At 45.6% G+C, this 72,089-nt stretch overlaps 1 protein-coding gene, 1 long non-coding RNA gene and 2 other non-coding genes across 8 annotated transcripts; 2 read left to right on the top strand and 2 right to left on the bottom strand.

Moving 5' to 3' along the window:
* Positions 1-4,905: 4,905 nt before the first annotated feature.
* Positions 4,906-4,979, bottom strand: trnan-guu (transfer RNA asparagine (anticodon GUU)). The gene has a single exon. It is a non-coding gene; the product is annotated as a tRNA-Asn (tRNA).
* A 7,240-nt stretch (positions 4,980-12,219) lies between these two features.
* Positions 12,220-12,291, top strand: trnam-cau (transfer RNA methionine (anticodon CAU)). The gene has a single exon. It is a non-coding gene; the product is annotated as a tRNA-Met (tRNA).
* A 12,805-nt stretch (positions 12,292-25,096) lies between these two features.
* LOC140460507 (uncharacterized) lies at positions 25,097-39,162 on the top strand. Of its 5 annotated transcripts, none has more exons than XM_072555074.1 (2): positions 25,097-25,304; positions 36,034-39,162. In XM_072555074.1, the coding sequence occupies exon 2, from the start codon at positions 36,419-36,421 to the stop codon at positions 37,424-37,426; it is 1,008 nt and encodes a 335-aa protein (XP_072411175.1). In that variant the 5' UTR covers positions 25,097-25,304; positions 36,034-36,418; the 3' UTR covers positions 37,427-39,162. The 5 variants fall into 5 exon arrangements, with proteins under 5 accessions (XP_072411175.1, XP_072411178.1, XP_072411176.1 ...); XM_072555077.1 differs by lacking the exon at positions 25,097-25,304 and adding an exon at positions 32,651-32,810; XM_072555075.1 differs by lacking the exon at positions 25,097-25,304 and adding an exon at positions 34,484-34,783.
* LOC140460508 (uncharacterized) lies at positions 39,156-45,823 on the bottom strand. The gene is made up of 3 exons (XR_011954128.1): positions 45,409-45,823; positions 42,933-43,492; positions 39,156-40,278 (listed from the first exon to the last, which is right to left on the bottom strand). It is a non-coding gene; the product is annotated as an uncharacterized lncRNA (long non-coding RNA).
* Positions 45,824-72,089: the final 26,266 nt, after the last annotated feature.

The raw sequence follows: 72,089 nt of genomic DNA, 5'->3' as shown, positions 1-72,089 counted from the left end.
ACAAAATACCATACAAGGAAATATATGCATGAACTCTGCCACACAGGTCTCTGTGGCAAGAAATGCTGGGATGAGATAAGGAAGATTTTTTTCAGCCTAAACGAATCGGCACTGACTGGACAGCCATTTAAAATCAAGGCTGTCAGCCCAGGATGTAAGATCCGAAGGGATGGACAGTTTTCTTATTTCCTGAAGACTTACAAAGCTGAGACTGGGTTTTGGTGTTTGTTTCCTTTCCACTCCCAAGAGCCGCAGTGGTTGGGGCGGTGAGTTGGGGAAAGTGAAATGTGCCCGTGAGCAGCGTGTGGGCCTATTTCAGCTTCCTCTCCTCTGACAGCGCTGTGACTTGACTCTGATGTTCTCAGGGACATTTACTGACGCGAGACAATGAAAAGAGTCTCGTTCCTGCAGATCAGGAATTCAAACAATATGTCGGCTTCAGGACAATGAGAAAGATGAATTGGGGTGTGTGAAGAAGCTGTGAGCTGCATTTCAAACAGGTAGGTGGAGTCAGATGCGTCATCCATTGCGCCCCTGGCAATGTGCGAACCTGACGCCGCCATGGGTCAGAGTTCTGACATTAACACGGACATGCGCAGCAATGGGAACATTCACAAGAGGAACAGCCAAAGATAATCACCGTCACTGCTTCCCTTCCATAGTCCCAACTTTGTGAAGCAGTATCTTTCACTGGCAAATAAAACACATTAATCCTCAGGTGCCTGCTTAACTTCGATCAGGACTTCACGCCCCTCACTGGTCTAGTCTCATTTCCAAACTCTTGGCTCATAGCCTCAAAAGCAGCTCTGTAGGTATCTGCTTGTTTCCACCCTGACAGGCAGTGGGCTACAGATTCCCGACGAGTCCCAATGTGATTGAAATACTTCAACCCCTCCACTGAGTTGCATTTTAAAAAAAACCGTGGAGCAATCTCCCTTTCTTTCTGACGACAGTTCTCAACTGTAGTCGGCAGGGTTCACACCTGCGTGGGGAAACCGCAATGGATTTCATGTCCATCGCATTCACCACTTCGGCCCACCAAAACAGAATCACACTGACAGCTTCATTTCCCAGGTCTCTCTGCCTGTGGAGCTGAGAAAGAGTAAACCATTGCAGAGTTTGTTTGAATCCAATCACTTCACAGGTTTCGAAAGGGTTAAATATCTGCAAATGGCGAGTCTGGGTGTTTCATCCCGAAAGATGAAATGGACGTTCAGTCAAAAACAGAAATTGCAGGAGCAACTCAGCAGGTCAGGCAGCATCTGTGGAAAGAGAATCAGAGACAACATTTCAGAACTCGTTTTTTTCCTCATCCAGGTACCGCCAAACCTGCTGAGTTTCTCCAGCAGTTTCGCTTTCTGTCTCGGATTCTCAGCATCCGCAGTCCTATACGTTAGAAATTCAATCAATTCAGAAACCCCTTTGTACTGCCTCAGTGGAAAAGATTTCCGTTTGGGAAACATTTTCTTGAAACCATTAAAAACGTGCACTTTCGCAGCCAAGAAAGCGGAAGGAGCGAGAACAAGAAACAGCCCGCCCCTGCGTGGTCTCGAACCACCAAGCTTTCAATTATCAGCCGAACACGCTGACCAATTGCGCCACAGAGACTGGCCCCAGCACCGCTTCCACAGTGTCTTTGAGGAACCTACTAATCAATTCATAATTCAACCCGCCCCGCCCAAAATTACCATTGTCTTCTGTCAGTTTTATTTTTCCATAATAAAGCCTTGGACATTCATTATGGAGACATGGGGACAGCCTGATCCCACCATCTGCAGGCACATCCATGTCACGAGGAACGAGCTCTCCGACACCGGGGCCATCGCCCTCCGAGCCTTTCAGTGTTTTGCCTCTTCCCGAATTTTCTCAATGGCCCCGAGCCGAGAATGGGTTTGAATTCCTGATGTACAGAGAATTCTTTCAATGTCTCGGGTCAGTTCATGTCCCGAGAATATCAGAGTCAATCAGCCTCTTAAACAAAGGGACGGTGTCTGGACTGTCTCTGCTCAGTCGAACAGTTCATCCTTCATTCTCCTCTAATTCCACTTCCCAAAGAGTTTCTAAAGATTCACAAAGCTGGAGACTGGGATTTATGTTTTACTTCCGGAACATTTTTCCACCTTCTAACTGACAATATTTTGCCAAAACCTCTTCCCCATTGTAACACATGCATCATGTCCAGGGATGAGGAATTTCCATTTTGTGGAGACATTCCCAAGGTTGGGAATGTTCTCTTTGGAGCAAAGAAGATTAACTGGAGATTTCCAGGGGCTGTTGGCAATGATGGGAGAAGAAGTGATGGGAATGGGCAGGTTAATGATCAGAAGAACCTATTGCCACTGACTAGGGTCAGTTACCAGAGGACAGGGATTGAAGTTCTTTAATGGAAAGCAGCATTTGTGTCGAACAAACACAGCGAATACTGCAGAAAGCCAACGGGTCGAGCAGCATCTGTGGAAAGGTAAACAGAGGCGACGTTTTGAGTGTGCTCCGGTTTTTGTTCAGAACTCGAGTTTCCTGCAGGGCAATAAATTCACGGACGTGAGAAAACATGGCTTTATTGCGACTGGTTTTGTGAAGTTTGAGCGATAATGCAACCAACAATAAGTCATTTACAATCTCCAGCTAAAAAAGCATAGTCAGCAGGTTCCCACCCTGGGAGGGGGAACACCAAAGGATGTCTAAGGCAGCAGCGTAAATGTTCGGTCACAACTAGAGGCCCCAACTTGTGGTCTCATATTTCTCGTGGAATGGGTTCAACAGGAAAGGTCAGTATTGGGCTTGTCATGGCCGCGTCATAACCCCAATGCTTCCTGTTCTCCTGGATTTGATCAGAACGGAGGAGGCTGGTGGAAAATTGAACTGAACTGCAAACATTGATGAGAGATAGAGCGGCTGGGAAGGATCCATTCCCATGCGTAGAGAGATTAATAATCAGGGCCGAAAATAAGGAGCCACTTCAAGAAATTTGCGGTTCATTCAGCAAAGCTAATGTATGACTGTTCACAGAAAATTGTGATGAAAGTCTCTCGAGTTATTTTGATGAGAAGTGTTGATGATGCTAATACAATCGATAGGATGAACGTAGATTGGTCAATGTATTTGGTGACAGTTCTGTTCTAGCCCTGTGAGCGAAACCTGGATCTGAAGGAGTATAAGGGACATTAACAACATCGATCTGAAATTGGACACGTGACAAGGAACAGAGCCATCATTAACAGTTGGCTTTTGAACTGGAGAAGGTTTCTCGTGAAATTAGCTTGAGGCTTGAGGTATGCAAGGTCAAGATAATTGAGGTAAAACACGGAAACGCTATCCTCATTAGCAGACAGTGAAAGGATTACAAGACACAAATTAAACATTTTCGACAAGTGATACAGGGGACTGGGAAGATAAGTATTATAAACTGGGAACAACAAAGTTCTGGAGCACAACACTTACATTCAAAGACCGAAAACATCCAGGTCCTGATTAATCAGATTGCATTGCGGTGCTTTTCTGCAAAACATCCACTTGCAATGTCCTACAAAAGAGTGACAAAACCCATCCCTGTCAGCCCAGGATAGAAAATCCGAAGGGATGAACGTTTGCTGATTTTCTGAAGACTCACAGAGCTTAGACTGGGTTTTGGTGATTGTTTCTTTTCCACTCCCAGTAGCCACAGTGGTTGAGGCGTTGAGTTGGGGAGAATAAAATGTGCCCGTGAGCAGCATGTGGGGCTATTTCAGCTTCCCCTCATCTGACTGCGCTGTGAGTTGACTCAGATGTTCTCAGGGACATTTACTGACGCGAGACAGTGAAAGGATTCTCATTCCCGCAGATCGGGAACTCAAACCGTATGCCGGCTTCAGGACAATGAGAAAGATTAATTGGGGTGTGTGAAGAAGCTGTGAGCTGCATTTCAAACAGGTAGGTGGAGTCAGATGCATCATCCATTGCGCCCCGGTCCTGTGCGTTGCTCACACCACCATGCTGCAGAGTTCTGACGTTAACACGGACATGCGCAGCAATGGGTTCATTCACAAGGTGAACAACCAAAGATAATCACCGTCACTGATTCCCTTCCACAGGCCCAACTTGGTGAAGCAGTATCTTTCACTGGCAAAGGAAACACCCTTGTCCTCAGGTGCCTGCTTCATTTCGATCACGATTTCAAGCCCCTCACTCTTCTAGTCTCATTTCCAAACACTTTGCTCAGAGCCTCAAAAGAAGCTCTGCGGTAAACTGCTTGTTCCACCCGAACAGGCAGTGGGTTGCAGATTCCCACCAGTCCCAATTTGAGTGAAATATTCCTCCCCCTCCACTGATTTGAATCTTAAAGAAGAAGCCGGGGAGCAAGCTCCCTTTCTTTTCGACGACATTTCTCATTTTGTACTCGGAAGGGTTCACACCTGCGTGGGGAAACCGCAATGGATTTCAAGTCCATCGCATTAACCACTCGGCCCACGAATACAGAACCACACTGACAGCTTGACTTCCCAGGTCTGTCTGCCTGTGGAGCTGAGAAAGAGTCAATCATCGCAGAGTTTGTTTGAATCCAATCACTTCACAGTGATTCGAAAGGGTTAAATATCTTCACATGGTTTTGCAGATATTTAGGTGTTTCACCCCAAAAGATGAAATGAACTTTCAGTTAGAAATGGCATGAGGAACTCAGCAGGTCAGGCAACATCTGTGGAAAGAGAATCAGAGGCAAGATTCCAGAATTCTGTTTTCTCCTACAGGTATTGTCAAAGCTGCCGAGTTTCTCTTTTGGTCTCGTCTTCTCAGCACACGCAGTCCCTTACGTTAGACATTAATTCAATTCAGAAACCCCTTTGTGGAGAAGATTTCCGTTTGGGGAACATTTTCCTGACCCCATTAAAAGCGCACAGCTTCGATGCCAAAGGAGAGCAGGGAACACACCGTCCCTGGGTGGGCTCGAACCACCAACCTTTCGGTTAACAGCCTAACGCGCTGACCAATTGCGCCACAGAGACAGGCGCCGGCGGATGCTGCGCCATCGCGTAGTGATTTTATAATTCAGCCCCCCCGCCTAGAATTACAATTGTCGTCTATCAGTTTTACTTTTCCACAATCAAGCCTGGGAGATCTCTTGTGGAGATACCGGGGACAGTCTGCAGACACATCCATGTCACGAGGAACTAGCTTTCTTACTCCGGGGCCGTCGCCCTTCCAGCCTTTCAGCGTTTTGCCTGTTCCCGAGTTCTCTCATTGGCTCGGAGGGGAGAAGGGGTTTGAATTCCTGATGTGCAGGAACGACAATTCTTTCAATGTCTCAGATCAGTTCATGTGCCGAGAACATCAGAGTCAACCTCCCGGCCTCTTCAACAAGGGGACGGTGTCTGGACTGTCTCTGCTCAATCGGACAGGTCATCTTCCATTCTCCTCTAAATCCGCTTCCCAAAGTGTTTCTAAAGGTTCACAAAGCTGGAGACTGGGATTTCTGTTTTGCTTCATGAACATTTGAACATTTTTCCATTGCCTAACTGACAATATTTTGCCAAAATTTCTTCCCAATTGTACGCCTTGCCTCATGTCCAGGGATGAGGAATTTCCATTTTGGGGAGACATTGCCAAGGTTGAGAATGTTCGCTTTGGAGCAAAGAAGGATAACTGGAGATTTCCTGGGGCTGTTGGTCATGATGGGAGAAGAAGCGGTGGGAATGGTCAGATTAATGATCAGAAGAACCAATTGCCACTGACCAGAGTCAGTTACCAGAGGACAGGGATTGAAGTTCTTGAATGAAAAGCAGCACTTGTGCCTAATAAACACAGAGAATACTGCAGAAAGCCAACAGGTCGAGCTGCATCTGTGGAAAGATAAACAGAGCTGACGTCGTGAGTCTGGTACGTTGTTTGTTCAGAACCCGAGTTTCCTGCATGGCAATCAATTCCCAGACATGAGAAAACGGGACTTTATTGAGACGGGTTTTGTGAAGTTTGAGCGATAATGCAACCAACAGGAAGTCATTTAAAATCGCCAGCGAAGAAAGCATAGCCAGCAGGTTACCACCCTGGGCGGGGGAGCCCCAAAGGATCTCTACGCCAACACCTTAAGTGTTCGGCCACAACTACACGCCCAAAGTTGTGGTCTAAAATATCTCATGGAATTGTTCTAACAGGAAATGTGAGTACTGAGCTTGTCTCTGTTCGCGCCACAGCCCCAACCCTGTTCCCTGGATTTGATCAGGACAGAGGAGGCTGATGGGAGATCGAATTGAACTACACACATTGATGAGAGATAGAGCGGGTGGGAAGGATCTATTCCCATGCGGAGAGAGATTAATAATCAGGACCGAAAATAAGGAGCCACTTCAAGAAATTTGGGGTTCATTCAGCAAAGCTCATGTAGAACTGTTCACAGAAAATTGTGATTAAAGTCTCTCGAGTTATTTGATGAGAAGTGTTGATGATGCGAATACAATCGATAGGATGAACGTAGATTGGTAAATGTATTTGGTAACAGTCCTCGTTATAGCATCGCCCTCTTGTTTAATTGATTCGAACTTCCTCATCTCTATGTACCGGAATTGCTCCCCAGCCTATGTCGCAACTCTGTAACAAAATGCATCAAAATCACTTATTAAAGCCTGAGTACCAGATCAGGTCACAATGCAGTGGATGCATGAGCTTTGAAAGTAACATAAAATATACCATAGCCAACGATTGCTCTGAGATAATCTGGGTGACGAAGTTTCCTAATTTCTTTCCTCGAAATGAATCACATTTTACTCATTTCAGTGTTCTTTAATATGGACTGGTATTAATTCCCATAGCACTTGACCGTTCCAATTCTGTGATTGAGCCGTTTATTGGCCTCGATGCATGAGTAGAATCTGTCAATTTTCAAGTGCCACCATTAAGCCACAATTACAAACTTGTCTCCCGTTCACTCTCAGCTTTCCCTCAAAACCGAGCAACAGGGACAGGGAGAAAACGAACGGGAGTAAAACTCAGTTTGAATATGATTAGATTGCCAGTTGAAGAAAGAGCGAATGTTCCGCACAAAAAGCAAAGTTTCACGGGAACATTGTACAATATGAGTGTCAAACTCACGACCTCAGAATAAAAATCTTTTGTTCTACTCCTGAGGTATTCGAACATCTAGTCAGGGTGTGACCAGTTCTTTTATCAAGGCGAAATAACTTTTTAAACTTTATGAAAACAAATACATTGATCAGCAGAAGTCCACAGCTCCAATGCTTTCTGCTCAAAACTCAGGAAAATCATTAAGATTCCACTTCCTTTTTGCTTCTTTCTCAACGCTATCATCCAGTTTCTTCAGTTTCTCTTCTTGAATGTAAAGTTGTTTGTCTTTTTTTTGCCTTTTTTTGAAAGCAAATTCGCTTCAATATCAACAAAACTGACAGGCAAATCTGACACACAAACAGCCATTCGCTACCACATATCCCCAATTCTCACTTTCAGATTTGCAAAGGTCAATAAAATAAAGGAACTAAGCAGTTGAGCACGTTTAGAAAGTAGATGACTGACTTTTATGGGTGACTCGCTTGGGCCTTTGCCAACGCTGCTCGCAGGTTTCGTGATCAGGACATAATCTCCCTCAGTTTTGCTGAGCCTGTGCTCGGTTCATTGGGAGATTAGGCCCGGGTTGCAGTCGACCCCGACTTAAGTTGCGTTGTTGTTTTTCACTGGCAGCAGAAGATTGTAGATTATAGGACCAGAACATTGCTGCTTTTCTATTTTTTCTTGTGTCGTTCCATCTGGGACTGAGGAAAGCGAATCATTATCGGGAAGCCAAGAACATTACGTTTCTAAAGATTCAAGTGCAGGAATTCGATCAGTTAACTGTTCTGTGACTGTGTTTGTCCGAATATTGGTATAAGATGCCTGGGTGTGTCTGTATTCGATATTTCAAGAACAAATAATTGGAGAATATTTTCTTGCAGATTGTGCCCCCGATAACAGGCCGCAAATGTGCAACAAGGAAACGGTTAAGATTATAGGAACATAGGAATATGAGTAGGCCATTTAGCCCCTCAAGTGTGTTCCAACGTTCAAAGAAATCATGGCTGATCAGAGGCCTAACTCCATTTATCTGTCTTTGGCCCATGTCCCTTTATACCTTTCCTGAACAAAAAAAAATCTGTTTCGGATTTAAAGCTGACAAATTATCCTGTACCCACTGCCATTTATGTACGATATTTCCAAACATCTGACAAACCCAATGTGTAGAAGTGCTTCTGAACATGTACCCTGAAAAGTCTGGCCCTAATTCTACAATTTTGCTCCATTTCGACTTACAACTATTTTGGTGAACAGCCGGACTTGCTGACTAAATGCACCAAAGAGTCTGAGATGTAAAATATCAGTAAGATTACTAAACCCGAGTGTTAGCGAATTCCAGCTTCAGACTACAATTACTGAAATAGCAATTGTCCCTTATCAGTGTGACTTTAACAAAATAAAGGCTGGAACATTCATTGTAAACGGTCTGACCACAGACACTGCAGACACGCCCATGTCACAGAAACCACCCCTGTGTGGGGATACAAACAGAGTGGTATGGCAGCCTGTCTGCAATTTCGTTCGTTTCACTTGCATTGTCACTTTTGTCTCGCTTTAGAAACACGAACTGACTGAGCGAAATACAGTCTTTCTCGGCCGTAATCATGCGGTGCTTTTATAGCACTATCACTGCTTTAAGTATTGGTCGAGTAATTCGGGAACGTGGTTTGGAAGCCGATGGCTCTCACCGTGTTCAAACTTTACCAAATGTCTGCAGAAATCATTAGCCAACATCGGGAAAAAGTGCTTCCAGACATACCTGTGGAATTTCGGTTTGATCGGCCTTGAACTTAAGTGGAAGGAAGGGAAGCCCCGATACAGGAGCTGCCTGACCCTCTTTAAAAAACTGTCACCAGAAATTCCAGCCGCAACACGACGTCATAGGACATGCCCAGCGATGGCCTGCAGCTATTGTGACGCAATAATGATACTGGCCCCAGGAACATGAATATGTATTCGGCATGGGTCACGTGGTACTGAATCCAAAAAAATAGAAGGTCAGCAAACCAAACATGAGCAAAACCAACGTCGTGTACAAATTCTCATGCAAGGACTGCACAAAACACCACATAGGACAAACAGGAAGACAGCTAACGATCCGTATCCATGAAGAACAACTCGTCACGAAACGACACGACCAGCTATCCTTAGTAGCCACACACACAGATGACAAGCAACATTGTTCGACTGGGACAACACTACTATTATAGGAAAAGCCAAACAGAGAACAGCCAGGGAATGCCGAGAGGCATGGCATTCATCCACAGATTAAATCAACAAACACATCGACCTGAACCCAATATACCGGCCACTGCAGCAGACAGCTGGAACTGACAACCGGAAGCGGCAGATACAAATCACTATAAATGCCGGAGGAAACATCACAGAAGCGCTTCACAGGAGGCTCCCAAGCACTGAGGATGTCACCTAGACAGGGGACGAAACGTCTGCAACACAAGTTCCCAGTTCGGCGAACAGAACCACAATAAAGTTTCTGTTTGCAGGAACTGAGTGACATAAACAGGATGCTCTCAAATTTCGACAGGAATTACACTTCCGTTCAAGATTTGCGGAAAGCTTTGTAGCTCGGCTGCCGATTGTCGTAGCTCGCCGAGCTGGGAAGTTGATTTGCAGGCGTTGCATCCTCTGTAGAGGTGATATCTTCAGTGCGTTGGAGCCACCTGTGAAGCGCTGCTGTACTGTGTCTTCTGGAATTTATTTGGTTCTGTTTCTGCTGCTTTTGTTTGACGGTTCTGGTTGTTCTTTGCAGTGATTGGCATATGTCAATGTGTTTACTGGTGGAGTCCGTGGGTGAGTGCCGTGTTTGTTGATTTCTCTGGCTGTCCTCTGTTCAGTTGTGCTATGACCGTTGTGCTGTCCTCGTCGATTTTATCGTCCTTGTCATCTGTGTTTGTGTGGGTACCAGAGACAGTGTTTAATGGGTAGATGGTGTTTATGGTTACGGATTGCTAGTTGTCTGCCTGTTTGTCCTGTACTGTATAGTTTTCGTGCAGCCTTTCCATGGAATCTTGTAAACTGTATTTGTTGTCCACATGATGTGGTTGGGTCTTTTGTTCTGGTGAGTTGTTGTTTGAGCGTGGATGTCAGTTTATGGGCTGTCATGAATCCGAGTGGTCGGAGATGTCTGGCTATTAGTTCTGAGGTTTATTATATAAGGTAAAGTGGTGAGTGTGTTGGGTCGTGGCAGATCCTCGTCCCGTTGTTTGTCTGCTTGGCAATTGTGGATGAACTTGCGGTGATATCCGTTCTTGGTGAAGCCTCTGTAGACGTGTTCTTCTTCCCTTCACAGGTCGGCAGTGCTGCAGTGTGTTGTCGCCCTTTTGAACAGCGTCCTTCTGCAGCTTCTCTTGTCTGTGTTTTGGTGTTGTAGTTCAGGATCTGGTCTTGGCTTTTCTATACACTTTTGTAGCATATCCCCCGTTCTGTGTCCTTTCTCCCATAAACCGTCAGCTTCCAGTTTCCTGTCACTTCAACCTCCCACTGTGTGCCCATGACACCATTTCAGTCCCTGATCTGCTGCAGTGCTCCGACAAGGCACAGCGCAACCTGGAAGAGCGAAACCTCATTTTCTCCGGAGAGACCGTGCTGCCTTCAGGACCCAACACCGAGTTCAATCATTTTAGAACCTGTCCACCTTCTTCCACGGTCTTTACCCGCCCACACATCCCATCAGTTCCGAAGACGGATCGTTGGGCTCAAAACATTATCTCTCCTTTCTCTCCACATATGGACTAGACCTGCTGGTTTTGTTCATTTGAAAATGAACAAAATGAGCAGGGAGACAGAATGAGAAGCACTGTTCTGGAAACTCTTTTGCTGCTTGCAATTCTGAGAACAATGGCGAATGTATTTCACACCGAGCAAGCCTCAGCTGGTTCCGGAGGTGCTGGAGGCAGCGGCCTGTGGCTCGTTGGTCTAGGGGTATGATTCTTGCATTGGGTCTTCTACCGCGCAGTCTTGCGAGAGATCCCGGCTTTCTTAACTTGACTTGTGCAAAAATGCCCGATTAAACTTCTCAAAAAGCACCTTCGTTAAACGAGGCTGGGCTCCCTGGAATACGAATGGGACAGGAAGCGGGGAAGTGAAATGATTGGAGATAACGTTGAACAGGTTGACGTGAGTGGTCCCGTGTTTGAGGAAGGTCAGCAATGAAGGTAGTTTGGAAAATTGGGACAGATCTCCTCGGAGAACAGAAGTTTGAAATCCGGCGTGGCAAGTTGTCCAAGTCATGAGGGGTCTAGAGATTGGAAATAATGTCGTGAAATTGTTCCCACGTCTGAAAGGATCAGGAACGATTCGGCAGCGTTTTAAAGTCACGAGGAAAAGAAGTAAAAGTGACATTCGGAAGAACGTTTTCGTACAGGGAGTGGTTAGGGTCAGTAAATCCCTGTCTGACTGTGACAAAGGGGCAGATTCAATGGACATACAATTGAATTCGGTGGTCTTGTTCGACCAACAGAATGTTCATATCAACACAGCCTCCACATCTCTGCACAGCAGTATATTACATAACAGCCGTGGAGATCGTTGGTATGAGTCTGGAACGTGCATGCCAGACGCCTGTCGAAAAGCTGAAGGGTTCTGAGGAAAACACTGGGCACACCAAACGCAGAGTGGCGCAATGCAAGCGTGTGGCCCCCACAACCCAGAGGCCCCTAGATCGATGCCATCCTCTGTTGCTATGGCTCAATCTCTCCTTGAGTAGCTTTCCTTTGTAGTGAGGCCCTATTCGATATCTTGCCTTTGCATCTGCTCCCCAAAACTACGAGTGTCTGAGTGACATGTATCATACTGATACACTCGCCAAATTCACGCAAGTGAAGTGACTCGCTTCTGGACGTCTGAGTGGTCTTCTCCTGCTCTCCGTCGAGTTCCTCTGAATTGAATCGTAAAACCACTTTTCTGAGATGTCAGTGAGCTGATAAAGTTGAAACCCATGCCTTACGTTTTGGTCCATTCCCTGCAGTAATTCACCAAGCCGGTTCGGACGTGAGTGATAAGACGGTCGGCATATCAGACTCAGACACATTCCCCCACGATTAGGACAGATCACCGATTGTGAATAACTTCAGAGAGAGGCACGTGACAGAGAATCGCCGTGGGTTGATGGGCTGAACGGCTTCTGTCTGCGCGAGAATGATGCTACCTGTCACGCCCCCAAACGGGAGCAGAGTGGCGCAGCGGGAGCGTGCTGGGCCCATAACCCAGAGGTCGATGGATCGAAACCATCCTCTGCTATCGTTCACTGTCACCTTGATCTGCTTTCTTCAGCCAGCTGCCTTTGCATCCATTTGCCGAGTGTCCAAATGGCATGTTCGTATCGACGCACGCGCCAAATGTGGTTTTCGAGATCTCAGTGATATTCTGTTCTTGGTCGGTTTCCTCCGAAGTGAATCGCAAAACCAGTTCTCCACGATGCAAATGAGCTGGTAAAGTTGAAACCCGTGCCTTGCGGTTTCGGCCATTCCCTGCAGTAATTCGCCACCCTGGTTCAGACGTGAATGACAAGCATGTCAGAAACCGCATCACGACTCAGACATCGTCCCCCACTATTAGGACGGATACCACCGATTGGGAATACCCTCAGAGAGAGAGAGAGAGAGAGACAAGTGACAGTCAGTCGCCGTGGACTCCATGGGCTGAATGGCTTCTGTCTCCGCGAGAATGATGCTCCGTGTTTATGCCGTGCCACTGCCTGTCTCTGGGATTGGAGGGCTGTAAGGTCGCCACGTGGAAAATGAGATGTTGTTCTTTCATCTGGAGCTAGAACACTGCTGCAAGCCTGAGACAGGGATGTTGGCCAGGGAACAGGGTGATGTGTTAAAGTGGTAGGCAACCGCAAAGTTAGGGCCTTTTTAGTGAAACTGACACCTCTCACCCAAGGGATTCAGAGAGAGGGAAACAGCTGAATCGCAAAAGTGCTTGATCACTGTTCCACAAAAGTATCTTTGTTAAACGAGATCGGATTGCCAGAAGTCGGGGATGAGGCTGAGCTACCATTGCAGCGAACACTGCGAAGGGAAACATTTGTTCAAAGTTAGAACATGTTTTGCAGATTGTTCGCCCACACAATCCGAGTCTGAATGAATTCTCCAGCTGTGTTATTGCTCAAAATCTGAGAGTGAAATTTCAGGAAGCGGGGAAATGAAGTGATTGGAGACAGCGCTGAAGAGGTTGTCGTGAATTGTGCCGTGTATGAGGAATGTCAATAATGAAGGCAGATTGGAAATTTGGGACAGTTCTCCTTGGAGAACAGAAATTTGAAATCTGGCCCAGTTGACGTTTTCCAAGACATGAGGGGTCTAGACAGAGAAAATATTACCATGAAAATGGTACCACGCCTGAAAGGATCGCTAACAATTAGGCAGAGCAAAGGAAGTAAAAATGACATTATGAAGAACGTTTTCGTGCAGAGAGTGGTTAGGGTCAGATTTACACAGTTGCGCTGGCACCCTTGTAGAGCTCTGAGTTGTCTTGTCCTCTTCTCTCGCAGTGTTCTGATCTCAAGTGTGAAACCTCTTCCCTCAGATGGTAATGAACTGGTGAAGTAGAAACACATGACTTGCTGTTTTTGTCCATTTCCTGCGGTAAAGAAACAGACGCCCTTGTAACAAAATACTTTCTGCAGGATTGCTGTGTCAAGGCAAATTCTGAACACCAAACAGGCCGCACAAGAAGGCACTCATATCAATTTACCTGAGGGAAGAGTCTCCGGTGCCCATTTCTGCCTGTCCTGATAGCACATCACCTTGTCATTTCTCCGAGAACAGACCTTTGGAACAAGTTTAAAGTTGCCATTTGATGGATTCGTGTCAATGACGTCTCCTCCCCCAAGTGATAGGGAGAGAGAGCAGAAGAGCGAATGGGCTCTGCCTTCCACCAGCACAGCTTGTAAGTAGAAACAAAATGGTTCAATTATCCGCTAGTGGAGAGAGCCCGGTCCCTGGGGACGGGACAAACAGCAGTGTCCTGGGAGCAGGAGACAGACTGAGAAGCAGATGTTCTTGAAGCTCGTTGCTGCTTGAAATTCTGGGAGCAATGTACAATGTATTTGGTACTGAGCAAGTCTCAGCTGCTTCTGGAGCTGGCTGCGCCCATGGCATGTGGCTCGTTGGTCTCAGGGTATGAACAGGTTGACGTGAATGGTGCCGTGCCTGAGGAGTGTCAGTTCTGAAGGTAGATTGGAAAGTTGGGACAGATCTCCTTGGACCTGTAGTTGCTGTGGAGGAGGATGATAAGACACAGAATATCGAATAAAATATTATAGTGTTAGCAACATAAATGATATATTGAAGAAACCTAGGTTGCTGTTGAGTCTTTCATCTTTTAAAACGGGTTGTAGATTTCGGTTCATTAATCTGTAAATCGCAGAACTTTTTAAAAGTCACATTCTCCAGGTAACTTAAGGTTCTATAAACGGAGGTGACACCTCAGGTCAGACAATGCATGAAAGCTGTGAGGGTAGGGTCTATCTGTATCCTAATCTTGAGTGAGACTGGTTCTATTTCCAAATATATAATCCTGCAAACGCAGATTCACCCCAAAGACTTCAATATGTGAGTGCATGCATGAGAGAGAGCGTGTGTGTGCGTGTGCATGCTGGGTACAGTGTCTGTGTGTGTGATGGAGTAGAAGCATGTGAGATGGTCTATGCGTAGGTTTGAGTGTGGGGATGTATTACTGTGTGTCCGAGAGAGAGCATGTCTATCAGAGAGGGTCTGCACGAGCGTGTGAGTATGTAAAAGAGTGTGCTTGTGTGTGTGAGAGAGTGTATTGTGTTGCTGGGTCTCCTGTCGTGTGACGTGAACCCAGGGTCTCGGCTGAGGCCATCCTCATGTGTTCTAAACTTGGCTATCAGCCTCTGCTCGGCCACTAGATCAAAGAGGGCTGAGGCACGAGAAAGGACGGGCGGGGGCACTGGTGGTGGTGGAGAAGGGAGAGAAATGGAGAGGGGATAGAGGTTGGGGAGTAAAGAATTACTGGGGTTCAGAGGGTTGGGGACGGAATCGGGGTGCAGTGTGAAGAGGGGAGAAAGGGCGGGGGCAGTGGGTGGGGAGAAAACGGACAAGGGGCAGAATGGGAAGCGAGAGACAGCACAAATCCCACCTTTCCCAGGACTGGTGTCAGTGTCCCACGAACTGGAACGCACTCTTTCCACAGCAGATTTGGGGCAACCATTTCTCAATATAAGCATGGTTAAGGCATATCATCCCTGCAGGCCATTCACACCGACCTTCCCAACAGCATCCCACTTAGACTCACTCGATTACGCTACAGCCCTGCAGTTCCCCATGGCTATTTTCTGATGAAGGGTTTTGCCCGAAACGTCGATTCTCCTGCTCCTCAGATGCTGCCTGACCTGCTGTGCTTTTCCAGCATCACACCCTCGACCCTGATCTCCAGCATCTGCAGTCCTCACTGTCTCCCTGTAAGGGTTGGATGTTATATTCCGAATCTTTTACATATTTTAAAATCCTTTCCCCTCACCCTAAACCATTACCCTGTAGTTTTGGAATACCTCTACCCTGGGGAAAAGACAGAAACGTTGAGCAGCCAGACAGAATGCAAAAGGAATAACATGTCAAGGCACAGGGGAAAAAACATTTCGACAAAAAATTACTTTGGTATTTTTCTCTCGTATTCGCATTTGGACACTTAAAATTTGTCATGATCTGGAGGTGCCCGTGTTGGACTGGGGTGTACGAAGTTAAAAATCACACAACACCAGGTTACAGTCCAATAGGCTTGATTGGAAGCACTAGCTTTCGGAGCGATGCTCCTTCATCAGGCGGTTGTGGTGGATAAGATCATAAATTCTGTGTCTTACGACCTTATACTCCACAACCGCCTGATGAAGGAGCAGCGCTCTGAAAGCTAGTGCTTCCAAATAAGTCTGTTGGACTATAACCATGTGTTTTGTGATTTTTAACTTGAAAATTTGTAACAAATCCCTCCACACTGAGCATGCTCCGCGGTGTCAGCAATCAATGTGCATGACCGCCCGTGTCAGCAAAGCACTGCGCATATTCCTTGGTGCCCGCAGAAACTGCGCGTCAGCTCCTTTCCATGGACCAATGAAGAACCTTGGAGGACCGGAAGGAGACTGGTCCTCCTGCCAATCAGAGCTGGCCATTGTCGAAATTTGGAGGTTGGACCGTGAGCTCTGAAGCTGCTGCTGCTCCTTTCTCTGTGAACTTCACCCTAGACTGTAACTTCCTTCCTCTGTCTAACTTTTGTGAGTACAACAGTCTGTTTCTCACCACTTTTTCCATTTTTGTTGCATTCTGGGGTTCAATTGTTAACTTGCAGCAACTGAAAGGAAAGAGTGAATCGAGGGAGGGGACAGACTCTGGAAAAGTTGAGGTAAAAACAATGACTGCAGATGCTGAAAATCAAATACTGGATTAGTGGTGCTGGAAGAGCACAGCAGTTCAGGCAGCATCCAACCAGCAGCGAAATCAATCTTTCGGGCAAAAGCCCTTCATCAGGAATCCAGGTCTGTGTCTCAATTTGCAAATACATGGCAAATGCAGTGCCTTTGGTGTTTAAAAAAAACGCAGAGAGGAGGCGCATTGTTTAGATGGTGATATGTTGAGATGTGGTGAAAGTGAGATGATGGAGATCAGAGTTGAAAAGTGTGGCGCTGGCAAACCACAGCAGGTTAGGCAGCAACTGAGGAGGAGGAGAGTCAATGTTTTGGGCACGAGCCCTTCATCAGGAATGATGTGTGGATGGACAAAGGGGCCTCAGTGTCCTTCTACACCAGTCATTGCCAGTTGTCAGACAGGAGCAGCAAGCAATCAGCAAGGCAAGTGATATATTAGCAAGAGAAGTTGAGTTCAGAAGGGGGGATGTCTTCCTGCAGTTAGGTCAGTCATTGAATGTATTCAAGGCTGAGTTCATTTGACTTTGAAGAACAAAGAAGTGGATGGGTATTGGGGGAAGGTAAGAAAATGGTTTTAAGTCCAGTATAGAACAGTTACAGTCATACAGCACAGAAACAGACCATTAAGTCCAACTAGTCCATGCTGACTGTGTTCTGAAACTAAACTAGTCCCACCTGCCAGTATTTGGCCCAGACTCTCTGAACCTTTCCTATTACAATTGCAACATTTAAGAGGCATTTGGATGGGTATATGAATAGGAAGGGTTTGGAGGGATATGGGCCGGGTGCTGGCAGGTGGGACTAGATTGGGTTGCGATATCTGGTCAGCATGGACGGGTTGGACAAAAGGGTCTGTTTCCATGCTGTACATCTCTAGGACTCTATGTACGTATTCAAATGCCTCTTAAACACTGTAACTGTACCTGCATCCACCACCTCCTCTGGACATTGATACCACTGGAGAACCATTCTCTGTCTCAAAATAAAAAGGTGCCCCTCATGTCTTTTTAAAATATTTCTCCTCTCATCTCCAAAGTTTGCTCCCTAACCTTGAAAAACCCATTCCAAGGAAAGAACACCTGCTGTTCACCTCATCGATATCCCTGAAGATTTTATAATCCTCTCTAAGGTCATCTCTCAACGTCCGATGCTACAGTGAAAAGAATCCCACCCTGTCCACCTAGATGCCGGTATATTTATATCTAGTTATGAACTGTTCAATGCTGGTGCTGACTGGAAAGACCAAATGACCTATTCCTGCTCCCAATTCTCACACTCTGTGTTCAGGACAGCAAGAGACCATATGACATAGGTGCAGAAATTAGGCCATTCAGCCCATCAGATCTACTCCACCATTCAATCACAACTGATACGTTTCTCAACCCCATTTTGAAACGTTGATTTTGGAAAGGCAGATCAGGGCAGGATCTGCAAAGTTAATGGGGAGTGTTGTTGACCAAAGATACCTTGGAGTGCTGCTTCATAGTTTCTTGAAAGTGGAGTCGCAGGTAGACAGGATTGTGAAGGAGGTATTTGATGTGCTTGCCTTTATAGGTCAGTGCATTTCAATACAGATGTTGGGAGGTCATGTTGCCCCTGTACTGGACATTGATTAGGCCACTTTTGGAATACTGTGTTCAGTTCTGGTTACCCTGCTACAGGAAAAGTGTTGTGAACCTTTGAAAGGGTTTGGCAAAGATTTACAAGGCTATTGCTAGAGTTGCAGGGTTTGAGCTATAGGGAGAGGCTGAATAGGCCGGGGCTGTTTTCCCTGGAGCATTGGAGGCTGAGAGGTGACTTTATAGAAGTTCATAAGGAGCATGGATAGGGTGAATAGCCAAAAACATTTCCACATAGTAGGGAAGTCCAAAACTAGAGGGCATAGATTTGAGGTGAGAGGGGAAAGATTTAGAAGGAAGCTTTTGGACAACTTTCTCACACAGAGAGTGATGCAAGCATGGAATGAGCTGCCAGAGGAAGTGGTGGAGTCTGGTATAATTACAGCATTTTAAATGGCATCTGGTAACAGGGTGAATTGAGAGGGATATAGGCTAAGTGCTGACAAATGGGACTATGTTAATTTGGGATATCTGGTCAGCACAGACAGTTTGGACTGAAGGAAAGCAGAAGTATTGTTGTGAAGACTGGAATTTCAGAGCAGCTTTCAAAGATATTTTGTCCTTACTGGGAGCAGAAGCTACAATGAAATCTTTCATTTGAGAGACAGCAACTGAGTAAGTGAGGACATCCAGGATTTTGATGGAATGTGGGAATTTGTTGCCATGTGGGGTTGAAGTGTTTCAAGTAAAGTGTCCTGAGCGGGAAGCCTAGTGAAGGGTTAGGTGGGCTTTTGTTTTAAACTGATCATTTCTTTCAGCCCCCAACAATGTATTTCCAATGCTGTGCATCAGAAGGAGCGGTGAATCAGTAACTGGTATCATCAGAAATCTTACGATTTTCTGTACTGCAGGTATTACATTGTTGTATCAGCATTGTAAAGGTCACTGGCAGCAGCGGGAGGTGTGGGCTGTATTCACTGGAAGCGATGAAGCAGTTAGGTAACTCACATATGAGAGGGCAGAGTGGGGCTTGTCTTTCAATTTGCAGAAGTTGGGAGGTTGTGGGAGGTAGGTTTAAGGCAGAGGAGGAGGGACTACGTTTCCTGGAGAGTGGTGAATCTATGGAATTCTTTGCCCAAGGAAGCAATAGAAGCAGACATATTCAAGACACAGTTCGATGGGATTTTGGATGGTAGGTGAATTTAGGCTAGTCAGGATAATGCAGGTAAGAGGAGCTGAGATGATGGATAGATCAGCCATGACCTTAAAGAATGGTGGAGTAGGCTCGATGGGCCAAATGGCCTCTTTCTGCACTGCAGGGATTTTATGATTGCTTCATATGGTGTAAATCTGATATTCGCTGTTGTACACGCTGCATGGCTATGATTTTTCACCTTTTAATATAGTAATGGAATTACATCCTGTATTTCTTGTATTCATCTTTACTGAACAGGTCAGCAGGAAGTCTTTCGGCAACTTTACTGGCTTTTTTTCCTGAAGCAGCCTTGATATTTCATTTTCATATCCATATTGATTCAGCTCCATTTCCAGCACCTTTGTAGGAAGGTTGTTCCAGGTCATTGTCACCCAAATGAAGTTTTCCTCTTTATATACCTCATGCTACCTTGCTGAATGAGGGTTTTCAGGTTTCTGTGTCATGGATAATATATGATCAGCAGGTATCTGGCAATCTAAGGAATTGTCACCGATGTTATGTTCATTTGACTGTACTGACCGTGACTTATTTTGTGATTTCTTTTGCAGGAAGACATGGGGAAAGAAATCTGAAACCAAAAGATACATCAGCTTCTGAGAGAGCCACTTGATTCATTGGGACTTGAATATCAGCAGCCATTCCCGTCGAGAAGAAATGTTTGCTTTTGTCTGCTTGGACCCTGGTGTGGCAGGAAGAATACTGATACACCCGAATGAGGGAGATTCAGTGCGGTGACTGTGAAAAGTACAGTACTTCACACCAGTTACTCAGCTTGGAGGATCAAAGAGACCGTTCACTTGCTCTCCGTGCGGGAAGGGCTTCACCCACTCCTCCCACCTGCAGAGACATCAGTGAGTTCACCGACCATCGCAGGGGGATTGAAGGAACTTCGGCCGAGTGCCATTATCGACTGCATTAATAACCCAGTTCTGGGGACTCCCGGGTTTGAATCTCACCAAAGCAGATGGCGGATTTGGAGTTCAGTCAGAAATCTGGAGTCCAGAATCTCATTATGATACCATTTTCGGGGAACAAACACCCCAATCTGATTCACTCATGCTTTAGGGGAGGAAACTGCCGTTGTGGGAAAGGATTCACTCAGTCGTCCCAGCTGCATCCTTTCCTTGGTCTGGCCTATATGTGTCTCCAGACCCACAGCAGTGTGGTTGACTCTTGACAGCCCAACTGCAAATGCGTGGGGAGAATCTTACTTGCATACAGACTATGGGTTGCAATTGCTGAGTGAAGCAATACTTCCTCCAGGCTAAGGCTGCACCAAGGATCGAATTACAAAGGGACAACTCAGCTGACCAATAGTGAAGAAAGTGGGATGCAGGGAAGGGGTGTGTATGTGTGTGTGTGTGCGCGTGTGTGTGTGTTTAAAAAAAAAGCTACTTTTTGTGCACCTTTTTGCTGGGTCGATCTGAAGCTGCAACAAAGTTGGGTCCCAACAAAAGTTACGTGAACTTATCGTCAGACTCAGACATTGAAGGCTATGAGATCCAACAGGTTTTTCTTTTAAAACTGCTCATTTCTTTAAATCTCCGGCGCGAGGTTTCCAATGTCTTATATCAGAAGGAGCAGTCAACGTGTAGCTCGTAGTATTAGAATTGTACATTTTTCAGGAGTGATGGTTCATTGTTTCCTCAGCATTGTAAACTTTACTGGCAGCAGTGGGAGGGGTGGGCTGTCTTCACTGCAAACAAAGGTAAAAATCCAGTTCTAGTCCAACAGGTTTATTTGGAAGCACTAGCTTTCGGAATGTTGCTCCTTTGTCAGGTAGCTGTACAGCAGGATCATAAGACACAGAATTTGTAGCAAAATGAAATATTGAACAAATCTCGACTGCTGTTAAGTGTTTCATCTTTAGAATGGGTTGCAGGTTTCAGTTCATTAGTATGTAAATCCCAAAACTTCTTTTCAGTTACAGTATCGAGATAACTTAAGGTTTTACAAAGAGGTGCCATCTCAGCCCAGACAATGCATGAAAGATGTGAGATTCGAGTCTGTCTTGAGTCAGACTGATTCTGTTCCCAAAGTAGGAGTTTATAAAATATTACATGGATTGACTGTCTGCAGATTGTGCACTTTTCGAGAAAATAGAATGTATCTACAAACATAATTCTGCAAATGCAAATGCACCCCATGGTCTTATCTATGTGTGCATGCATGAGAGTGAGTGAGTGTGTGCATACACAAGAGTCTGTCTGAGAGAGTGTGTGTTTGTGTGTGTGCATGCTTGGTAAAGTGAGAGTGTGCAGGAGTATAAGTCTGTGAGAGGATGTGTGTGTAGGTGAGAGTGTGAGTGGGTACATGTGTGTGCATCTGAGAGAGCGTGTATATCTGAGAGAGTGCCTGCGTGAGTATGTGAGAATGTATGGCTGTATGTGAGAGACAGAGAGACAGAATGTGTCCAGTGTAGTGGGGTCACCTGTAATGTAACATGAACCCAAGGTCCTGGTGGAGGCCATCCTCATGAGTTCCAAACTTGGCTATCAGTCTCTGCTCGGCCACTAGAAATGATTAAGCAGTTACACAATAGACACGGGAGGGGGCAGGGTGAGACTTGTCTTTTGATTTGCGAAAGGTGGAAGGCTCTGGATGATGTGATCGAGGGCAAACACAACTTGGAGGACCTTCGGCTCAGAGAGGTGGAGCTGGAAGCCAGGTTGCTGACACGCTGGGAGGGCAAGGCGGAAAGTTAATCAGATGCTTTGTATTCCGGGAGATGGTCTTTCCCTCCGGACAGAGCCTTCTGATGGGATCAGTGGACAGGGTCAGGAGGGTGTGAGCCTGGGTCAGGCAGGTAAAGGGGATCTGAGAGAAGGCTGAAGGGGAGAAGAGCTAACTGTGGGGTGGTGGGAGTAAGAACAACGTTAGGGAGGGGGAGATAAGGGACAGAATAGTGACGGCGATTGCCTCCGTTCTCTGCAGTTGGCAGCAGAAGCACAGATGGCATCAGAATCTGATGCCAGGTTTCAAGACCGCTGTACTCTGGGCTGGAGAAGTGGGAAAGGGCGGTGCAATGGGTGTGTTCCAACAATGTCAGCAGGACACAGCCTCTGCTGAGGCTACATGAGAAGTTAAAAGCTGCAAAGACAAAGCAGAACCTCAAAGCACTGGGTGGGATGGTGGCTCAGTGGTTAGCAGTGCTGTTTAATAACGCCGGGAGCCTGGGTTTGATTCCACCCTTGGGTGAGTGTCTGTGTGAAGTTTGGCATGTTCTCCCCCTTGTGTCTGTGTTGGTTACCTCTGGGTGTTCTGGCTTCCTCCCACAGTCCAAAGATCTGCACTTTAGGGTGGATCAGCTGCGCTAAAGTGTGCAGGTGAGCTTGCATCTTGGATGACCATGTTAGTTTCGGTTCCTTCATTTGTAAATCCGAGAACGTTTTTAAACTTACATTCTCAAGATAGCTTTTAACAATAGTTGTCATCTCAGCTCAGATAACGTATTGAAGGTGAGACATTAAAGTCTGTCTGTGTCCCAATGTTGGGTCAGACTGATTCTAATTCTAAAGTGGGAGCTACAGAATCTTGCATGGAATTATGCAGTTTTTGATTAATTCGGAATAAATGGACTTCTGCAAGGAAGTGTACAAACAACTGACCAGGAACACGATAGGCAACTACCAGCTGATCTGACCAAAGAGCACAAACGTGAACTGACAGCATTCATCAAGACTTCTGATCCAATCCTTCCAGAAGCTCAGCATCCATGGACTAGTTGAATCCGTGGATGTGTCAGTACTCTACACCAGCATTCCTCATGATGATGGCATCACGGTAACAGCTTCAGTACTCAATACCAACAACTGCCAATCTCTGAGCACTGTCCTCCAACTCATCTGCTTCATTTTCAACCACATTTTCACCTTTGGCAACCAGTTCTTCATCCAGACACATAGAACAGCCACGGGGACCAAATCTTCACCCCAGTATGCCAACATTTTCACGCAGAGGTTCGAACAAGGCTTCTTTTCTGCACAGGACCTCCAACCAACACTATACACCAGATATATTGATGACATTTCTTCCTCTGGACCCATGGTGAGGAGTCACTGAAACAACGATACTGTGATATTAACAAGTTTCATCCCACCATCACACTCGCCACACTCTTTAGTATCTGTCTCATTTTTGAACACATGCAGCTCTATCAAGGATGGATATCTCAGCACTTCTCTGTACCGCAAACCTACGGATAACCTGACAGTGCTACACTTCTCTAGTGAAACATATTAAAACAGCCACCCCCTCTGGACAAGCCCTTCGCATACATAGGATCTGTTCAGGTGAGGAGGAACATGGCAGACACTTGGAAGTACACAAGCATGCTCTCATAAGAACGGGGTACAATGTTCAACTCATCAACTGCCACTTCCAATGTGTCACAGCAAGAAACTGGAATGACTTCCTTTCGGAGACAGACACGAGCTGCAACCAAAATGGTACCATTTGTTGCCCAGTCCTTTCAGGAGCCGAAACACAACGCCATGTTCTTCACAGCCTGCAACACATTATTGATGAGGATGAGCACCTCGCCAAGACCTTCCCCACGCCTCCACTTCTCGCCTTCAAACAACCGCCAAACTTTAAACAGATTGTTCTCAGAAAACTGCCTGGCCTTCAGGACAAGACGAAACAACTCTGTCACGGCAGATGATGAAAGACGTATCAGAGTGTTGACACGATTACCACCATTACACGTGGGGACAGCACCCACCATGAGTGTAGCAGGTACTCATGTGACTCAACCAACATTGTTTTATCTCATACACTGCAGGCAATGATGCCCTGACTCTTGGTATATTGGCAAGACCGAGCAGAGGCTACAGCAACAGATGAATGGACACTGCACAACAATCACCAGCGAGGAGTGTTCCCTCACAGTCGGGGAACACTACAGCGGTCCGGGACATTCAGCCTTGGACCTTCGAATGACCATCCTTCAAGGTAGACTTCAGGATAGGCAACAACGGAAAGTGGCTGGGCAGAGGCTGATAGCCAAGTTCAATACCCATGGAGATGGCCTTAACCAGGACCTTGTGTTTATGTCACACTACAGGTGACCCCACTATAATATACATTCTCTCTCTCTCTCTGTCTGTCTGTCTCTCTCTGTCTCTCACACACACACAAGCATGCATTTAGACAAATACGTGCTCCTCCAAACCAACACACTCACACAGACTCTCTCTCATACACATGCGCTCTCTCAAATGCTCTCTCTCACACACACACCCTCTCACAGACTTGTACCCCATTACACTCTCTCACACACACACGATCACTTGGTTTCTCCTGCACACACTCACACACATAAAAGTTTGTGGGTTGAATTTGTACTTGCAGAATCGCATTGTATTTTGCTCAAAAGCTCAGACACGTAAGATTCTGTAATACCACGATAGAAATAGAATCCGTCTGACCTAACATTGGGACACAGACAGACTTTAACTTAACACCTTCAATGCATTATCTGATTGAGATGACACCTATTGTTAAAAGCTATTTTGAGAACGTAACTTTTGAAAAGTTCTAGAATTTACATGTGAAGGAATCAAAACTAACATGGTCATTCTAAAAGATGGTAGAGGTCAGCTAAAGTTTGATATTCCATTCCATGACACTGCAATCCTGTTGGATAAAGTCTGTGTGTTATGATTCTGCTCCACAACCAACCGATGAAGAAGCAGCGCTTCGAAAACTAGTGATTCCAAATAAACCTGTTGGGCAACAACGTGGCATTGTGTGATTTTTAACTTTGAAAATCTGTCAGTAATGCCAACATTTCCATACTGCGCATGCTACTGGGTGTCAGTAACGCACTGCGCATGTGTTATGGTGTCAGCAAGGCACTACGCATGCTCACGCAACAAGGGGAAACACTCCGTGACCTTGTTTTGATGGACCAATGAGAAGCTCTGGAGGACCGGATGGAGACTGGTCCTCCTGCCAATCACAGCAAACCCATCGTCTGGATGCGGAAGTAGGACCATGAACTTCTGAAATTGCTGCTGCTGCTCCTCTCTCTCTGAATGAAGATTGAGCTTCACGCCAGACTGCAACTTCCTTCCTCTGTCCAACATCTGTGAGTACAACACACTCTTTTCTCAACCCCGTTTCCATTCTGGGGTTGAGCTGTTGACTTGCAGGAACTGAAGGGAAACGGAGTGAATCCAGGGAGAGGACAGACTCTTGGAAAGTTAGTTCAGGTATTTTTTCAATGGCAAATACAGGAGAATTGACATTTCAGGCTTGAGCCTTTCATCAGTAATGATGTGTGGATGAACAAAGGGGCCTCTGCGTCCTTCTAATCCAGTCAGTGCAAGTTGTCAGACAGGTGCAGCAAGTAGTGAGCAAGGCAAGTGGTATATTAGCAAGAGGAATTGAGTTCAGAAGTGGGGACGCCTTCCTGCAGTTTGGGCGTAATTGAATATATCCAAGGTTGAGTTCATCTGATTTTTGAACAACAAAGATGTGATGGTTATGGGGGAAGGCAAGACCAATCCAGATCAGTTATAGAAACAGACCCTTCACTCCAACTAGTCCATGCTGACTATGTTCTCAAACTAAATTGGACCCACCTGCCTGTGTTTAACCTATATCCCTTTGAACCTTATATATTGGAGTCCTAGAGATGTACAGCACTGAAACAGACCCTTCGGTCCAATTTGTCCATGCCTACCAGTTATCCTAATCTAGTCTATTTGCCACCCCTGGGCCCATATCCCTCGAACCCCTTCTATTATAGACCAATCCAAATGCCTTTTAAATTCTGTAATTATACCAGTCTCCACCACTTCCTCTGGCTGGTCATTTCATACATGCACTACTGTGTGAAAAGGCTTCCCTTAGATCTCTTTTATGTCTCTCCCAGTTCGCCCAAAACCTTTAGTTCTGCACTCCCCCACCCCAGGAGAAGACTTTGTCTATTTACTCTATCCATGCCTCTCATGATTTTATAAACCTCAGCCTCAGCCTCCGACGCTCCAGGGAAAACAGCCCCAGCCTATTCAGCCTTTCCCGAGAGCTAATTTTTTCAAATCTGGCAACATGCTGGTAAATCTTTTCTGAACCCTTTCAAGTTTCACACCGTCCTTCTGATGGGCAGGAGACCAGAGTTGCACGCAATATTCCAAATGTGGCCTCACCAATGTCCTGTAGAGCTGCAACATCATCTACCTCCCAACTCCTTTACTCAGTGCTGTAACCGATAAAGGAAAGCATACCAAATGCTGCCTTCACTATCCTATCTACCTGGGACTCCACCTTCAAGGAACTATGAACCTGCACTCCAAGGTCTCTTTGTTCAGCAACACTCTCCAGAACCTTACCATAAAGTGTAAGGGGGGGGGGGGGGGGGCTGGGAATGGCGACGGCGACCGTCATGTCCTTTTAAAATCTTTCTCCTCTCTCTCTTTCAAAATTTGCTCCATAGTCTTGAACCCTCAGCCTAGAGAAAGGATTTTGGCCGTTCACCTCATCTATACCCCTCACGATTTTATAATCCTCCTCTGCTCCAGTGGAAAAAATTCCAGCTTATTAACCTGAATGTAGGTATATTCATGGCAGGTCAGGCAGCATCCGAGGAGCTGCCTGACCTGCTGTGCTTTTCCAGCACCACTCTAATCTAGACTCTGGTTCCAGCATCTGAAGTCCTTGTTTTTACCTTTTATGTCAGTATACTCATATCTACTTATGATCTGTTCTATGCTGGCGCAAGCTCGACAGGCTCAATGGCCTATTCCTGCCCCCAGTTTGAACACTCCTAGTCCAGGACAGCAAGAGACCATAAACCACAGGAGCAGAAATTAGGCCTCTCAGCCCATCAGGGTTGCTCCACTATTACGTTCTGGCTGATAAGTTTCTCAATCCCATTCTCCCACTTTCTCCCTGTAACCCTCAATCCCCTTGATACTCAAGAACCTATCTATCTCCATGTTAAATCTACTCAGTGACCTGGCCTCCACAGCCTTCTGTAGCAATAAATTCCACATATTCACCACTCACCGGCTGAAAATGTTTCGTCTTATCTTTGTTCTAAAAGATATTCCTTTTTCTCTGATGCTGTGCCCTCAGGTCCTAGACTCTCCGACCAATAGGAACATCTTCCCCATGTGCACTCTGTCCAGGCCATTCAGAATTCTGTCTGTTTGAATTAGATCTCACCCCTCCCCGAGTGTGGGCCTGTTAATCAGCATGAACCACACCCTTCAGGATGAGTTACAGCAGGAATTAGGTTCAGCAAAGTCAGAATGGAGGAAGTGTGTGTGGGATGGAGATTATCAGCTTTTGGGGGATGAGAGAGGAAACGAAGTTCAATATAAATTAGAATTGATCGGATGGGCTGATGGGCCCAGGAATGGCAAAATGAGTTAATTTAGCTAAATGTGAGGTGTTACGTTTTGTAAGGCAAATCAGGGCACGACTTACATAGTTAATGGGGAGTGTTGCGAAACAAAGTGTCCTTGCAGGTTCATAATTCCTTGAAAGTGGAATTGCAGGGAGACAGGATTGTGAAAAACGCATTTGGTACACTTTCCTTTATTGATCAGAGCATTGAGTACAGGGGTTGGGAGGTCATGTTAGGCCACTTTTGGAAAACTGTGTGCAATTCCAGTTGCCCTCCTCTGGAAGAATGTTGTGAAACTTAAAAGGGTTCAGAAAAGATTTACAAAGATATAGGCAGAGTTGGAGGTTTTGAGCGAAAGGAAAATGCTGAATACGCCAGGGATAATTTCCCTGGAGCATTGGAGGCTGATGGGTGACCTTACAAAAGTTTATAAGGGGTATAGATAGGTTGGATAGCCAAAATCTTTTCCCCATGGTAGGCGACTCCAAACCTAGAGGGCATAGGTTTCACCGTGAAAGGGGAAAGATTTAAAATGGACCTGAGGGGCAACTTTTTCACACAGAGGGTTGTGCATGTTTGGAATGAGCTGCCAGAGGATGTGGTGGAGGCTGCTACAATTACAACATTTAAAAGGCATCTGGATGGGTAAATGAATAAGAAGGATTTAGAAGGATACAGGCCAAATGCTGGCAAATGGGATTAGATGAGTTTAGGATATCTGGTCGGCATGGATGAGTTGGACCGAAGGCTGTGTTTCTGTACTGTATGACTTTAATCATCTTGCATGAAAGCAGAAGTGTTGTGAAGACTGGACTTTCAGAGCAGCTTTCAAAGATGTTTTGCCTTTACTGGAAGCAGAAGAAGTGACAATGAAGTATTTCATTGGTGAGACAGCAACTGAGTATGTGAGTACATCTAGGATTTTGGTGGAAAGTGGGAATTCATTGCACTGTGGGGGTGAAGTGCTTTAAGGCTTCCCAGCAGGAAGGACAGTGTGCTGATTGGGGTGCCCAGTGAAGGGTGAGGTGGATTTTTGAGTTAAACTGCTCATTTCGGCCAGCCTCCAACATTGTATTTCCAATGCTGTCCATCAGAAGGAGCTGTGTGTACCTGGTATTGTTAGAAGCCTTACGGTTTTCAGTACTGCAGGAATGGCATTGTTTCATCAGCATTGTAAAGGTGACTGGCAGCAGAGGGAGGTGTGGGCTGTGTTCACTAGAAACGATTAAGTATTTAGATAACATACAAATGAGGGGGCAGGGTGGGATTTGTCTTTCGATTTGCAGAAGGTGGGAGATTCCGGGAGCTGTGATCTGAGCTGTGAACTGCAGTAAATCATAGAAGCCCTACAGTGTGGAAGCAGGCTATTCAGCCCATCAAGTCCATTCTGACCCCTCCGAAGAGCATCCTGCTCATACACCCCTCCCACCCTCACCCCTTAGGGAATCAGGGGTTCGGGATAATGCAAGTAAGAAGAGCTGAGATGATGGATAGATCAAATGGCCTACTCCTGCTTCTATTACTACAAAACTATAACCCTGCATTTCCCATTGGCTAACCCACCTAACCTGTACATCCCTGGCCACTATGGGCAATTTAGTATGGCCAATCCAAATCAAGGCAGGTGAGCAATGTCGTGATGTGGAAAATGGACGTCAGAGAACAATAGAAAGGAACAACGAGAATAAACGTACCAGCAATTAAAACTGGATTCAAAAGATTACAAACAATAAAACTAAAAGGTCAGTATCTGAATGTGTGCTTGTTATGAAGGGGTAGAGGTACTGTACCTTTAAGAGAGTTAAAAAAGCGAGCAGAACAAAGTATTCTAAACAAGATGAGATTGTATTATTTGGTCAACACAAATAGAGCAACTGGGTTGCCATGAGGCACAAACTAATTCAAATTTGGCCAATCAGTTTAAATTTTGCACCAAAATACCAAAGTCCAATCAAGTTTGAATTAAGTATTTTGATAATATTAACACCAATAAAATGATCCGATGTTTTGGAGTATAAAACCAGGCATTTTTGTGAGTTTTAACACTCTGTGTTGGACATAAAGAGTAACGTTGTTAATTTTTACTTTAAATATTTATATTACTGCATGGGGTGAATAATTTCTGTGTTGATGGTCTAATTTAGCAGAGGGGGTTACCCCGTGTCGTAACAGTGCTGCAACGTAACAAAAGTGAATGAATTGACTGCACACATTGAAGAGAATGATTTTGATCTGGGACTCCTTACAGAGACATGACTTCAGGAATGACAAGGATTGGATCCTAAATATTGAGGGGATTTGTGGCATTCAAGTCAAATGGGAAGCTAGGTAAAGGTAGAGGGTTGACACTGCTAATCAAAGCACTGATCACAGGGTCGTCTGGTGTCAGCTCGGATTTCAGGTCCTGGTTTCTTTGTCCTCTATTGATCTCCCTGTTCCCACACAGTTGTTGTCCATTCTCAGCTCTGCTTCATTTCTGCTGAAGCTTTAACCTCCTTTGACACCTTCCGGAACAATAAATCATTCAGTCAAAGTCCAACCCACAATCTCCCAGCCTGTCAACCATCCAGACACAGAGTATCATACCAGAAAATATAACAAAAAAGATGAAAAGTTAGAATTAAATAGGTGCTTGTGTCTGTTCATTGGCAAGTAAACTAGAAATAGGGGTCTGCCAAAAATCTTATAGTGCCCTAATTGAAGAATTGTCTCTCCCTTACATCTAAGTATTAGTACCCAGCTATGATTTATAACAATATTTACATCAACAGAAATAAAGCATCTGTTATGCAATAGACATAGAGATATACAGTATGGAACTAGACTTTTTCTCTCTCGTGTGTGTGTGTGTGTGTTCACACACACCAAGGTCTATGGGGTGAATTTGTATTTGCAGATACATTCCATTTTGCTCAAAAAATGCACAATCTGCAGGCAGACAATACATAGAATATTTTATAAATTCCACTTTGGATATAGAACCAGTCTGACTCAAAAACTGGGATACAGACAGACTCTGGCCTCACACCTTTCATGCATTGTCTGAGCTGAGTTGTCATCTTTTCTTATAAAGCCTTAAGTTATCTCGAGTAGGTGTCTTATAAGAAGTTCTGGGATTTACATATTAATGACACCAGCAATTCATTCTAAAAGATGAAAGACTTTACAATCCAGGTTTCTTCAATGTATCATTTCAGTGGCATGACTCTGTAATGTTTTGCTGTAAACTCAGTGTCTTATGATCTTATACTCCACAACCACCTGATGAAGGAGCAGTGCTCCGAAAGCTAGTGCTTCCAAATAAACCTGTTGGATTGGCGTCATGTGATTTTTACCTTTGCCCAGGTTAGGGTGGATTGGCCCTGCTAAATTACCCATAGTGCTCAGGGTTTTGCAGGTGTGGGAGAATTGTTCGAAGCGATTTGATTCCACCTTCTCGTGACTGTCTATGTGAGCTTTGGTATGTTCTCCCCCTTCTGTCAGCGTGGGTTACCTCTGGATGCTTTGGTTTCCTCTCTCAGTCCAAGGATCTGCGGTTTCGGATGGATCGGCTGTGCTAAAGTGTCCAGGGATGTGCAGGTTAGAGTGGGTTAGCCATGGGGAACTGCAGGGCTGTAGGGTAAGTTGATGAGTCTGGGTGGGATGCTGTGTGGAAGGTCGGTGTGAATTTGATAGGTGAAATGGCCTGCAGGGATTATATAATTCTCCTGCTTTAGCCATGTGTGGATTGAGAAATGACTGCTGTGGGAGGAGTAGGTTCCAGTTCATGGGACACTGCCCCAGTCCTGGGGAAGGTGGGAATTCTGCTGTCTCTCTCCCCACCCACTGTCCCCATCCATTCTCTCTCGCCCCGCAACTCTCTGCCCCCCATTTTCTCTCTCTCCCCCTCATTCTCCTCCTCCACCCTTTGACCCCCGAGTCTTTCTTTTCTGCCCCCACCACCCTCTGGTCCCCCCAGTCTCTCAATGGCCCCCACACTCTGTCACCCTGTCCATTCTGTATCTCTTCCAACTCCCACTAAACTTTCTCATGCCTCGAGCTCTCTTTGATCGCTGTATCAAGCTCATCTCAGAAGAGAGAGAGAGAATGGTTGGTGATGACACTGCCTGGGAGATGGGGGTGCACGAGAAATGGCTGATCTTTCAAATTGATTATAGCTAAAATAATATATTCAGAAACAGCATTAAAGTTTGAACGCATGTTCAATTGTATATTAAGACAAAGCTGCAGCCATCTTTCTCAAACTTGCTTTGAACTATGTGCAGTTGAGGACAGGCTGTTCGGGGTAAATGAGCTTTTGCCCGAAATGTCAATTTGCCCGAAATGTCAATTTTCCTGCTCCTTGGATGTTGCCTGACCTGCTGTGCTTTTCCAGCACCACATTCTTGACTCTAATCTTCAGCATGTGCAGTACTCACTTTCGCCTGTTAGGGGTGAATGGCCGATTCCTAGTCTTGAATAATTGGTTCTGTTAGAAGGTGTATTGGTGTATTCTACGTGCAAGAGAGTTGAAAAGTGAGCAGAACCACCTGACATAGCACCAAGCGTTCTGAACAAGGTAATAATTTAACATTTGGTGGAACAGCTAGGTAGCTGGGTTGCCTGGAGACAAAAACATACTCAATTTTGGCCAATCGATTTAGATCTTGCCCTAAAATACTGAATTCCAATCAAGTTTGAATTTAGTATTTTGAGAATATTGGTTAGCACTGTTGCCTCACACCACCAGGGTCGATTCCAGCCTTGGGTGACTGTCTGTGTGGAGTTTGCACATTCTCCCCGTGTCTGCATGGATTTCCTCTGGGTGCTCCAATTTCCTCCCACAGTTCAAAGATGTGCAGGTCAGGTGAAGTGGCTATGCTATATTGCACGTAGTGTGCGGTGCATTCGTCAGAGGGAAATGGGTCTGGGTGGGTTACTCTTCGGAGGGTCGGTGTGGACTGGTTGGGCCGAAGGGCCTGGTGCCACACTGTAGGGAATTTAATCTAATCTAATATTAACACCAATGAAATGATTTGATGCTTTGGAGTACAAAATCAAAAAATACAGTTGAACAGTTACAGGAGAACTGCCAAAAGACCAACAAATGTAGGCTGCTAGTGAGAACTCTGAGAGGTACCTGTCCAGACAAGGAGTCTGCACAGAGAAAAAACATCGACACCGACCTGGAGAGCAAATCTACAGAGGAAGATACAAAGAGAAGATTTAACAGCTGGCTGGTTTTGAAGTTTGAATCTTTCGGTAAATCTTAATCAGGGGTTTTTATTGGACTGGTATCATACAGGGGAAGTTAGAAGATAGGTTAGAGAAAGGAGTTGTAAATAGTTGTTAATTAATTATTCTCCGTTAGACTTTAATAAATAAAGTTGTTAATTTTTACTTTAAATACTGACCTTTGGGAATAGTTTCTTGGTTCTTGAATTTTCACAGATTACTGCATGGATTAAACCTTCTCTATGTTACTGGTTTAAATTAGGTGGGGGAGGTTGCACCCAGTGTTGTAAAATTTGGGGGCTTTCGTCAGAGATTTGAACTGGTTTAGACAGATTTGAATAGATTTGGGGGTATTAAAAATCCCAGCAGATTTAAACACTTGCAAGTTAGTGTGCTAGATCATTAAATAAAACTTTAAATAGTGACTTTTAGAAACAGTTCCTTACCTCTTGAATTTTCACAATACCACATGGGGTAAATCTTTTATGGGTTTAAATTAGTGGGGGGTGCAGTCCATGTCATAACATTTCTGACTATGTAGAAATAGAGTCATAGAGTAGTGGAGCATGGAAACAAACTGTTTGTTCCATGCCAATCGGATATCCTAAATTAATCTAGGCCCATTTGCCAGCTCTTGGCCAATATCCCTCCAAACCTTCCTGTCCAAACCTTCCTGCCGTGGATGGCACAGTGGCATAGTCGTTAGCACTGTTGTCTCACAGTGCCAGAGACCCGGATTCAATTCCTGCCTAAGGCAACTGACTGTGTGGAGTTTGCACATTCTCCCTGTGTCTGCGTGGGTTTCCTCCGGGTGCTCCGGTTTCCTCCCACAGTCCAAAAATATGAAGGTCAGGTGAATTGGCCATGCTAAATTGCCCGTAGTGTTAGGTGTAGGGGAATGGGTCGGTGTGGACTTGTTGGGCCGAAGGGCCTGTTTCCACGCTGTAAGTAATCTAATATACCCATCCAGATGCCTTTTGAATATTGTAATTGTACCAGCCTCCACCACTTCTGCTGGGAGCTCATTCAATCCACGCACCACCCGCTGCGTGAAATAGTTGCCCTTTAGGTCCCTTTTAATCCTTTCCCCTCTCACCCTAATATAAATCAATTGCTGCTTTTTCTGAACAGACTCAGTGGCTGGCACTGCTGCCTTATAGCGCTAGGGACCTGGGTTTGATCTCAGTCTCTGGCAACTGCGTGAATGGAGTTTGCACCTTCTCTGTGTGGGATTCCTTTGGGTGCTCCGGTTTCTTCCCACAATCCAAAGATGTGCAGGTTTGGAGAGGGCACTTCTTGAGGGGAATTAACTTTCACACTTTTTTTCTACTCCTTAGGTCCCTTTTAAATCTTTCCCCTCTCACCTTCAACCTATGCCCTCCAGTTTGGGAGTCCCCTATCCTGAGGAAAAGATGAGTAGTCAAATAAAATGCAAAAGAAATAAAATGTCGAGCCGCAGGATAAATATAAAATGTGACTCCAGCCTTTCTTATCTCCGATTGTCATTTGGGCACAAATCCTGTCAGTAACACCAGCAACTTCACACAGCATCTTGCGCATGCTCCTCGGTGACAACACACACTGCGCATGTTCGCCGGTGTCAGCAAAACCTGCGCGTTGGGCCAATAGAAAGCCCTGGAGGACCGGAAGGAGCGTGGTCCTCCTGCTAATCAGAGACACCCCTATTGTGTGTGTGTGTGTCTCTCTCTCTCTCTCACTCTATCTCAATTTATGGAGGGGACAGATTCTGGAAAAGTTGGGCCAAGTCTGTGTCTCAGTTGGCAAACTCATGGAAAATGCAGTACCACGATGTGAAGTGATAGCATTCCCTGTTGGCGGGGTGGGGAAGCAGAAAGGAGATGCATTGTTTAAATGGTGATATATTGGGATGTGGAGAAAATGAGGACTGCAAATGTTGGAGATCAGAGTCAAAAAGTGTGGTGCTCGAAACGCACAGCAGATGAGGTAGCATCCGAGGAGCCGGAGAGTCCGCGTTACAGGCACGAGCCCTTCATCATAAATGTGTATAAAGGGGCCTCAGTGTCCTTCCATATCAGTCAATGCCAGTTGTCAGATAGGAGGAGCAGCAAGCAATGAGCAAAGCAGGTGTTATGTTAGCAAGAGGAATTGAGTCCAGAAGTGGGGATGTCTTCCTGCAGTTATGGGATCATTGAATATATTCAAGGCTGAGTTCATCTGATTTTGGATCAACAAAGAAGTGGTTGTTTATGGGGGAAGGCAAGAAAATGGTTTTCAGACCATTGCAGAACAGTTACCGAGTCAAACAGCACAGAAACAGTCCCTTCAGTCCAACTACTCCATGCTGTGTTCTCAAACTAATCTAATCCCACCTGCCAGTGTTTGGCCTATATCCCTCTGTCACAAAGCTGGTCCTTTTACTAAAAGCTGGTCCTTCTCAAGGATGCTGTGTCCTTAGTTTTTATTATCAGAGGGGTGATTAAAACGATCCGGGCTCCGAAGCGACTGGTTTAGTACAGAGATGAAAAACGGTATTGGGAGGCATTTTTGGTTATATGTGAACAGATGAGACTTGAGGCCCAAGTTTTTGTTTTAGAAGTGACCTGTACAATGAAAGGGGAGTGGTCAGTCCTGAAAGCTGAAGTCTCGTTTGGGTGAGTTAAGCAGTGGTCTATGTGGAGAAAGGCTGCTAACACTGTCTCCTTCTGGCCTTCTAACTTCAACTGTAAGCCTCTGTTTCAGTTTTACTTTGTTTAAGGGGTTTGTTTTTTGGTACTGTTGTGTACCATTGCGAAGAGTGTTAAGAGTTTCTCCACAGCTTGTACTATACTTAATAAAGTTTGGTTGTTCACAGAAGTTGGCGTATTGCAGTGTAAGAAGCTCAAGCAAAAGAACTTAACAAAGGAACCTAAGGGATAAGTCTTTCATGCAGAAAGTGGCGTGTTTAAGGAAAGAGCTGTCAGAGGAAGTGGTGGGTGCTGGTACAATTATGACATTAAAAGGCATCTGGATGGGTATACGATTAGGAAGGGTTTAGGCGATGTGGGCCAAATGCTGGCAAATCGGCCGAGATGAGGTTAGGTTATCTAGTTGGCATGGATGAATTAGACCGAAGGGTCTGTTTCTGTGCCTAATATCTCTATCACTCTGGCTTGCCACTAACATTTGCCACATCTAGATGTACAGTTTCTCTCTGGTGTCAGTGTCAATGCCTTGATATCTCATTCTTAACCGGACTGGCAGTGATGACTTTTGTAATCTTTTCTTACAGACTATCTGAAGACAGAAGTTTCAAAGTCAACAGATAAAGGGCTCATGGCCAAAATGTTGATTCTCCTGCTTCTCTGATGCTGCTTGCCGTGCTGCACTTTTCCAGCGACGCAGTTTTTGACTCTGACTCTCCAGCGTCTCCAGTCCTCACTTTCACGTCAGTGTCTGACAGTTACTCAATCCATCAGGACCGCAACAATTTTCAACTATGATTCTGTGAGAAGGAGCAAAGCTTTCTTTTTGGTTCCTGTTTGAGTACGGGGGCACTGGTTGAAAGACCCTACTGTTGCAGCGCACTGGGTGTGGAGCCTGAAACAACTCTGCTGCCTGGAAAGAAGAATTCATGGCGGGGTTGTACACGTGTGTGTGCAGGTGAAGCTTCGGCCATGGAGAAACCCGAGGAAACACAACCTGTTGAGAAACCATGGAAGTGTGGCGACTGTGGGAAGGGCTTCCGTGTCCCATCTGTCCTGGCGGCTCATCAGTGCAATCACACTGGGAAGAGGCCGTTCTCCAGCCCCGAGCGGGCAAAGGGCTTTACCTGCTCTTGTGTCCTGCTGGCCCACCAGCATATACACACTGGTGAGAGGACGTCTTACTGCTCCGTATGCGGGAAAGGGTTCACTTGGGTGGACAACCTCCAGACCCACCAGCAATTCCACACAGGGGAGAGGCTCTTCAGTTGCCACGAGTGCGGGAAAGCCTTCAGCAATTCCTCCGACCTGCTGAAGCACCGGCGAGTCCACACGGGGGAGAGGCCATTCAGCTGCCCCGAATGCGGGAAGGCCTTCAGCGACTCCTCCAACCTGCTGAGGCACCGGCGGGTCCACACGGGGGAGAGGCCCTTCAGCTGCCCAGAGTGTGGGAAGGCCTTCAGCAATTCCTCCAACCTGCTGGCCCATCAGCAGGTCCACACGGGGGAGAGGCCCTTCAGCTGCCCAGAGTGTGGGAAGGCCTTCAGTAAATCCTCCAACCTGCTGGCCCATCAGCGGGTCCACACGGGGGAGAGGCCCTTCAGCTGCCCAGAGTGCGGGAAGGCCTTCAGCAATTCCTCCGACCTGCTGAGACACCGGCGAATCCACACAGGGGAGAGGCCATTCGCCTGCCCTGAGTGTGGTAAGGCGTTCAGCAATTCCTCTGACCTGTTGTCCCACCGGCGGGTCCACACCAGGGAAAGGCCATTCAGCTGCCCCGAGTGTGGGAAGGGGTTCACCCGCTCCTCCAAACTGCTGGCCCACCAATGGGTCCACACCGGGGAGAAGCCGTTTGCCTGCCCCGACTGTGGGCGGAGGTTAACATTGTCCTGCAACTTGCAGAGGCACCAGCGGGGGCACCAGTGCATCCAACAATCAGATTCCACCAGTGACGCTGCAGTGGGTCACCCACAGGGCTGAACCTCCTGCCCATTCTGACAGTGGGTGTAGTGGGTTTTTTTGTTTTGTGCTGGACTCACCATCCCCCCCTCCTTCCCCCCCCCCCCACCCCCCGCAAGCCCACCTATGTGGCTCAGGGGTGGCATGGTGACTCAGTGGTTAGTACCATTGCCTCACGATGCTGACCTGGGTTCAAATCCACCCTCGGGATGACAGTCTGTGTGTAGCTTTCACGATGCCCCCCCCACATCTGTATGGGTTACCTCTGAGTGCTCCGGTTTCCTTCCCCGATCTAAAGGTGTGCAGGTTAGTTTGGATTGGCCCATCTAAATTGTCCCATAGTGTTCAGGGATGTGTAGGTATGGTGCATTAGTTGGGGTAATTGTAGAGGAATAGGGATAAGGGAATGGGTCTGGCTGGGTTACTCTGCGAGGGCCAGTGTGAACTTGTTGGGCCAAAGGAACTGTTTCCATACTGTAGGGAATCTAATCTTAAAGAAAAGATTTCCTTCAAGCGATACTGATAAAATATGCCGAGTTGGACAAAGTATCCCATCAAGTTTGAGACAAACCCAGGGTTGAAGAAGTTGGAAGTCACATGGCACCATGTCACAGTGCAACAAGTTTATTTGAAATCACAAGCTTTAGGAGCATTGCTCTTTCATGAGTGCTGCTCCTTCATCACTTCATCTGGTGCCATGTGACTTCTGACCTTGTCCTCCCCAATTCAACACCAGCACCTCTGCATCAGAGTTGACGAATGAGATTGGATTTTATTCGGCCTGATTTAGTGAGATGTTCATTTGGAAACTCAAAACTGTCGGACTGACAAAGAGACACGAATCATAGAGTCCCACAGCAGGAGACAGGCCCTTCGGTCCAACATTGTCCATACTGACCAAACTGTCCATCAACACTAAGCCCATTTCCCTGCACTTGGCCCATTTCCTTCCATACCTTTCCTATCCATGTATTTGTCCAATGCCTTTTAAATGTTGTTAATGTACCCACCTCAACCACTTCCGCTGGCATCTTATTCCATATGTCTACCACCGTCTGCATAAATAAAGTTGCCCCTCACGTTCCCTTTTATTCTTTTTCCTCTAACCTTAAACTGATGCCCTCTAGCCCTCACATCCCCAACCCTGGGGTAAAAGTCTGAGTGCATTCACCCTCTCACGATCTCTTCATTTCTCTAAGGGCCTTTCTCAGTCTCTAATGCTCTAAATAAAAATATCTTAGCTTGTCCAACCTCTCCCTTTTACACAGACCCTTGAGTCCTGGCAACATCCTTGTATATGTCTTCAGCACTCTTCCAAGTTGAATAACATATTTGTTATAGACACTGCCCTGACTACATATTTTGTTGGAGAAAGAGGACCAAATATTATCCAAACTGGATAATCTGGCTGATGGGACAGGAAACCACTTCCTTTCTTGAGACAAGTCTCCTGGAGAGAACTGGCTGGCTGACTGATCTACTGACCCTCACAGTACCCCACTGCCCTCAGTTATCTGGAGGGAGTCCACACATTTGCCTAAGGTGGTGCTTGAAACCTTTATCATCTTTGGGATGGATCCCCATTCATTCCGTGCTATGGAGTCATGCAGCCTGGAAACAGACCCTTCAGACCAACCAGTCCATGATCCCCAACTAAACTAGTGCCACCCATCTGCTCCTGGCCTGTATCCAGTTTGTTAATAGTTTTGTTCATTTGTTCACCGTGATAGTTGGATAAATAAATAGCTGATTGTTGATTTTAAAGTGTTGGGGATTTATTCTTATCACTAGAGCAGGTCACACCACTTTTCATGCTAATTTTACAGATTATTGGGCGACACGCTCCTCTGGGTGTTTCTGTTGAGAAAGGTGGTGCTGTCAGCCTTCGCTTTATAAGAGTATTGACGTGATGTACTGCTGAATGCAATGGAGTCAACATGAATCGCAGCCTCTCACTGTGGTTGTGGGTGAATCGCCTTAATTTGGCTCTTAACTCAGAAACTGCACACAATTAACTGCTGAAACAATGATTTACACTTTTTTGTATGTAACAACAAAAATAAAACTCCTCAAGTAACCAAGTTCAACCTCACTCACAACTTGGCTATCTCCCAATTGATGGCTGAATTTAACTGAGTTTCCACCAACAGTTTATGTCTCTGGAAGTGTCCAGGGATTTAATGCAGCATTCTTCTTCCAAGTACTGCTGCTACATCATTCTGAGGTTGAATTCTGGTGGAGATTCCTCACTTTCAAATCTGTGATGTGATGTTTCTTTCGATTCTAACACCACCTCCCCACACCTCTGGAGATCTCTGGTCTGTAGCTTACCTTCTTATCCTCGAGGTTTAGTGTTTTGTTTGATACAGCCTTTCCTGCAAAAAACCTTTTTACGTCAGGGCCTTCCTTCCACAGACAAACTTAATTGTCCTTTTGTCATGAGGTTATTAAACACTTCGCTCATCTGTCCCAGGAAACAGTTTGTTGTTTTGCGTCCTTCTTCCCAGGGATGGTTAACGAGCAGAAATTAGGCTATTCAGTCTGCTCCACTATTCAATCATTGCGGATACGTTCCTCAACCCAATTCTCCCCGTAACCGTTGATACTTAAGAATGCTTAAGTCAGCTCCACCATTCAATGGGCTGAATGGCCTAATTTCTGCCTCTGAGGTCTTCTGATGTAGCAGTTTCTCAGTGGCCCTTTTGTTTCTTGGTCCAGAAAGAGTTCCTGCTGACTCAGGGAGTTTGGAAAGTTCTGCAGTTTAAAGGACCACACCACATTCCCCTCTGCCTCCTCTTGCGATAGTGGCAATTCCCAAGATCCCTTGGTATCCCTGAAAACAATCGAGGTGTCTGGAAATCTCTGCTGCTACTCTGGAACAGAAGGATTATGGGGAGAAAATTCAGAAATCTGATGTGCAAAGAGACTATGGAGTTCTGCTCCAGCATTCTCTCAAGGTAAACTTGCAGGTTGAGTCAGTGGTTAGGAAGGCAAATGCAATGAAGGCATTTATTTTGATCAGACTTGAATATAAAAGCAGGGATGTACTTCTGAGGCTCTGTAAGTCTCCGGTCAGGCCACAATTGGAGTACTGTATGTAGATTTGGGCCCCATATCTCAGGAAGGATGTACTGGCCCTGGAACGTGTTCAGAGGTGGTTCAAAAGAATGGTCCAGGAATGAAAAATTTAACATAAGAACATTAGAGGACTCTAGGTTTATACTTCATGGAGTTCAGAAGGATGGGGGCTGGGGTGGGATCTAATTGAAACCTACAGAATAATGAACGGTGTGAATGTTGGGAAGATGTGGCACAGTGGTTAGCACTGCTGCCTCACAGCGCCTGAGACCCGGGTTCAATTCTCGCTTCAGGCGAGTGACTGTGTGGAGTTTGCACGTTCTCCCCGGGTCTGCGTGGGTTTCCTCCGGGTGCTCCGGTTTCCTCCCACAGTCCAAAGATTGGCCATGCTAAATTGCCCATAGTGTTAGGTAAGGGGTAAATGTAGATGTAGATGTAGATGTAGGGGTAAGGGTGGGTTACGCTTCGGCGGGGCGGTGTGGACTTGTTAGCCCGAAGGGCCTGTTTCCACACTGTAAGTAATCTAATCTATGTTTCCATTGGTAGGACAAACTAGAACCTGAGGGCTCAGCTTTCCTGTCAAGGGAAGACCCTTGAGAACAGAGGGGAGAGAAACTTCTTCAGCCAGAGTATGGTGAATCTATGAAATTCACTGCCACAGAAAGCTGCGGAGGCCAAGTTACTGAGTATATTTAAGACTGAGATAGCTCGGTTCTTGAGTATCAAGGGGATCAAGGAGTTCGGGGAGAATGGGGTTGAGAAACGTATGAGCCGTGATTGAATGGCGAAGTAGACTCAATGGGCTGAATGGCCTAATTTCTGCTCCGATGGTCTTATGGTATGCTGATGTGAGGAGGGGGGAAAAGAGATGAAGAGAGAAAGACAGTTAAGGTGAAGCTCGATAGAGATGAAGGAAATATAAGAATTGTATGATAAATGGCAGAACACATAGGAGCACTGGCATAGAGGGGTCTGGGCATATAGATCAGTGGAAGTGGTAATGCAGGTGGGCACGGTGGTCAAGAATGTACACAGCACGTTTCCTTGAGTGTAAGAGTTACATTACAGCTGTTTATTCTGGCTACATTCGGAATATTGTGTGCAGTTCTGGTCACTGTGCTACTGGAAGGGTGTGGGTGCTCTGGCTGAGGATACAGACAAGGTTCACCAGGACATTGCCTAGTCTGGAGGGCTCTCGTTACGAGCAGAGGAGGCATAAACCTGGATTGTTTTCTTTGGAAAAACAGAGGCTGAAAAGAGACCTCGACAAAATGATGAGAGACACAGATTGGCTGGACAGGGGTGGCAGGGTAGCTCAGTGGTTCGCACTGGCACCTCATAGTGCCAGGGACCTGCGTTCCATTTTAGTGTCAGGCAACTAGCTGTGTGGAGTTGGCACATTATCCCTGCACCCCACCTCCCGTGTCTGCGTAGGCTTCCTCTGGCTGCTCCGGCTTCCTCCTACAATCCAAACATGTATCAGTTAGGGTGGATTAGCGATGCAAAATTACCCATAGTGTCCAGGGAGAGGCAGGTTAAGTTGGATTGTCTATGTGTAAATTGCCCCAGTGTTCAGGGATGTGTAAGTTCGGTGCATTAGTCAGGAGTAAATGTAGATAATAGGGGTAAGGGAACGGGTCTCCATGCGTTAATCTTTAGAGGGCCGGTGTTGACTTGTTGGGATGAATGGTCTGTTTCCACGCTGGAGGGATTCTGTGATAGTCAGAGGCGTTTTTTTTCCTCTCCAAAGTGGAAAGGTCAACTAAAAGAGGGCACAGGTTCAAAGTGAGCAGGGGACTGTTTGGGGGAAGAGGTGGTGGGGGTGGGGAATCACACAGAAGGGTGGTGGGGGTTCCTGGAACGCACTGCCAGTGCAGGTAGTGGAAGCAGGCACCTTAACAATGTTTAAGATGTATCTTGATAGACACATGAACGGGAGGTGAACAGAGGAACAGAAATCACACATGGGCAATAAACAGCAGGTCTAAGTAAGGATTAAGAATTATCACAGGCTTGAGGGTGTGTGTGTGCCTAAACCAAGTGAGACGGGCCTGAGACTGTGCTGTATTGTATTGATACAGCTTTCCCCCACTATTTGAAAGTAGAGTGTTCCTTTCATAAGCCGAAATGGCCTAAATCGAAGAAGCAATTACCATGAGTTAATTTGTATTATGCCTTTCTTTGTAAAAACGACAATCCTCTTCAGATTTCTTTCGCTTTGTGGGAGCAGGTATTAATGTAGGTCTTTTGTAAAAGTGAAGTAGTGGAAAGCGAACTTTGGAAAAGTGAGGGATACCTTTATGCTGATGGAGGGGAGATGGGGGGCAATGAAGAGGGGTGGATGGAGGCTCAGGTGGAGAATAAACACAGAGACCAATTGAGCAGCTTGGCCTGGTTCTGTGCTGGAGACTCAATGGGACAGAGACAAATGTATCTATTTCAGGTATACCTGCAGTATGCTCCATCCAGGATAAAAAATGTCCTTCATCTGCTTCAGCATACAGGGCAGATGAGCAGTTTCTCCCCGGTGTGGACCAAGAGGTGATGCGACTGAGTGGAGCCTTTCCCGTGCTGAATGCAGGTGAATGGCCGCTGCCCGGTGTATAAATGCTGATGAATATCGGGCAGGCGAGGAAGTGAAACCGTTCCTACATTTTCATGATTTCTCCATGGTGCAGGTGTCCTCATATTTCTCCAGGTTCAACAACTCAGTTGAAACTCGCTCACTCTTACAGCATGTGTGTGGTGTTACTGGTGAACCCGCTGAAAATTGGAGGACTCTCATTCAGTCTGTAAAGCATGTTCCAGTCACTACTCTGGTGTGTGGGTATGTGAGACTCTGAGTTTCCAGTCACACTGACGTTTAAAACCTAACAAAGCAGGCAGACCTTCTCCCCTTTGTTTTCAAGGCCATCAATATCCAAGTCCTGGTGAATCAATCGACTGTCAGACTTCGATGTGATGTTTGGTCTGAGATTTCTGCCTCCAAATTCTTCTCTTGTAATATTCCTGTGGAAAGAGATTGCAAAGGTCATCGCTGTCAGTCCACAATAGAAAATCAAAACACACAATTCTAGTTTCTGTGGAACATTCTTTCCTCTCTTAATACCCAAGATCTTTGTGCTGATGTATATGTAAATGTATACAGCAGGGTAATGTGGTGGATTGCATACTCCATGAAGAGGTCACTCAAGTTGCTGAATTGACATCTATCATGCGGTATTGACGTTCTTACTGAAGATATACAATATTCTGCAGTACAATATTATGAGCTCAGAAACAACTGCAAATCAGGCTTTTAGAGCCATAAACATTCCCTCAAATTTGCAGTGTGCGCTCCCTGCTTGGATTCATACTCTCTGCCTCCCGTTGCTGCAAGTGAACAGTGCTTCCCCCATTCTCTCTCCCTCCCAGGAGAAGGAATGGAAAGGGGGAGACATTGCTTCACTCCCAGATTTTGCCCAGAAGAGCCCCCCATTGTCTGAATGCACAAGTTGGACAATGAACTTCTGAAGCTACTGCTGCTCCTGTCTCTCTCTGAATGAAGATTGAGCTTCACCCCAGACTGCGACTCCCTTTCTCTGTCCAAACATATTTGAGCACAGCACATTTTTGTTGAAGTAAGGCATCTTTCCTGAATGTTACAATTAAAGGGGTGTATTTCCCCTCATATTCAAAGGGATGGTAAGTCAGAGAAGGACCATGCCTTCTCGGGTGCTCGTTGTTGTGGTTCTGTTCGCCGAGCTGGGAATTTGTGTTGGAGACGTTTCATCCCATGTCTAGGTGATATCCTCAGTGCTTGGGAGCCTCCTGTGAAGTGCTTCTGTGATCTTTCCTCCGGCATTTGTAGTGGTTTGTCTCTGCCGCTTCCGGTTGTCAGTTCCAACTGTCCACTGCAGTGGCCGGTATATTGTGTCCAGGTCAATGTGTTTGTTGATAGAATCTGTGGATGAGTGCCATGCCAGAGAACAGCCAGGGAATTCCTAGAGGTATGGCCTCTCGGCATTTTTCCAGATTTTTCAACTCTGAATCTGGGACAAGGTGTGTGGTGTGGGGGTGGATGGGAGGGGAAATAAAAATACTGGTGAAATCTACATTGATCCTATGTAGTTAGTGCGTCCCAAGGCAGAAGACGAGGTGTTCTTCCTACAAGCGTCAGGTAGCCAGAGCTTGGAGGGGGAGGCAGCAGAGTACTTGCATGTACTTGACGGATTGTGAGGGGGAGTTAAAGCGTTCAGCCACAAGGCGGTGGGGTTGTTTAGTTTTTGCGTCCCAGAGCTGTTTTTGAAATGTTCTGCAAGTTGGCGCCCTGTCTCCCCAATGTGGCAGAGACCACATCGAGAGCAATGGACATATAAATAAATCTTATAAACAAATTGTACAAATCTTAGCCTGCCAGAGTTATTTTCTTTAATTAAGTTAAAGAAAATTTTAATTAAATTGGGTGACTACATGAAACGGTTTGTTCGTCAGACTCAAGTCATCATCCTCAAATGAGACAATGCCATTAATATCAGTGAACTGCTTTTTTGTTAGAACCACAAGTTCTTGATTTAGTTTCACAATTTACTGATATTCACATCTGCACATTCAATGTCAAACTGACATCAGAAATGACATGACACCATTATTTTTTTCTTACAATAATCCAACAAACAAATTAATAACACAGTCAATACCAAGTCTCATTAATATGAAATTAAATTTGACCATAAAATAATGCAAAATTCAAGATGCGAGATAACAAATGGGGGAAGGGCAGAAGGCAAGAAATGCAGCATCATAGAAGGTGCTCCTCCAGGGAGTGTATTTTACCAACTACAACTGCTCAATATAAACAAACACTCTGACATGATCCTCCGGTTTTAATGTAAACCATAGCCCCATACAGTAGGTACCATTTAAATAAGTTAATAGATACAAGCCTTGAGCAAATCCAGCCTCCAGCCGGACCCCCCGCTTCTTGGAGCTCGGACCTTCCTCCAGCTCCGGGGGGTTGTTGAGCTCCTGGGCTCCGGCCGCCGCCGAAGAAGCCGCGGGCGCCGGCTCTCTCTCCTCCACCGCCGACATTTTTAATTTGTTTTCTCGTTCACCCGGTAACCGTCACCTCCCCCTTCCCGGGCCCCGGAAATTGTTTGAAAAGTTCCGTCTTTATTTTGAAATGTATTTTAAAGGTATTTCCTGAGGTAAACGATGCCTGTCTGCCCCCCTCCCTCCATCAGAAACCGCCCGCTGAGTCGATGAGAAAACCGCAGCCTCGCGCCGCCATCTTTGTTTTTCTTCTTCATTCCGTCTCCTCCTTCTGTGACGCGCGTCATCCGCGCCCCCTCCAATCAGAACGCACCGTACTCTACCTGACCAATGGCGGCCGGCGTTGCAGTCAAAAAGGAAGCCACAACCCGGAATGTCGCTCTCCGATTCGTCCGCATCGACCGCAGCCTTTGGGATTGGTGGAGAGGTTCGCAGGCCCTTCACTGTCCCCGCCCCTTTACTCCAATGGGCTCGAGGTGTTCAGGAGGAAGGTGTTCTCACTCATTCATTCAACAGGAGATGGGCTCAATTTACTGTAATGGGCTGTGGGGGTACAGTGGTCATGTTTCATGTTGAGGAGGAAGGTGTTTCCTCTCATTCAACAGAAGAGGACCTATTTACTACAGAGGGTTTTTTTGGCGATGCAGCTGTAGTCTCCCATAGAGCCCTGAGGCTCAGGTTTAAATCCCACTGCTCCAGTCTGTGTAATAACATACTCAATTTTTTTCAGTCATAAGTCACACAACTATAGTCCAACACGTCTATTTGAAATCGCACGCGTTTGGAGTGTAACCTCTTCATCAGGTGAAGACATGGAAAACAAAACGGCCAGGAAAGAGAATTCAGATAAATGACCAGCCATGGATGGTGATGAAAGACAGAGCATCTCAACAGTCAATTACCTATTCCCATTCCTATTTCTGATCTTCTTCATACATGACAAGTTGCATATTTTCCAATCATTAATTTTATTTCCATGGTTTAAAAATGAATATTTAAGAACGGTCAGTTTATTTTTTCTCACTTGAGCACATTGTGACCCACAACTATTTAGATACCACTGTTAATATCATCGCCACTCTCATGAGATATCAGAGGAACAATTCATAAACAAAATTTGACACTGAGTCACTCGAGTAGACACTTGAACAGAGAAAGCGCCCGACAGATATTGGGAACCTAAAGGTTATTGAAATGAAATATTAAGAGCAGGCGATCACCCCCAATAAGGGAACTCACCTGACTGACCTAATTATAATCACCACAGTATCCAGTGCTACTCTTCACCGAAAACGGATTACTTTCCTTTTCAGTTTCTTTTGAATGCCATAATTGAATCTGACTCCAACACTCTCTCTCGCAGACCATTCCAAAGGTCGAAGATTTTCAATCATTAATGAAACATGTTCTGGATCTCTCCCAAAACACAATTCATATGGATCTTGCTTCAAATCATTTGCAGTAAGTTCTTCACATGGACAGATTTGCAGCTTAGAGCATTTGTTTAAATTTTATATCATATTGAGGTGGCACAGTGCTTGGCATTGCTACCTCACAGCACTAGGGACCCAGGTTCAATTCCAGCCTCAGGTGAGTGTCTGTGTGGAGTTTGCATGTTCTCCCTCTCTGCATGGGTTTCCTTCCACAGTCCAAAGAGGTGCAGGTTAGGTGGATTGACCATGCAAAATTGCTCTGTGATGTGTCGGTTATGTGGATTAGTCATACTAAATGCAGGAGAATGGGGTGATCCTGGGTGGGATAGTCCTTGGTGTGTCAGTGCAGGCTCAATGGGACAAATGGCCTCTTTCTGCACTGTCGAGATTTTATATATATCTGTCTGATTTCTTGCACATGCTACTTTCTCAAAGGGACATTTTCCTGTCATGTTCAGTACTGCAGTCTCTATATTTTCATACATACCTCTAAACTCGGTTTGAATGAAATCCTCCCATTTCACTGCATTTTAGCTACCATTCCCCCCCCCCCCCTTCCATTCCTTATTCATTTTTCCATTACCTGTGTTATGATCCCCTCCTCTTTATATATATTATTGTAGACAGGCTAAATCTAGTTACCATGTCCCTAAAATATGAGATGAAAAATGATCGCATACTTTTGAGTCCATTACTACAGCTTGTTAAGGTCTCTTGCCAAAGAGAACTCTCAATCCTGCATCCTTCGGTACGATTATATTAGGATATCTGGTCAGCATGGATGAGTTGGATTAAATGGTTTGTTTCTGTCCTGTGCATCTCTATGACGATGACTATCGAAAAAGGGCCAGGAGCAGGCTGGTGGGACTAGTTTAGTTGGGGCTCATGTACTGAACGGTCTGTTTCCAGGCTGTATGACTACACAGCTTCAAATGAATGGGGATCAATCCCAAAGAGATATTAAAGGTCTCGAGCACCACCTTAGGCACATGTGTGGACCCCTTCCAGATAACTGAGAGCAGTGGGGCACTGTGAAGTTCAGTACATCAGTTGGCCAGCAAGTTCTCTTCGGGAGACTTGTCTCGAGAAAGGAAGCGGTTTCCTGTCCCATCAACTGGACTGTGGATTAGTTTGGAGCAGGTCCGATATCTCTGACAACATCGGTGGACAGAGCCGAGAGTGTGGTGCTGGAAAAACACAGCAGGTCAGGCAGCATCCAAGGAGGAGGAGAATTGACGTTTAGGGCATAAACCCTTCATCATCAATGAGGCTTGTGGGCCGGGAGGGCTGAGAGATAAATGGAAGGGGGGGGTGGTGTTGGGGAGAAGGTTGCTGAGAATGTGATAAGCAGATGAAGATGATTGGTTGGAAAGGAGGGTGGGACGGATAGATGGGAAAGGTGATAGACAGGTCAGGAGGGCGAGTGGAGGCTTGGGGCTGTGATAAGGTGAGGGGGGAAGAGGAGGAGGATACATGAGGAAACTTTTGAATCCACATTGATCCCATGTGGTTACAGGGTCCCAAGGTGGAATAAGAGGTGTTCGTCCTCCAGGCATTAGGTGGTAAGGGTTTGGCGATGGAGACAGCCCAGGACCTCAATGATCTTGATGGAATGGGAGGGGGAGTTGAAGTGTTCAGCCACAGGGCGGTGGGGTTTGTGGGTGTCCCAGAGTGGTTCTCTGAAACAATCCACAAGTTGGCGTCCTGTCTCTCTGACGGAGAGAAGACCACATTGGATGGAATGGATACAGTGGATGACACTGGTGGAGGTCGAGGTAAATTTCTGTCAGATGTGGAAGGATCCTTTGGGCCCTTGGATGGAGGTGAGAGGAGTGGTATGGACACATGTTTTACACTTCCTGTGGTGGCGGGGAAGGGGCCAGGAGTGGGGTGTGGGCTGGTTGTGGGCGCATGGACCTGACGAGGGAGTCGCAGAGGAAATGGCCTCTCTGGAATGCTGGTAGGGGTGGTGGGGTCCATTCCTGTCGCATTTGTATCCTGGAACATTAAGCTGCCAGTCCTGCCCATCCCTGAGCCACGTTTCTGTAATTGCTATGATATCATATCCCATCTTCCTAATCATGCCCTGAGTTCAACTGCCTTCCCTGTTAGTCCTCTTGCAATGAAGTAAATGCAGTTTAATTTGTTAGTCCTTCCTTGCTCTCTGCTTTGTCTCTTCCTGACCTGACTGTTTGACTCACTCCCTTTCCCAACTGTACCAGTCTCAGATTGATCTCTTTCCTCACTATTTCCCTGGGTACCTCCCCACGCACCCACCTTGCTAGTTTAATTCCTCCCGAGCAGCTCTTGCAAATTTCCCAGCCAGTATATTAGCACTCTTCCAATACTCAGGTGCAATCTATCCTTCTTGTACAGGTCATATCTACCCCAGAAGAAATTCCAATGATCCAAAAATGTGAACCCTTCTCCCATGCACCAACTCCTTAGCCATGCATTCATCTGATCTATCCTCTCTATTCCAACTCTCACTAGCTCGTAGTACTGGCAGTAATCCAGATTTTCCAAGATTCGAGGACCTTTTTTTTTTTACAAACAATTCGTGCCTGACTTTCCACACTTTCCCTTCAGAACCGCATCCTTTTCCCTTCCTATGTCAGTGGTTCCAATGTGTACAATGACCTCCAACCGGTCCCTCTCCCTTTTGAGAACATTCTGCACCCTCTCGGAGACATCCTTGATCCTGGCACCAGGGAGGCGACACACCATTCTGATTTTTCGCTGCTAACCACAGAAGCGTCAGTTTGTACCTCTGACTAGAGAGCCCCTTATCACAATTGATCACTTGGAACCCGACGTACCCCTCATTGCATGAGAGCATGTCTCGAGACCAGAAACTTGGCTGTTCGTGCTACATTCCCCGAGAGACCATCACCCCCTACATTTTCCAAAACAGCAGACTTGTTTGAAATGGGGACAGCCACAGAAGACTCCTGCACTACCTGCCTACCTTTCCTGGAGTTAACCCATCTCTCTGATTATAGCTGCGGCTTTTCTCCCTGCCTATCATTGCCAAACCATCATACCCCCAGGTCTTGTAAATTCCTCATTACCTCGAACTGTCGCTGCAACTTATCCACGCGATCCAATAGGATTTGCAAGCAAACACATTTACTGCAGACATAATCACCAGTAACATGGATACTCTCCCTAATCTCCCACATCTGACAGGAAGAGCATATCACTCTCATAAAGGCCACCTTTGCTCCTTCACAATCAACAGACCCAGAAAATAGCACCGTCTTTTTGCTCTAAAAAAGTGCTCTGGGCTAACACAGTACTTGTGGTTTATATTTTTAATATTTAATCAAGAGACAGATGTCAGTAAAACATATAATCAAGAAAGAATCCACTCCATTCACGACTGCAGACACAGCTAAGTTACACGTTAAAGACTATACACTTCTCTGTTCCTGTTCTGTGAGCTCCCCCACACAGGTTCCTCCATGGTCAGCTGTGAATTTTGCTGTTCATTAACCTTTCCCAGATGCACTGCAATGTCCAGTAACTGTGCAGATTCATTGCAATGTAAATTTCTTTTTCTCTCTCCCTCATTTTGGACTCCTATCCATGCCCCTTATAAACCTCTATAAGGTCATCTCTCAGCCTCCTACGCTCCAGGGAAAACAGCCGCAGTCTTTTCAGCCTCGCCCTATAACTCAAACCCTCCAACTCTGGCAACAGCCTTGTAAATCATTTCCAAACTCTTTTAAAGTTTCACAACATCTTTCTAACATAGGAGACCAGAACTGAATGCAGTATTCCAAAAGTGGCCTAACTAATGTCATGTACAGCCATAACATAACTCCCAACTCCTGTACTCAATGCTCTGATCAATAAAGGCAAGCGCCACCAAACGCTTTCTTCACTACCGTGTCTACCTGTGACTACACTTTCACAGAACTACAAATCTGCACTCCATGGTCTCTTGATGCAGGAATACTCTCCATGGCCTTACCATTAAGTGTGTAAATCCTGCCTCGATGTGCCTTTCCAAGATGCAACACCTCACATTTATCTAAATGAAACTTTATCTGCCACTCCTCGACCCATCAGCCCATCCATTCAATTCTAATTTAGATTGAACTTTCTTTCCTCTCTTATTTCCTAGATGCTGAACATCTCCATCCCCACTTTCTCCCTCCATTCTCACTTTGCTGAACCTAATCCATGCTGTACCTCATCCTGAAGGGTCTGGTTTACGCTGATTTACAGCCCACGCTAGGGGGATCTAATTGAATCATACAGAATACTGATTCGCCTGGACAGGGTGGATGCTGGGGAGATGTTTCCATTGGTAGGAGAGACTGGGTCCGAAGGGCACAGCCTTAGAGTAAAGGGAAGACCTTTTAGAACGCAGATAAAGGGGAAACCTTTGTAGCCAGAGAGTGCGAAACCTATGGAATTCATTGCCACAGAGACTGTGTTGGGCAAGTCACTGAGTATATTCAAGACAGAGATAAATAGGTTCTTGTGTATCAAGGATATTGAGGGTTGCGGGGAGAAAGCAAGAGAATGGGGTTGAGAAACTTGTCAGCCATGATTGAATGGTGGAGCAGACCTGATTGGCTGAATGGCCTAATTTCTGCTCCTTGGTCTTATGGTCTCTTGTTGTCCTGGACATAGTGAGAGAGAACTGGGAGCAGGAGTAGGCCATTTGGTCTTTCAAGCCTGCACCAACATTGAACTGGATATGAATATACCTACATCTTGGTGGATAGGCTGGGACCTTTTTCACTGGAGCATAGGAGGTTGAGAGGTGATCTTATCAAGCTTTATAAAGTCATGAGGGGTATAGATGAGGTGAATGATGGGTCTCCTTTCCTTAGAGTGGGGGCTTCAAGGTTAGGGAGCAAATTTTGAAGGTGAGTGGAGAAAGATTTTAAAAAGACAGGAGGGACACCTTTGTTTTCCCATAGAGAATGGTCCGTATGTGGAATGAATGTCCAGAGGAAGCGGGGATGCAGGTACAGTTACAACGTTGAAAAGACATTTGGATAAGGACATGAATGGGAAAGGTTTGGAGGTGTTATGGACTACGCCAGACCACTCAAAACATTCTTAAGCAGGCAGCGCAGACCATAACTTTGCTATTTGTTTCAGTAAGTGCACAGTGAAAATTACCCAAAGTTAGCTAGGTTGACTACCAGGATTTAAAACAGATAAATGTATTCACAAGAATACCGAATGAAACACAAAGAACAGAATATAGAATACTCACAGAACTCAGTCGATCTAAACTAGACTTAATTATGTTGTTCCTTTCTCCACACAGTCCACTGCTGAACTCACTCAAACAAGGCCTCAGCTTTCACAACAGATCACTTGTCTTTCATTATGCTGGTCACTTCGAAAACATAAAAGCTTGGGCCTAAAGTCTCATCTGTTGACATGTAAACAAAAAAGCCAACCGATACCCTTTTCATTTCTGTAAAAAAACCATCCATTTTGGAGTCTGGGGCCGTTTTACCACCACTCTGAAAAAAAACCAAGGACACGGTATCCTTGAGAAGAAGGACCAGCTTTTAGAAAAAGGACCAGCTTCATGACAGAGGGATATGGGCCAAACACTGGCAGATGGGATTAGTTTAGTTTGCGAACATTGCATGGACTAGTTGGACTGAAGGTTCTATTTCTGTGCTGTATGATTCTGTAATGGTCTCAAAACCATTTTCTTGCCTTCCCCATAACCATCCACTTCTTTGTTGTTCAAAAGTCAGATGACCACCCCACCCCAATTGCAGGAAGTCAACCCCATTTTTGAACTCAATTCCTATTGCCTTGCTGACTGCTTGCTGCACCTGTCTGACAATTGGTGCAGAAGGACGCTGAGGACCCTTTGTACATCCACACATCACTCCTGATGAAGGGCTCGTGCCCAAAACATCGACTCTCCTGCTCCTCGGATGCTGCCTGACCTGCTATGCTTTTCAAGCACCACACTTGACTCTGATCTCCAGCATCTGCAGTCCTCACTTTCTCCACATACCAATATATTATCATTTAAACCATGCACCTCCTTTCTACTTTTTTTTAAAGCAATAGGCTTTAACTTTACATTGTGGTACTGCATTTGTTGTGCGTTTGCCAATTGAGACACAGACGTGGACCAACTTTTCCAAAGTCTGTCCCCTCCCTGGATTCACTCCCTTTCTTTTTCGTGCAAGTCAGCTACTGAATCCCAGAACGAAAAAGAAATGAAAAAGTGGGTGAGAAAAGACAGTGCCGTACCCACTGATGTTGGACTGAGTTGCAGTCTGGGGTGAAGCTCAACGTTCATTCAAAGAGAGAGACAACCGCATCTTGAGAAACTCACGACCCAACTTCCGCATTCAGACAAAGAGGCGGCTCTGAATGGCAGGAGGACCAGGCTCCTTCCGGTCCTCCGGGTCTCACCATTGGTCCTTCAGAAGGAAGTCAAGAGCCGTTTACGCGGACAGCGACGAGCATGCTCAGTGCTTTTGCTGACACCGCAGTACATGCGCAGTTGTTGCTGACACCGCAGTACATGCGCAGTTGTCGCGGACACCGAGAAGCATGCGCAGTACGCTCTGTGGGGGTGCTGGCGTTACTGACAGATTTTAAGTGTCCAAATGTCAAAAGGAGAAAAAAAAGCTGCAGCCACAATTTTATTTTTCCCTGTGGCTCGACATTTTATTCCTTTTGAATTTCGTCCGGCTTTGTATGTCTACCCCAGGGTAGAGGAAGTCCAAAACTAGACGGCATAGGTTAAGGGTGAGAGGGGAAAGATTTAAAACGGACCTAAGGGGTAACTTTCATGTGGAGTGTGGTGTGTGTATGGAATGAGCTGCCCAGAGGAAGTGGTGGAGGCTGGTACAATTACAACATTTGAAAGGCATCAGGGTCAGGATGGGTATCTGAATAGGAAGGTGTGAGAGAGATATGGGCGAAATGCTGTCAAATGGGTCACTAGATCAATTTAGGAGATCTGGAGGGGATGGGCGAGTTGGACTGAAGGATCTGTTTCTGTGCTGTATGACTCTATGCGTCTATTTTAATGCAAATTTCAGAAACATGACTGCAGCTTTTTAAAAAATAAATTAATATGCTTTTAGATGTTAACAATGTTTCTGAATATATCATTTTAGCTGTTCTTAATTTTAAAGATCAGCCATTTCTTGCGCACCCCTGTCTTCCAGGTAGAGTCATCATTATCGGTTCTCTCTCTTTCCTGAGAAAGAGATACTGCAATCAAAGAGGGCATGAGAAAGTATGGTAGAAGGGAGGGAGAATGGACAGGGGAGTGGGGGTAGAGAGAGAGAGAGAAAATGACAAGGGACAAAGGGTGGGGTGCAGAAAATGAGGGGAAGAGAGAGAAGAAGACTGAGCACAGAGTGGGTACAGAGTGTGAGGAGAGAGAGTGGACGAGGACCAAAAGTTTGGGAGACTGACAGTACAAATCCCACCTTCCTCAGGACTGGTGTCAGTGTCTCATGGATTGGAACGCACTCCACCCACAGCAGACCTGAGGCAATTGTTTCTCAATAGATGCTTGGCTAATGCAGTAGAATCATATAATCCCGCAAGTCCATTTGGCTCATAAAGTTCAGACTGACCTTCCAAACAGTATCCCATCCAGACCCACCCATTTTTCCTGCAGTTCCCCATGGTTAACCAACCCTCAGTTGCACATATGTGGACACTTTAGCACGGCCGATCCACCCTGAACTGCACCCAGAGTTAACTCACGCAGACAGAAGGGTGAGAACGTGTTAAAGTCCACACAGACAGCTGCTCAAGAGTGGGACTGAACCCAGGTCCTTGACATTGTGAGTCAGTGGTACAAACCACTGAGCCACCGTGCCGCCCAGAGCTTTGATGTTCTCCTTTGTCCTAGTAGTTTCTAACTTCTCATGTGCCCTCAGCAGAGGCTCTCTCCTCCTGACATTGTTGGACCACATCCACTGCAACCTTCTCCAGCCCTGAGCACATCGGTTCCTAAATCCTGGCACCAAACAGACACCAATGCCATCTGTGCTCCTGCTGACAACTGCAGAGAACGGAGACCATCCCTGTTACTGTTCTGTCCCTTACCACCACCTCCCCCTCCCCAATGTTGTTTTTACTCCCACTGCCCAACCAGTTAGCTCCTACCACCTGCAGCCCTCTCTCAGATCACCTTTACCTGCCAGACCTGCATTTACACCCTCCTGACCCTGTCCACTGATGCAAACAAAAGGCTCTCTCCAGAAGGGAATGACCGTCTCCCAGAATACAGTGCCTGGTTAACGTTCCCACTTTACCCTCAACATGTCTGCAGCCTGGCTTCCAGCTCCATCTCTCTGAACGAATGTCCTCCAGGATGTGTTTGCCCTTGGTCACAGCATCCAGAGCCTCCCACCTTCTGCAAATTGAAAGACAAGTCCCACCCTGCCCTCTCCAATGTGTGTTGTATAACTGATAGCCAAGTACGGAACCCATGAGGATGGCCTCAACAGGGACCTTGGTTTCATGTCACACTACAAGTGACCCCACTCACACAGACTTGTACCCCATTACTCCCATACGTTACCAAGCATGGTCGAATGCAAACACATGCTCTTATGCACAAACACACATGCTCTCATGCATGCACACACATCGGTTTATGGGGTGAAATTGTAATTGCAGAATTTTATTTGCAGGTACATTATATTTTGCTCAAAAAGCACACAATCTTCAGGCAGTCAATCCATGTGTCATGTTATAAATCCCTACTTTGGAAACAGAACCAATCTGACTCAAGATTGGGTTGCAGACAGACTCTAACATGAGTGAATCAGAGGGTTTTCTTTCCCCAGAAAATGATTTCATCATTAGATTCTAAACTCCAGATTTCTGACTGAATTCCAATTCCGCCATCTGCTGTGGTGGGATTTAAACCCAGGAGTCCCGAGGAGTCCCCAGAACTGGGTTGATAGTCCAGTCGATAATGGCACTTGGCCCTTGTTCCTTCAATCACCCTGTGATGGCACATGAACTCACTGGTGCCTCCGCAGGTGGGAGGAGGGGGTGATGCCCTTCCCGCACTGAGAGCAGGTGAGCATGCTGTGCCTGGTGTGGACCCGCTAGTGCGTCTGCAGGCTGGAAGAATTGAATCCCTTCCTGTGCCTGGAGCAGGTGATTAGCCATTCCCTATTGTGGACTCGCTGGTGAACTTCTAAAATCTCAAAACATATAGTCAAGAAAGAACCCACTCTATTCACTGCTGCAGACTTACGGGAAGGTTACACGTTAAAAACTCTGCAGTAATCTGTTCCTGTGCTGTGAGCTCTCCTGCACATGTTCCTCCAAGATCAGCTGTGAATTTTGGTGTTTGTTAATTTTTCCAAGATGTCCAGAGATACATGATTTCAAACAGCAAAGGCAGTTACTATGCAGATTCACTGCTGTATCCGTTAGTAGTATACGTTTCTTTCTTTCTCTCTCTCTCTCTCTCTCTCTCTCTCTCTCTCTCTCTCTCCCTTACAGACCATGTGCTTGCTGCCTTTGGCTGTCTTTCTCCATTTTGAAATTGCTGTTGTCTTGATTTTTTTACTCTAAAGTTCCAAAACAATGCATCAGCATATAAAACATTAATTGCTGCTCCTGGAATTCAAGGAAATCGCCTCCAACACTGAAAACACCTCAACAAAGGAGCAGCTCAACAAATTTTCCGGTCCTCCATCTTGGAGTAGTTCTTAGTGAACCTTCCCATCTCCCAGGTTACAGTTATTCAAATAATTTGCTTTTCTATTTTTGCTAGAAAAGTGGATAACCTCACGTTTATCCACACTAACTGCAGCTGACATGCATTTGCCCACTCACTCAGACTGTCCAAATAACATTGTATCCTCCTCACAGCTCACCCTTCCACCCAGCTTCGTGTCATCTGCAATTTGTGACATATTCCAATTAGTTCCCTCATCTAAATCATTGACACATACTGTGAATACCTGGGGTCCTAGTCCCAATCCCTTCAGTTATAAAACATCGATCTGTCTGACCATACAAAATAGCAGATGTTAGCTTGATATTCACAACTGACGAAGACCTGATAAGCAATTATGAACCACTGAATTACTAAATCACAGAAGCAGGCCATTCAGCCCATCGTGTCCACGCAGCTCTCTAAATGAGCTTTCTGACGTTGTGCCATTTTCCTGACGTTTCCTTGGAAACCGGTACAATGCTTGTCATCAAATAATTTTCCAATGCTCTTAACTGATTCTGCTTCAACAACTGCTCCATGCGATGTCTTCCAGATCTATTTACTCACTGTGTGAAATTTCTTTCTCACATCACATTTTCTTCCTTGTAATGGAGTTGAAATCTGCAATCTTATTCTCAATGCTTTTCCCATGGTGAACAGTTTTTCACTGTCTTTTCTGGGTATGATTTTTCTCATAATTTTCAAAACTTATTTTGAATCTGACTTCAGAGAGCAGTCCATGAGGCCAAGCCTCATCAACAACACAGAAACAACCGAGCATCTGAAGGCCCCTCAGTCATCACTGTGAGCCCCATAGCAACCATTGTTACCTGGGCGGCCATGCATTCCAAACCTGGTCTCTCAACATCACTAGTATTGGCCCACAGTTTGAGAAACTGTGATTCTCGCTACGACTATAAAAATGAAATCTTTTTAAAAGCGGTTGTTGCTGAGAAGTTTAATCCTTTCTGTCCAGTAGGAAGTCAATGATGTGTTTGAGTTTGAATGACTCAGTGATTCCCTTCCCACATGTGGAGCAAGTGGATCACCACTCCCCCTGTGCCTGTGGGGATTACATTCCAGGTCAAACTGGGAATTGGATCTCTTCCTACAGCCTGAACATACCTCTGGTCACACTCCAGGGGGACTGTGCTTGTGTGGCACAGGTCAGATCATTGGCTGGCTTAGTCCTGCTCCTCGGATGCTGCTGGCCTGCTGTGCTTTTCCAGCACCACTCTAATCTAGATTCTGGTTTCCAGCATCTGCAGTCCTTGTTTTTACACAGTACATAAAGATGCCATTCACACTTTCATGTCTATAATAGTTCCTGAAACACCCACCTATTCTCCACCCCTATCCCCATCATCTTGCAACTGTCCAGCATCCTCGGTAGTGTAGTAGTTAGTATCCCCATCTGTGACTCAGGCGACTGGGGGTGCAATTCCCTGATGGGGAGGATTTGATATTTTTCTGGATGTCTTGTCGCACAGAGGTAGTGACCCTAACCCTGGATCGGGTTCAAGTCCTGCCTGCTCCAGAGTTCAAAAGTTCACAAATATAGGAGCAGAATTAGGCCATTCAGCCCATCAAGTCTGCTGCGCCATTCGATCAAGACTGCTCATCACCCCCATTTTCCTGCCTTGTCCCTTGAAAGGGTTCAGAAAAGACTTACACTGATGTTTCCAGAGTTGGAGCATTTGGGAGAGGCTTAATAGGCAGGGGCTGTTTTCCCTGGAGTTTCGGAGGGTGAGGGGTGACCTTATGGAGGTTTATAAAACAATGACCACCATGGATAGGATAAACAGACAAGGTCTTTTCGATGGGGTGGGGGAGTCCAGAACGAGTCGGAATAGATTTAGGATGAGAGGGGAAAGGTGTGAAAGGGACCTAAGGGGCAACGTTTTCATGTAGAGGGTGTGCTTGTATGGAATGAGCTGCCAGATGAAGTGGTGGAGGCTGGTACAATTACAGCATTTCACGTGCATCTGGATGGGTAGATGAATAGGAAGGGTTTAGAGGGATATGAGTCAAATGCTGGCAAATGGGACTAGATTAGGTTAGGATATCTTTTGGCATGGTCAAGTTGGACTGAAGAGTCTGTTTCTGTGCTGCACCATCTCTATGACTCTATAACAAATGTTCAACGAACTGGTCTGCAATTTCCCACATATGGCCTCCGTCCCATTCTGAATACAGGTGTTACATTAGCATTTTTCCAATCCAATAGAACCATAAGATCATACGACACAGGAGCAGAAATTAGGTCATTCAGTCCATCGAGTCTGCTCCACAATTCAATCATGGCTGAGATGTTTCTCAACTCCATTCTCCAGCTTTCTTCCCATAACCTTTGATCCCCTTGACAATCAGGAACATATATATATCTCAGTCTTAAATAAACGCAATGAATCTTTCCCATGTTAAGAGATTTTCGGAATATTGTAACTAATGAGTTCATTATCTACGTTGCCACTTCCTTCAGGACCCAGGGTGTAGGCCATCAGCATCAGTGGACTTGTCTGTCCTCAATCCAAATAGTTTCCTGTGTACCTTTACCCTCTCAACGTTGATTGTTTAAGTTCTACCCTTTCTAGAGCCTTTGACTTGCCAATTCTAATAGGAATAGTTCTGTTGTCTGCCCACATAAAAACTGAGATAATCTCTGCCACTTCAATGTTCCCCCATGAACTCACAGTTTTCATCTTCCAAGGTACCACACTTAGCTCAGCGACTCTGTTCCCATTAGCATACCAACAGAATCTTTTGCTGTCCTTTTTGATATTTAGTGCGAGGTCTCTTTTGTAAGTTAACTTACCTATTTTTATATATATATTTTTAATATCCCTTTGTTTCTGTTTGAAACTTTCCTAATGTTTGACCCTTCCAGAGGTCCAGAATAACATTTCACAACAGGCTGAAAAGTGAAAAAAAACGACATTGAAACTTTTTGAAATAACACCTTTCTGGAGGCTGGGGGCCAGCAAAACAAACACCCCGCCCCCATTGTTACCGATATGAGGAACGGCTGAGGGTACTGGGATTGTATTCATTGGAGTTTAGAAGATTAAGGGGAGATCTAATAGAGACATACAAAATAATACATGGCTTTGAAAAGGTGGATGCTAGGAAATTGTTTCTGTTAGGCGTGGAGACTAGGACCCGTGGACACAGCCTTAGAATTAGAGGGGGTCATTTCAGAACAGAAATGCGGAGACATTTCTTCAGCCAGAGAGTGGTGGGCCTGTGGAATTCGTTGCCACGGAGTGCAGTGGAAGCCGGGACGCTAAATGCCTTCAAGGCCGAGATTGATAGGTTCTTGTTGTCTAGAGGAATTAAGGGCTACGGGGAGAATGCTGGTAAGTGGAGCTGAAACGCGCATCAGCCATGATTGAATGGCAGAGTGGATTCGATGGGCCGAATGGCCTTACTTCCACTCCTCTGTCTTATGGTCTTATTGTTTGGTGGCCTCCCCAACCACGCCCCCTCAACCCTGGAGACGTCACATACCTGGGCCCCGCCCATTGTGAGCTAGCGCATGTGCAGTACAGGACCTGCAGCGGGACTGAGGCGGTGTTACTGAGTGTGGGAGCAGAATGGTGCCGGTGGCTGAAGTAATAAGAACCGCTGGAAAAGCTGAGCAGGTCCGGCAGCTCGTGCCGAGAGAAATCATTTCGGGTCCCGGTGATCCTCCTTCAGAACAGGACCAGGTTTCAGAAACATCCCGGGGAGGTCGCCAGGCCCGAGCGCCAAGACCTGGCTCCTGCCCCCGGGGAGAGGAGACAGTGAGACAGGGTAGGATTGGGAACCGCGGGAGGAGGGAGACTGGGGAGTTTATAAACTCCTAGGGGGAGGACTGAGGCCTCCAATAAAATCACCACAGGCCCCAGTGTTTACTTCACCGGCGAAGGAGCTCTCGGGTTACCCGGGCAACCGGCCGCCATCTTTGTGAGGGTCAGGCGCATGTTGTCTTGGGGCGGGGAGCGCGGGCGGCCATCTTGGTGAGGGCACCATCAACTGTCATTTCTGGGAGAGAATTCCAACCTCGTGGTAACCTCGGCCTTTGCCGAGTTTAATTCCCCAGACTGTCCAGCGATGTGCAGGTTAGGGGGGGTTCAGCCATGCTAAATTACTGATAATGCCCAAGGATGTTCTTGTTAGTGTATGTTGACCATGCTAATTTACCCCCAGTATCCAGAGATGTGCAGGTTAGAGTGGATTGGCCGAGGTAAGTTTATCCATAGTTTCCGGGGTTCTGCAGGTTAGGGTGAAGGTCTGGACCCCCTCAATCGGCTCTCTCGATCCGAGATCGGTCAAAAGAATCACTAGGAGTACGGTCTATTGAAAGCAAGGTTATCAGCTTAATGACATAAGGCAGCCCTGCACAGATTTGTCCAGCAACACAGGTTAAAAGCTTCTGTGTTCGTGGCCTTGCTTTATTAAACTGCCTTGCTTTATTAAACTGATAACTTTGCTTTGTACAGTCCGCATTCTGTTCGTTCTTTGACCGATCTCGAGACGGAGGGGTCCCGCCTGGGATCCAGATCTTCAAGGGTGGATTGGCCATGCTAAATTCCCTTCATAATGTCCAGGGATGTGTAAGTTCGGTGTATTACTCTGGGATAAATGTAGGGCAATAAGCGGAGGGATATGGGTGAATTAGAATTCAGAGCATTGGTTTGGACTTGTTGGGCCAAGTGGCCTGCTTCCACACTGTGAGGATTCTTTGAAGGGAAGGGATTTTTGCAAACTGCTCTCCTTCCATCTGCTGCAGAGTTCTGCTGTCGGCCTGTCCCCGCTCCCTGCCCCATTTTTGACATCACAACGCGGAAGTGGCCGTATCAGTTTCAATGTGAAACACCCTCCTCTGGGCAACTCCTCATCCTGGGAGGGAGAGAGGGAGGGGGTAATCTGTTCACTTGTAGCAACTGGAGTGAATCCAAGGATGGAATCTACTCTGCCAACTCAGGTATGTGTCTTAATTACCCGGGTGAGGAGGGACGGATGATAGCAATTGGGGAGGGGGAGATACTTTATTTTTATTTTTAAAATGCATCTGATTCCCACAAATAAATGCATCAGGTTCAAGTACAGCACGTGCAATGATCCACATTGCAGCTTCAAGCTGGCTGCAACAGTTTTACATCCTCTGTTCTTGCTCCGTGTTGGCTGCAGCACATTTGGTTTCCTTCCCTCATCTCTTCTTTCTGCACCACCGCCCCCCCCCCCCCCCCCCCCACGAAGTGTTGATGCTTCCAAACTGACCCTCAAAAGTTCAGGTTGTACTTCCATTCTTTCCCAGTTTTCAAAACCCACAAAATACAACTTTCCCAATCCTCTGAGCATCAGAGTTGGGAGGTTATGTTGTGGCTGTACAGGACATTGGTTCGGCCACTTTTGCTCTCGCTCCTATCAAAAGGACATTGTGAAACTTGAAAGGGTTCAGAAAAGATTTAAAAGGATGCTGCCAGTGTTGGAGGGTTTGAGCTGAATTGTTTTGGGCTGTTTTCCTGAGTGTGGCAAAGGCGTTTGTATACATTTATAAAACCATGAAAGGCATGGATTGGGTAAATAGACAAGATATTGTCCCCTGGGTTTGGGGGTGTCCAGAACTAAAGTGTAATAGCTTTAGGGTGAGGTGGATGAGCAAAGACTTAAAAGAAACCTAAGGGCTACTTTTTAACTCAGAGGGTAGTGAGCGTAAAGAATGAGCTGCCAGATGAAATGGTGGAGGCTGGTACAATTACAATATGTGAATGGCATCTGGATGGTTTCTGAATAGGAAGGGTTCAGAGGGGTATGGGCCATGTGCTGGCATTTGGGACTAGATTAATTTAGAATATCTCGTCAACATCAATGAATTACGACCCTAAGACATAGAAGTGGAAGTAAGGCCATTCAGCCCATTGAGTCCATTCTGTCATTTAATCATGGCTGATGGGCATTTCAGCTCCATTTACCCACACTCTCCCCATAGCCCTTAATTCCTTAATCAAGAATTTATCAATCTCTACCTTGAAGACATTTAACGTCCTGGCCTCCACTGTGCTCTATAGCAATGAATTCCACAGGCCCACACTCTCTGGCTGAAGAAATGTCTCCTCATTTCTGTTTTAAATTGACCCCCTCTGAACCTTCTCTGCACCCTCTCCCAGAGCATCCACGTCCTTCCGGTAGCATGCTGGCCAGAACTGCACGCAATGTTATGAATGTGGCCGGAATAAATAGCTGAAACATAACTCGCTAACTCTTACACTCTAGGCAAGCGTGCTGTATGCCTTCTTGACCACGTGCCTGCCTGCTTTGCCACTTTCAGGGAGCTATATGCCGAGATCCCTCTGTTTGCTAGATCTCCTATGCGTTCTCTAATTTAATGTACACTTCTTGTATTTCCTTCTCTTCCTTTCTCCCTTATCTGTATCCAGCTTCCCAGTTAATTGTATTCCTCTCTTCATCTCTTTCTCCCCGTTCCTCACCCCTCCACACATCAGTGAATCATAAGACCATAGGAGCTGAAATTAGGCCTTTCAGCCCATTGTGACTGCTGTGCGATTCAGTCATGGCTGATAAGATTCTTAACCGCATTCTCCCAGTAACCCTTGATCCTTTTTATACTCAAGAAACTATCATTCACAGCTTAAATGTACTCAATGACCTGGCCTCCACAGTCTTCAGTGGTGGTGAATTCCATTTATTCACCACTCTAGCTGAAGACATTTCTCTTTACCTCCATTCTAAAAGGTCTTCCCTTTGGTCTAAGGCTGTGCCCTCGGCTCCTAGCCTTTCCTACCAAAGGAAACATCTTCCCAACATCCAGTCTGTTAAGAATTCTGTCGGTTTCAATTAGATCCCCCGTCATCGTTCTAAATTCCATTAACTATAGACCCAGAGTCCTCAAACATTCCTTATTTGTTCAAATGTTCATTCCTGGGACCATTCTCGTGAACGTCCTCTGAACACATGCCTAGGCCAGTACATCCTTACTGAGATTTGGGCCCAAAACTGCACACAATACTCCAAATATGGCCTGATCAGAGTGTTACAAAGTCTCAACTACATTCCTACTTTTACATTCAAGTCCTGTCAAATTAAATGTCATCATTGCATTTGCCTTCCTAACCACTGTCTCAACCTGTAAGTTTACCTTGAGAGAATCCTGGACGAGAACACCCAAGTCTCTTTGCACCTTAGATTTCTGCATTTTCTTCAGTTCCAAAGGTGACTGTTGGAGTTGGGGCAGCAGCAGAGATTTCCTGACATGGGGATTGTATTCGGGGGTACCAAGTAATCTGAGGAACTGGCAGTATCTCAGGAGAAATAGTTATTCCTGGAGGAGATAGCGAGGAATGTGGTGCGATTCTGTAAACTCGAGGTCTCCAGAAGTGTGCAGAGGTGGTGTTAGAATTTAACACCACAAATTTGAAGGCGAGGAAACTCCACCAGAATTCAATTATCAAACATGATAGGCCAATGGTGTCTATCTGTGATGTTAGAATTCTATGATGCTTGGGACTGAAACATAACGTTCAACCCCATGTATTTCATCTCCTTTGTAACAGAGGCCTCTATTTGTATTTTTCAATTGGTTTTTGTGCCTGTCTGCTACTTTTGATGATTTGTGTACTTGGTCTCCAAAGTCTTTTTTTCCCTTTTATCGTGCTTAGTTTCTAATAATTTAGCGGTTCTCCAATCAGTCTTTCTTGGGTGAAAAGTAAATGGTTTTGATTTTGTTGTATTGGGTGACATTAAACATTTTTTCCACTCATTCGTTTAACCCATGAATGCTGTTAAGCTTCTTCCTGCTCCTTTCTGCACAAGTTGATGCCCCTCTGCCCCTGGATAGTTGATAGTTGACCAAGAACTGGACAGGTGTACCCTCTCGAGCAATAAGCTATCAGTAACCAAGGACAAAGGTCTTGGACTCCAACTGTTAGTAGGAAACCTCCACTAGGGACAGATTCTTTGGACATGATCTTTGCTTTTGGCACTGAGGCAGGAAACATCTCACCTGTTTCAGATAAATCAAATTACTGACTGTCAACTCCTTTGATACTGACACTGTCATGACACTGTCAACTCCTTTGATGCTGAGCAGCGTGAATTGTGTTTACTGGCCCAACAAGAATGGATTTCCCAAACTGCCACAGTGTTGGTGACAGTCATACACCCAAACCAGTTGCTAGCAGGGATCAGCCTTATCTCTGAATCAGGAGGTCACAGGTTTAAATCACAGGATGTTGTTGGTAAGAGGTTCAGTGATGGAAATGTTATACAGTGGAAAATACTAATAGCTCCCAGAAATTATGGCAAACGTCGGGGCTAGTATAAATGAAGAACTGAAGGATATTAATATGTATGAAACAAAAATGCATCAGAGAATTGAATAGGATTTAAAGTAGCTAAATTTCCTGGGCTTGGTGGATACCGCTAGTTCACTGGAAAGTGATAATTGGAAAGTGGCACATGTCATCCCACTGTTTTAGAAAGAAGGAAGAGAGCACATGGAATCTATAATAAAAGGTACAACAACAGGACAGTTAAATATTAATGATAGGACTGAGCAGAATCAACATGGGCTTATTGGAAATGTATGCTAGTCAAACTCAGGTCATTATAGCTAGCAGAATATATGAATTCCAAATTAGGAGCTGAAGTAAGCCATTCAGCTCATTAAGCAGCTCCACTCCAAGAAGATAATGGCTGATTACTTTGTGTTATACATTGCACATTCGCATCCATCCCCATAACCTTAGATTCTTCTTAGGCAAAGGAATTAATCTACTTCTGCCGTAGAAATATTCAATGGTCCTGGCTTCACTATCTCTGTCGCAAAGTATTCCAAAGCTGCACAACCTTCCAAAAAATTTCCCTCCTTCTTTGTCACAAATGATTGCGTTTTTTGAAGAAGTAACAAAGAGGATTGTTGAGGGCAGAGCAGTAGATGTGATCTGTATGGACTTCAGTAAGGCGTTCGACAAGGTTCCCCATGGGAGATTGATTAGCAAGGTTAGATCTCACGGAATACAGGGAGAACTAGCCACTTGGATACAGAACTGGCTCAAAGGTAGACGACAGAAGGTGGTGGTGGAGGGTTGTGTTCCAGACTGGAGGCCTGTGACCAGTGGAATGCTACAATGATCGGTGCTGGGCCCTCTACTTTTTGTAATCTACCAAAATGATTTTGATGCGAGTATAAGAGGTACAGTTAGTAAGTTTGCAGATGACACCAAAATTGGAGGGGTAGTGGACCTCAGAGAGTTAACCTCAGATTACAACAGGGTCTTGACCAGATGGGCCAATGGGCTGAGAAGTGGCAGATGGAGTTTAATTCCGATAAATGCGAGGTGCTGCATTTTGGGAAAGCCAATCTTAGCAGGACTTATGCACTTATTGGTAAGGTCCTCGGGGGTGTTGCTGTACAAAGAGACCTTGGAGTTGCAGGTAGATGGGATAGTGAAGAAGGCATTTGGTATGCTTTCCTTTATTGGTCAGAGTATTGAGTACATGAGTTGAGAGGACATGTTGCGGCTGTATTGGACATTGGTTAGCCCACTGTTGGAATATTGCGTGCAATTCTGGTCTCCTTCCTGTTGGAAAGATGTTGTGAAACTTGAAAGGGTTCAGAAATATTTCCAAGAATGTTGCCAGGGGTTGGAGGATTTGAGCTGCTGGAGCATCGGAGGCTAAGGGGTGACCTTATAGAGGTTTACAAAATTATGATGCATGGATAGGATAAATAGGCAAAGTCTTTTCCCTGGGGTCGGAGAGTCCAGAACTCGAGGGCATAGGTTTAGGGTGAGAGGGAAAAGATATAAAAGAGACCTTAAGGGTAACTTTCACGCAGAGGTTGGTATGTGTATGGAATGTGCTGCCAGAGGAAGTGGTGGAGGCTGGCACAATTGCAACATTTATGAGGAATTTGGATGGGTATATGAATAGGAAGTGTTTGGAAGGAAATTGGCCGGGTACTGGCAGGTGGGACTAGATTGGGTTGGGATATCTGGTCGGCATGGACGGGTTGGACCGAAGGGTTTGTTTCTGTGTTGTACATATCTAAGACTCTATAAATGGGTGATCGAATTGTTCGTTCACAACAGTAAGTAAACATCCTTCAACATCCATCTTTTGAAGACCATTCAGTCTCATAGAAACTTCAATCAAATCACCCCTTGCTATTCCAAACTCTGGTTGAAAGTCAGACCTCTCTGTCTAATGATTTTCCATTAGACAGTCTGTTCATTGTGTGTGTCAATCTAGTTCACCTTCTGTGAATTGCCTTTAATGCACTTTCATTCTTCCTTAGATGAGGATATCAAAACTGAGCACCGTGTTCAAGATGTAGTCCCACCATTGCTCTATAACTGAGGCATAATCGCCTTACATTTATGTCATTGGCCTTTCTAATCACTTGCTGTGCTTGCATTCTAACTTGTGATTTATTTGCAAGAGCCCCGGATCCCTCTGCATCTCAGAATTATGCAGTTGTTCTCCAAGTATGTAACAAATTGCATTTTACCATATTGTACACCACTTGCAAGAGTTTTGCTTATTTATTTAACCAATCTATCAATCTGCATCATTGATATGTCATCCTCACAATGTACATCTGCATCTATCTTTGTGTTGCCTGCAAATGTAACCACATACCTTTGATCCACTCCTGTAAGTCATCTATATAATTGTAGAAAGTTGAGGAGCCAGCAGAGATGCCTGTTGGAGCCCCACCATACATTGTCATACACAACCAATTTGACAAAAGAACCATTTTTGCATATTCTGTTTTCTGCCAGTCAGTTGATGTTCTATAACTATACTTTACACCATGAGCTCCTCTGTGCAATATGCTTTTTGTGAAAACATGTCAAACACCTTAAGGATATTCAAGTTCAGTATATCCACAGGCTTCAATTTACATACTCTTTCAAAGAATTCCTTGAGGACAGCATGGTGGCACAGTGGCTCCCTCTCACGGCCAGAGACACCTATTTGATTTCAGCCTTGAGTCGACTATCTGGAGTTTGCATGTTCTGTCTATGTCTTTGTGAGTTTCCACTGGGGGCTCCACAGTCCAAAGATGTGTAGGTTGGGTGGATTAGCCATGCTGGATTGCGTAATGTCCTTGGATGTACAAGCTAGGTGAGTTAGCCATGCTAAATGCAGGGTTACGGGAGTAGGGTGGCGGTCTGGATCTGGGTGGGATACACTTGAGGGTTGGTGCAGGACTTGATCGGCCAAATGCTCTCTTTCCACACTCTCGGAATTCTATGAATAAATTGGTGAAACAACATTTCGTTTTCATATTAGCATGCTGATTCTTTTCAATTACCATGAGCTTTTTGACATGGTGGTTATAATCTCCTTAATTGATTCAAAAACAAATGTTTAATTGCCATAGACTCAAGGGACCAAATTTTCCATGATGTATCTTTCCCTTCGAGAACAGAAGTATTAAATATGTTACTCTCCAGTCTGAGGAAAACATGCTTGAATCTAATAAATCTTGGAAAATTAACATTAATGCAAATATGAACTCATTAGCCACCTTTTAAAATTCTATGATGAAGTCCACCTGTACCCAGAGATTTGCCAGCCCATAGCACCATCAGTTCGCTCAATAGCATTTATCTAATGATTCTCATTTCTCCAAACTCCTCTATTTGTTCAACCTATGGGGTTAAAGGCAGGATTCTTGATCCTGTGGTGGAACAGAGGGATCTTGGAGTCCAAGTCCATTGATCGCTCAAAGTTGCCACCCAGGTTGATAAGGTTGTTACGAAGGTGTACGGTGTGTTGGCTTTCATTAGCAGGGAGTTTGAGCTAAAGAGCTGCAAGGTTATGCTGCAGCTGTATGGAGTGTTGGTGAGATCACACTTGGAATATTGTGTTCACTTTTAGTCACCTAATTTTAGGGAAGATGTGTAGGGAAAATGCCAGAGGAAACATCACAGAAGCGCTTCACAGGAGGCTGCCAAGCACTGAGGATGTTACCTAGACAGGGGACGAAATGTCTGCAACAGAAGTTCCCAGCTCGGCGAACAGACCCACAACAGGAAGCTGTGTAAGCTGAGAGAGGGTACAGAGGAGATTTACCTCGATGCTGCCTGGAATGGAGGGCATGGCTTAGGTTGGGGGAGCTAGGGCCTTTCTCATTGGAGCGAAGAAGGATGAGAGGTGACTTTATAGAGGTGTACTATATGTTGAGAGGCATAGATAGAACAAATAGCTAGAGACTTTTTCCCCAGGTCAGAAATGACATGGCATAATTTTAAGGTAATTGGAAGAAGGTTTAGGGGAGATGTCAGAGGTAGGTTTTTTATCCGATGGTGAGTGCATGGAATGCACTTCCAGGGTTGGAATGAGAGTCAGATACATTTAAGGACATTTAAGCGACTGCTGAACAAGCACATGGATGGCAGTAAATTGAGGGGTGTGCTGGCTAGTCTCATCTTCAAGTTGGATAAAAGGCTGGTACAACATCGAGGGCTGAAGGGTCTGAACTGTGCTGTATTGTTCTACGTTCTCACTCCAGAACGATGCAGCAGCAGTATTGGAAGAACAATATTGCGTCAAACCCCTTGACCCTTCCAGAGATGGGCACTGTCGATGGAAACTCGGTTAAATTCTGCCAGCAATCAGGTGATAGCCGGGTGGGGGGAGGGTGGCAGCCGTGAGACTGAACTTGCTTACTTGAGGGTTTTTAGTTTTAGTTGCTACGTGCAATGAAGTGTGAATCATTGTTTCAGCAGTTGGTTCTGTGTGTTATTTCTGAGTCAGTGGCCAAATTAAGGCAAATCACCCACAACCAGAGCAAGAGGCTGGGATTAATATTGACTCCACTGCATTCAGCATAACATCACGTCAATACTGTGAGAAAGGGAAAGCTGACACCAACTCCCACCCCACCAGAGATCTCAAACCGAAACACCCAAAGAGAAGCGCATCGCCCTATAATCTGTAAAATTAATGTGAACAGTAGTGTAACCTGCTGTAATGTTTAAAAATAAATCCCTGATACTTTAAAATCAACAAAAATCCATTTATTTATCCAACAGTAACGGTGAACAGATTAACTAAACTATTAACAAACCAAATAAATCCCTTCTAACTACTGACTGTTCCGGAATAAAACAAGATTCTCGTGATATGCTGATCCAATAAATATGATTCCCTCTCGTAACAAGAAATAGAATTTAGTCTCTCAGATTACAGCCAGGTTACGTGTCTCTTGGAATACTCTGTGCCACCTTCTGTTGAATCTTCTGTCAGGAATGCCCTTCTCAGTTTTATTTAAATGATACATTCTCTAATACAGAGATGACTGACATCCAATTTCCCCCCCTCAATAGAACTGAGGACTCTTGGCTCTCGCGAGGGGGAGTTAGAGATCTGGGTGTTCAGGCGATTGGACCCTGAAGGTGGCAACACAGGTCAATGGAGTGGTCACAAAGGTTTCATTCGGCGGTGTGCAAATAAATTGTTTCCTGGAAGCCAAGTGATTTGACCAGCTACATCACTCCTGAGATACCTCTGCCTAAAACAACTAAAAAAGGTTAGGGTCTGGGCTACCTTCCTAGAATGTTTTGAGGGGATCTGGCCTGGTCCATAACACTGAACACCTGCAAATTGTGTCTCCAGGAAGGATGTAGTGAAACTTGAAAGGGTTCAGAAAAGATTTAAATGGATGGTTCTGAGGTTGGAGGGTTTGAGTTACAGGGAGAGATTGAATAAGTTGCAGGTATGTTTCCCTGGAACATCAGAGGCTGAGGAGTGACCTGGTAGATATTAATAAAATTATGAGGGGCACAGATAGGGTAAATAGTCAAAATCTTTTCCCCAGGGTGGGAAATCCAAAACTAGAGGTTTAGGATGAGGGGGAAAAGATTTAAAAGGGACCTGAGGGGAGACCTTTTCACGGAGAGAGTGGTGTATGTATGGAATGAGCTGCCAGAGGAAGTGGTGGCATCTGGTACAATTTCAACATTTAAAAGGCATCTGGATTGGAACATGAATAGGAAGAGTTTAGAGGGATATGGAGAAGTGCTGGCAAATGGGATGAGATTAATTTAGGATATGCAGTCAGCATGGACGAGTTGGACTGAAGGGTCTGTTTCCCTGCTGTGCATCTCTTTTGACTCGAAGTCTCCAAAAGATACCACATTGCTTCAACCGAACACTGAAACCCAACATTACTGACAGATTCTTTGTGTGTGAACCCGAGAGGCCGAGTCGTAGAGATGTCCAGCACTGAAACAGACCCTTCGGTACAACTCGTCCATACTGACCAGACATCCAACATTTAATCTACTCCCATTTGTCAGCATTTAGCTCATATACCCATCCAGATGCTTTTTAAATGTTGTCATTGTACCAGCCTCCACCACTTCCCCTGGCAACTCATTCTGTACATGCACCACCCTCTGTGTGAAAACTTGTCCCTTGAGGTCCATGCTAAGTTGCCTGTAGTGTTAGGGTGGGTTACTCTTCGGAGGGTCAGTGAGGACTTGTTGGGCCGAAAGGCCTGTTTCCATGCTGTAGGGAATCTAATGAAAAGGCGTCTGGATGGGTGTATGAACAGGAAGAGTTTAGAGGGGTGCTGGCAAATGGGACTAGATTAATTGAGGATATCTGGTCAGCATGAATGAGTTGGACCAAAGGGTCGGTTTCCAGCACTTGGCCTATATCCCTCTCAACCATTCCTATTCATGCCCCCATCCAGATGCTATTTAAAGGCTGTCATTGTACCAGCCTCCACCACTTCTTCTGGCAGCTCATTCCATCCATGCGTCACCCTCTGTATGAAAAGGTTGCCCTTTAGGGCCCATTTAAATCTTTCCCCTCTCACCATAAACCCTCTGGCTCTAGACTGCCCAACCTCCAGGGAAATGCCCTTGTTATTTACCCTATCCATACTCCTCATGATTTTATAAACCCCTATAAGGTCACCCCTCAACCCCTGACACTTCAGGGAAAACAGCCCCAGTCTATTCAACCTCTCCCTGTAGCCCAAACACTCGGGAACATCCTGGTAAATCATTTCTGCTCGAGAAGTCAATGATTTGGGTTAATACCTGAAACACTGACTTCACTGCTGGTGCTGCCTGGCTTGCTGTGTTCTCCCAGCCTCCTGCTTGTCAACTTTGGATTCCAGCATTTGCAGTTTGTTTTTGTCTCTAATGAATGGCAGAGCAGACTCAATCAGCTGAATGGCCTAACTCCTGCTTTGCTGGTTTCATAGGCTTAGGTTCGTGCAGATTGTTTCAGTGGGAACGTGCAGTCCTGAGCAGTAGCGCCCAATGGATCAAAGTTCATAGAATCACAGAATCCCTACAATGTGGACACAGGTCCTTCAGCCTAACAAGTTCAAACTGACCCTCTGAAGAGTAACCCACCCAGACCCATTTCCCTACCCTATTACTCGACATTTCCCCTGACTAAT

This window comes from Chiloscyllium punctatum, chromosome 36 (genome assembly GCF_047496795.1).
Source record: "Chiloscyllium punctatum isolate Juve2018m chromosome 36, sChiPun1.3, whole genome shotgun sequence".
NCBI lineage: Eukaryota > Metazoa > Chordata > Chondrichthyes > Orectolobiformes > Hemiscylliidae > Chiloscyllium > Chiloscyllium punctatum.
The sequence above is the reverse complement of the archived record's forward strand: the minus strand, read 5'-3'. Positions and strand labels throughout refer to the sequence as shown.

What these genes read in the sequence shown, in the direction of transcription:
- LOC140460507 (XM_072555074.1), top strand. Translation starts at nt 36,419, where the DNA reads ATGGAGAAACCCGAGGAAACACAACCTGTTGAGAAACCATGGAAGTGT.